The sequence below is a fragment of the Rhea pennata genome, chromosome 2 (genome assembly GCF_028389875.1).
Source record: "Rhea pennata isolate bPtePen1 chromosome 2, bPtePen1.pri, whole genome shotgun sequence".
Taxonomy (NCBI): domain Eukaryota; kingdom Metazoa; phylum Chordata; class Aves; order Rheiformes; family Rheidae; genus Rhea; species Rhea pennata.
The window spans coordinates 141,952,761-142,007,496 of NC_084664.1; the positions used below are offsets into that span (position 1 = coordinate 141,952,761).

Below are 54,736 nucleotides of genomic sequence, written 5' to 3' on the forward strand. Positions count from 1 at the left end.
CTTGCTGAATGCACTATCTTTTTATACTCTCTGTAAATACTGTGAATGAAGGTTACCATAGTTACAGCTCAATTCAGAACTTAGCTTTATTTTATTATAATTCCAGTTTCTTACGCTGATTCCTCTTGCTTTGACACAATGAAATACATATTTCCATCTCTGCATTAACCTTGATATGAAGGGTTATTTTAAAATGCATGAGCAAGTGGGAGAGGAGGGCAATTTTTATTCCTTTCTTTTTCTTCCAAACAGTAAACTATGATACTTCCTGCACTCAGGCTGCATAAATACTGTGTACAACTTCTACTTATTTCTTGAAATTTAGTTTGGCATTTTAGTTAAGCACAAAAATGGATACCATAAAATAAACCAATTATTTCCTTTTATAAAGAATATATACACATCAAATTTGCTTGCAGCACGTGTACTGTGATGGTATATGCTTGACTGAGCACAGTTGCTCCTGGGTCTCTGTGCAGGGATGCTTTACACATGGGTTGAGCCACTTGATGAGTCATATGAGTAAAATGCACAGTGGAAAAGCTCATTTCCTCACTTACTCAGAGGTAAAATATTTTTGGAACCAAGCCTAGCCTGTGTTAGGAATATTAAGGATGTTTCTGTTTTTCTGATAAAGTTCAGTTAAAAAGAGAGAGAGAAATCATTGCTTCAGTTACCATTGAATTCTTTCAAAAAGCCTACAGCAGAGCTTTCCTTTCCAAATCTGTTTGCACAGCTTTGTCTGAAACATGCCTTGAAAAAGTACTGTCAACTTCTAGATCAAATACAGAGGATCACATTTGCTTTTTCATCTTCACTTTATATTTAACAGCCCACAGCAAACTGGTGTTGAACCCTCATCTGAAACAGGGACTGTAGGAAACCTGCAATTTTTCAAGCCTTGATGCTGTAATTAGAACACGAAAAGTCAGGTGACAAAAAAGATTTGAAAGAAATAAATGCATCCTTAGTTAAGCTAAAGCTGTTCAAGTTCTTCAATATAAACCAATATAAAGCAATAAAAATTTTCAATATAAATTGAATATTCTTCAATTAAAACCATATTTTAATTAAAATCTAAGCACTGGAATGAGTGCCCAAATTTTCCTATAACTAAAATCTGATGAGGCTAAGAGTGAAACAATGCTGGAACTAAAGGTCAGCTAATAAGGCAGGGCACATTCTGTGTTCAGATATTTGTGCATGGTGCTGATTGACTCTAATGACATCTGAAATGGAGGGGCTGAGAGCAGAACGTGCTGTATTAAAGCAAACACTGCAAAAGCAGACAATCAAAGAGAAAAAGGACAAAGATTAACCAGTTGTGTATCTCTGAGACCAGTAAACCCACATCCATCAAGGATTCCAAAAATCAAAGCATTTCTCTCTCTACTTCTAAACCATAACTCTCATAACCACTTCTAAACTCCTCTCTCTCTCTCTCTTTCTTTTCTTTCTTTTTTTTTTTTTTTTTTTTTTTTTTGCTAAGAGGAATGTAGGTATTATGAACTAAATAAAAAAATGTGAATGAATGTGTTAGGAGGGAGCTTTTCACTTGCCTTATAGACTTACTGATGAACTGGCCAAGTCCAGGGAGAGAATGGAGATACCAAACCCACTCAGGAGAGACAGGGGGTCCATTTGGTGCAATTGCTTTGTACACTTCCATTGCAATGGCTTAAGTAGAGCTCATAAAGCCAGTCTATAGCTTGTAGCATAGGATTTAGCAATAAGCTAGAAAACAATCCAATCCAGGTCCATTTCTGGTCCATCCTATTCAGGATGGCCACCTGGCTACAGAGGGCACTGGGGTTGTTTGAAGTGTGTATGATCTTGATGGATCCAAATAAAAGGCATCACACTGAACACAGTAATGATTTCTGCCTGTTCCTACTGAAGTCAATATTACAACCTTGTTGGTAGATGCTTCTAATGATCTACAACAACAAGGTCTGACAAGCAAGTAGTAGTAGGAAAAATAGGGTGATATGTCAGTCCCAGATATATTTGACATGAAAAAGCCATCTCATTACTCGTGCTGTAGGCACCAAGCCTCAGCTGTGACAATGGGGAACCTTCTCTTCCCCAAAGTTCCTCATCTTTCCTATGTTCTCGTGCTTGCTGTCCCTCACCTCACTCACCCCTTCCAGTGAGTTACTCCTTTTAATGAGTTATATTCAATGCCTTTGCTCAAACCCTACTCAAGCAATGGGGCATGTGCTCTACTCCCAGCATGGGATCCACCCTCCTTTGCAGCCGCGCTCCTGTGCTCATGCCCGCACCACGTTTGATACTGTGCCAGAGATCTGCAGGAATACGAAGGTTGCTCATATGGATATTAAAGAGAAATTTGAGTCAGTGCTCATGACTAAGCTGGTTCTTGACCACAGGTAATCCCCAAACACTGCCGAAGCAGCTCTTCAAAGGGCGGTTTACATTACATTACCAGGCTCTCACTGTAAGCTTGTAGTAGGAGCTGAACAGGAGGCAAAAGCAGGATATCAGGGATTCAGCTATGCAATTTGAGAAACATATGTGTCTTGTCCCCTTGGGTGCTGGGGTGTGGGTCTGTGAGAGCTAAGAAACCCAATTCTGCAAAATGCCCTTGAATGTCATATTCAGCATGAGCCTTGCAGACCAGACCTTACCAAGCTGCAGGGGCTTGGTGCTGGTAAGCCATCAGGACAGCTTTGCACAGGTAAGGAAATGAGGGCTACAGGGCTGTTACCTTGCACAAAAAGCCCTTGAACTGTGCAGAGTAATATATTTCCTCCCAGGATCTATTTCAAAAGACTCACCTGAGTCTTTTGGGCATCTGATCTTACCTTCAGTGATGGAAGGAAAGGTCTTCCCAGGAAGAGAGACTGCTATAGCCACAGCCAAAGCAGTTCATCTCTTATTCCACTATTTCTGCAGCAATTTCATCAGAGAAATAACATCTGTTATTACAACACCTTGGAAATCACCAGCAAATAGCTGTTATAAATACCAAACACAGGAGAGAGAAGTACCTGGATAAAAGGATGAAATGTGCCCTCAACACAGCGAAGCCAGCACTGCGGGGAATATATTTCCCCATATGAAATCCACAGGAAGAATTACAGATCCTGCAACAAGTGAGAGGAAGGACTGGAGGGTTAAAGCCTCAGAAATTAATCAGCTGCAGGGCAGGTAACAAGGACGCTCACAAGAGGCAGTTTCTCAGTTTCCCCACCTCGGTGGTCTAGGGGAAAGCTCAGTTTGATGTGAATGTGCCACCCATGCAGGATATCAGCTGAAGTGCTGAATCCCAAGCACTCTCTTTCCCAGCAGGGCAAGGACAAGTGGATTTGTACGTCACAGACCACAAAGCAGATATCCAGTTTCAAAACAGTTTGGATATAGATGTAGGCGTGTTTGTGCTCTGAATAGAGAACTTTGGTTTTAGGTTGGTTATTTAGGGTTTGGAGCTCCTGTAAACTTCATTTTTTTTCTGAAAATCCCTTTTGTATTATCTACTCCTGGTTTTATTTTTTTTACCTATTTTCTTACCAGTAGTAACAGCAGTAGCAGCAGTGATGAGAACTTGTCAAACTCTCCAACTCTGGGACATTGTGAAACAGAAGAAAACTTTGATTTCATTTTAGGAATAATATTATAAGCAGGTGCTCAGGCTCCTTGTTCCCCTGGGGGCAAAGAAACCCTGATGTCCTCAGTGTGAGACGATATCCTCAGGCATCCCAGGCCCCGTCCTGTGCTGCCAGGAGCTAAGCCCTGTTCCTGCTATGCATTTCCACAGTTCCCAGCTCTGGAAAATAAAAAGCCCCTGGGCCTGAAATACCAGGAGCCACAGATTTGGGAGTCCTGGCCTCCTCTGCAGCTCAAGAAACTGGCACGGAATGATGCAAGTTTCTGAAAAGGATCTTTTTTTTTTTTTTCCCCCTCAGAAATTCATTAGAAATTGGCGTGTTGGTTCAAAGCTGATTTTGATGAACTGGCATTTTTCTGACGAAAACCTGTCGTTTTGATGGACACAGCTGGTTGTGGGACGGACGCTGCCGCCCGGCAGCGCTGCCGGCAGCCCCATCAGCAGGGCGCGGGAAGCCGGTCCCGCTGCCCTGGCGCGCTGCCCCTTGCTCCCCGGGATGCCAAGGCCCGAGGGGAAACCCTGAAACCAGCCCAGGGGCGGCGGGAGGCCGGGGAGAAGCACGTAGTCGTCCCATGTCACATCCGCCCCGGGCGGCCGTGCAAAGCAGCTGGCCCTCCTCTTTATTACAATATAATAACATAATATAATACAATAACCACTATTAGAAGGGGCTCGTACATCTCCGGAGCAGCACCTAATTTGTTTATTGACAAAAGCACATTTTTCTTTCTCTCAGCTGTAACCAAACCAGATGCTTTGCCTTGTGCATCAGCAGCAAAATTGCCAGCTCAGCACTAATTCCTGGATCGTTTGTGGCTGATGCTCGGCAATGAGGTATGGAGCAGAAAACAGCAAAACAAGTTGTTTATTTACATTTTCATAGAATCATAGAATTTTGCTGGGCTAAGGGTTAGAAAAATATGGTTTTAACCACTGAAGTGACACGTGCATAAAAAGGGAATTTATGTAGATGGAGAAGGGGATGAATAGCCCCAACATACCATTGCATGGAAGTACATTTCTAATAATAATTAATCCAAAATAGCTGCCTGGGGTTTTGGTAATGTGTAAATAGTTTGCTTCAATTCATACCTTTTGAGTAAACCTGCTAAGACTTAGATGACAGCAGTAGGAAGTTGGCAGCACTGGAGCGATTTGTGTGCTCTGCAGCATGGTCCCTTCACCTCCTACTGGGCACGCAGGGGAGGGCAGCGGTGGAGGGAAATTACAGGCATCACTGAAGCACGTAGGAAAGAGAGAGACCCCAGAATGACCCAAGACATGCCAAAGACCCAGCACGGTGCTCGCTGAATCAAATAAACATGAACAAAGTCATGGTAACAAATGAAGTAGAAAATATTTAATGTCACTTACTGGCAGAAAAAACTCAAGAGACGCTTTTTGTTATAACGAGATCTTTTGCAGCTTTTAAAATACTTTTTTCACCTGCTGTTCTCCAGCCACACAGATATAAAGACCTGCGATCCTCGACTTTTGCCTGCCCGTCTGGTAGGGCCGGGGTGCGCGGAAGCGATTTTGAGACGACGAGGTCATACAGCAGGTTGCCAAGTAATTGGGTAAGTCAAAGCGTTTTGACCAACGCTTTCACCTCGAACTCGCCGTGCTGTGGATGCCTCACAGGCGCGACACTTCCAGTCTTCAGCTCAGGTGTTTCTGGAAAACAACTGCCAACTTCCCCCAGACGCGCGTACGCCGCGTACCCAGGCACTGGCACCGCCGTCCCTCGGGTCCCTCCTCTCCCAGGAACAAGCCCAAGGCCTGGTGAGTCGTGAAGGCAGAAGGGTTTCACCGAGGGCCCCCGCTTGCTCTTCCGGTTATGAAAGAAATTTAAAGTCTGTAACGGGTCGCCAGCAAGACAATATTCTTAAGCCAACACCGAGCAAACAAGTTATTTGAAACATTTCTGTTCCAGGCTTGGCCAGGTGACAGCTTTCATTATGCCTCCAAGAACCCAGAGCAAACTCGCATTTTAGTAACTGCTTAGTTAGTCAGGAGCATGCATAACTTCCCCACTCAAAAATTAAACCTAAAAAATAAATATATTGGGAGCAAACCGTGCCAGCGCTGGTGCCAGCAGCAGGAATGGGTCACGGGAGAGGGTTCGGCATGTGCTTAGCAGGTTCTTTGACAAAGGTATCTACAGGCACCGGGGTCACCGACCAGAGCCAACGGGGATTTACGATCCTCGGCGCTTTGCAACACGGGGCAGGGGACAGAGATAGCTGTAGGATTGCACAACTTTGGACAGGGATGTGAGCTTTGGACGTTTTTATGACAGCTCATCACTGTTTTTGGAACTCATAAGCGATTCCTTGGGGCCGTGGGGATAACCGGAGCCTACTGGCTCCAGCTCCGCGCAGCCGGAGCTGCGCCGTGCATTGCGTTCGGCGCTAGTACGTACCCCACGCTCATCCCCGGCAAAGGCGCTGGAGGGCAGGAGCCCTCGGGAACTGCTTGCTCCATACGGCCCATGCAGCAGGAGCGCGGCCAAGAAGGCAGCCGAAAGCGCTCGTGAAGCGGCGCCAACACCCTGCTTTACGCAAGCCCCAGGCGGCTCTTGGCCTGGCTCAGCCCCCGCTGCTGCTCGCCCGCGTTGCTGCGGGCGCCTCTCCGCAGGGCTGCCTCCTTCGCCCGCTCCGCTGCCTGCGGGGGAGCAGGTCCCGCGAGGGCGCCTTACGCAGCAGCCCCTTCCCCAGCCTCTTTCCCTTTCCGCTCCGTTACAGCGCCATGGCGAATGCGGTGCTCCAGGTCGGGGCTCTTGCAGCTGATTCCCAAGGGAATTTGTTACCAAGCACACACACGCTTGGAGCTGGCTTGCCTGTTTAGCAGATTTCCTATTACTCCGTTCCTCATCAGGGAGGCCAATGAAGGGCGTGAAAAGCAGCTAGGATTTTGCACACTTGCATGGATACATGCACAGAATGTGAAAACACCCTTCTCTAATTGTACACCATTGTCTGCAGTACAGCTTTTTAGTTACTGGAGGCATGACAACGGCTGGGGTTTTTAAGCTTCCCAGATTCTCTAACTGCAGCTTTCACCTGCTGCACCAATTTCAAGCTTTTGCAGTCAAAGCAGCTGCAGCTGAACAGAGGCAGAGAGAAAGCGGAAGCTGGATAAAAGCTAAAAGCGTTAGGAAACAAAAGCCATCCCCCAGAGGGTATCAGCTTTTTTCTATTCTCTGGTGAGATACATTTAAATGCATCTGCTTCCTAATTGTATCTTGAAAAATCCCAGCTCTTTAACAGTTCTGATTTCTGAGATGGCAGCATTGCCTATAATGACAAATCTTGGGGAAGCAAAAGGACGCGTTCGGAAGAGCAGAGTGCACCCAGCGCACAGCAAGAGCACGCTGGATCATCTAATTGTTCTCTCAAGCTTGAAATCTGATGGGATGGGCAATGCATATTTTTATTTCTGAGAAACTTGTCATCTAAACATCACTCTGAATTTAGCATATTGTCAGGAAGAAGTCACTGGAGACCAGTGATAGCTCTAAGTTAGCTTCAGGAAATTTTGGTTTCCTCAGAGGCTGGGGGGTCAGGAAGCAAGACTTGCTTGCTGGCAGCACTGGACCCCTGCCCTCCCCGTTACACCAGTGCATCTAACAGGGATGTAGCAGCAGGACACCTGCAGCTGCAAACCAGGAAGCACCACTGTAAGGTGCTGCTGGTCCTGTTGCCAAATCAGACACTCCCAGTCCAGAGGGCTCAGCTCCAGCTTTTCCCCATCAGCATGTTCACAAAAGCTCTGGGGCTAACCACAACTTCTCTGACCTTTGGAAGGATTCAATATGTTGCCTTCCAAACAACATATTGCTAGGGGCTCTGCAATTCCAAAGGCGGGATGCTGCTTTTGAGAATAGCATGCAACATCAACATGAATCAGAAATGACAGATTTAGCTGTGTGTGCAAACCATTCAGACATATTCTTTCATTTTTTTGAGAAATGTACTCATCTCTAGATAGCAAAATTGAGATAGATATTTCCCTGTCCCTGTAAAGGGGGTTTGGGGATGCTGATGGGGAAACCTAGAGCTTCAGCAAGTTCTGCATTGAGCAGGGTTATTGCATAATACAGTTCATTTCTGCAGAGCAATCTCTTTACAAGAGAAAATCCTTTTACTGCATATTATCATCTGATGCAGCTACCACTGACCAGGCAGTAATGTTTTCCAGTGTTTGTAAAAATAACTGCTGCATACCTGGCATGTATTAGCAGCTTGGCTATTTCCAAAGGTCAAGTTCAGACCTTCAGATCCATGACACCAAAGTGTTTAAAATGGGAAATGGAGCCTTTTCCTTTCTAGAAAACAGTAGACTACAGTGTATTTGGCTCAAATTGTGAAACAAGCAGAAACTAATTTTTGACTTTATGCTTTTAAAATTAATGAACACCTGAAAGCTCCCTCTTTCAGCATTACCTCTGTTAGGACCTTGCACTGTAACATAATAAACACCAAGCTTTCAACTAAGATGTTCTGAAGTATAAATATATCAGCAAAACTCATTACCTTGCGAAGATTTTGGGCTGTGCTGCAAGCCCAGATGAACCTGAAAATGAAGAGGTGAGGAGAAGTGGTTGGCGCAGGTGTGGAAGGCAGCCTCGGTGCCGGCTGGGAGCCCGAGTGCCCTGCTCCAGTGCCTGCTGCCATCTGCTGCCCCTCTGCGAGGGGTTTCTGGCTGGGATGCTGTGCTGGAGGCGGCCCTCACTAGTGACCCCAGAGCCAGATAGGACTGCAGGGGCCTTGGGTAGTCTAACCTATGGCATAAAACACGCTATTAGGAATAGAATCGCTGTTTACTTCAGGGTAAATAATAACACAGTGGGGGATGATTACAGTCAATTGATAAAGCAAACCTCAAGATGGGCACAAAGCCACCTGATTTCTTTTTCATTTTTGTCCCACATTTTATTGGTGTATACTGCGTAAACTCTTGCGGAGTCCCTTTGCTGGCTGCTGCGGCGTTGCTGCAGGACAGAGCAACCGCGGGGCGGGTCGGGCTGGGCAGGCGCCAGGGCATCCCAGGTCTCCCCGGTGGTCCATGAGCCTGGCTTTCCAGCACGACATGGACAGGAAGAGTGATTAGGTCAGGCCCTGGGAGATACTGGGCTGCTTGCTATGGACAGGAACCAGCACAATTCTTCTGGCCTCAGGGGTCAGCCAAAGCCAAAAGCAAATATCTCAGTTAAGCATTTGCAGGAAGAACTGGAGACTTATTATTGAAATGACATGAAGGAGATTATCCCTCCTGCCCCGCTGCTATAAACCAAGACGAGAAGGTCACAGTGAACCTGCTATTACAGTGGGTTTTTTTTATTTTTTTTTCCACTTCATTTTTTCCCTTACTACACCAGCTGGCCAGTTTTTCCTTCATGATTTTCTTGATTAACCAGACAAATTCAGCTTCATTCTGTGGCGTTCTGCCAGCCTCATGCACAGAGCTGTAAAACTGAAATTCAGTAGCTGTTAAAATAGTAAGCACTTTTGCAAAAATAAATAGAAAAAGAAGAGAAAGTGTCTACATGTCTGTCTCCTAGTTGTTGCATGCTACATAGGCATAACTGCCTTAGAACTCTGCGACACCTCTCTTTGCATGGATACGTCCTCTGCTTTTGGTAGCGTAAACACAAGATTGTGACAAGATTGTCTAATAGGGTCTCAACTTCCATAGAAATAAAGTTTTCTTAACATTTAAAGGGAAATTCTAAATATGAACTAATGCAATGCTGTCTTTTGTCTGCAGAGCCGCCAGTGTCAGAGCTATTCTGCAGGTGCATACAGGTGAGCTTCAAACATCAGATATTGTCTAACTAACCCAAGTGCTCCCCTACCTATTCTTTGTGGTCAGGTTTATGATATTATTACTGAGAGGGGGGTTAGCAGAGAGAACTGAGGAGGACAACAGGTCTTGAACAGCACCAGTGTGCCGATAAAACTTAGTCCAGCTGGATCAGAGAGTAATACCTCAAGGCTTACTGAAACCCTATTCTCACTTATTCTTACTGATATCCCATCTGAGTACGAGATGGAAGTGGTGTTCTTATGGAGAGCCAAATGCATCTTCTGTGGTGATTTCCTGAGGAGCCTCACTTCAGTTCTGTGATCCACAGCCTGAGCCCTTAAACTGTTCCAGCACGCACCAGAGCGCAGAGCTGCCTGCGGGCTCTTGCCTGCAGACTGGTTGGCACACCAGTCTCCGGGATTATATCCACAGCCATGTCATTGCTATTAAAAGCCGTGACAACATCAACCTTGCCTGAGAGGGATTGTTTTCTGTATCGTTTCCTGAGGAAATGGGGCTTATCTGTCAATTCCCCAAACAAGTTTTTAACTTTGATATTTGATACGAGTGCAAAGGTCTCCAAGCTATGAAGGTCCTAAATAAATATCAGTGGCTGATACAGAAAGAGTCTAAATTATGAATGCCCTTGGTAAGAAAAAGGCAAGCACAGCTCTGTTGCCCTACGTTTCTTTGGCAGCTGGTTGCTGGCCAGCAAATATGTTGGTAGTTCAGGCCAGCCATAACATGTACCATTTTTGGTCTGCTATGGGTGGTGTAAGAGTTGCAAAAGGAAGCTGGGAGTGCTGGGGTGGAGATAATGTTTAGACAACTGAGGGCAAAGCTGGAGGAAGCCAAGCTGCTTAGTTCTAGTACTTGGAACAACAGCTTGTTTTGAGGTGTCTTGGTTTCATTCATTCTTCCATTTAGGCATGTACAGAAATCTAGATTTTATGCTTTTAAACTGATTTCTAATGTTGTATTTGGATTTTCATTATTCATTCCTTAGAACTTGCTGCCACCTTAAAACATAAGGTGCATAATCCATTGCTGCACATCCTGGTAAACTCCCCACACTGGCATTCTGCCCCCAGGCTTCTGGCCAGTCAGACCGCATCCTCCGTGAGCTGCCCCGGGGAAGAGAGACAGTGCGGACGGGCAGCAACTGCCCCGGGCGCAAAGCCGTGCTGCCCAGCTTTGCTTGTCAGGGTCAGGATCTGCATTTCAACTGTGGCTGGTGAGATGAAGTACAGGACTATGGCAAAGAGCAGGTGGAGGTATTGGCTTGAGGAATGACAGTAATAGAGAGGGCAAGAGGTTAGTGTTTTTAAAAGGTGAAGAGGTACAGTAGAAAAGGCCATGATAGCGTGGTCTTGCCGAGAGAAAAGAGATACAGTGGAAAGCATGTGTTGTTGAAGACCAGTTCTAAGTTCTGAGGACAGTTATCAGCACCCAGCTTGCTCATGATTTTCACAGGAGTATAGTGCAATGCTACCCCGTGTAAGTCACCTGTTTCTTACAAACTTTCTTTCAGATTGAAAACAAACAAAACCCTGTGAATTTGGCTGGCGTGGTCACTTTGTTCATGTAAGAGCGATCTGACGAACACCGGTGACTAACCTTGTGCCAGTTTCGCTTCTCACCTCTCACATGATTTACCTCAGAAAAGACAGGGCAGAAGACTGGCCCTCCTTGTTAAAGTGAACACTGTAGTCAAATACAAATTAAGTTCTCACTAGTAAATAAAATTTACGAATTTTATATATATTCTTGAAATTACAGTATTCGGTCATTATGACTTGTTTGCACATGAGTTGTAATTATTTATGGAATTGTCTATTTTGGCATCTAGCCAGTTATGTTCTTAGCAATAAGCTCATTCCAATAGTTGTGGTTATCCAAAATTATATCCCTCTGTCCTCATACAGACTGCAATATCCCTTTCTTAGCTTTTCCTGAAAGAGCTTCTATAGACTGCAGAATCATAGCATGGTAAGGTTGGAAGGGCCCTCTGGAGATCATCTAGTCCAGCCCTCAGCACAGCCCATACGGGGACTGAGCCCGCAACCTTAGCATTAGCAGCGCCACGCTCTAACCAGTTGAGCTAAACCTGCCCCAAACCAAGAGCCTCCTGCTGTACTCCTGAACGTCTCATGTTCACGGAAGGCAAGAAGTGGAAAAAAAACCTCCTTCTCCAATCCTTTAAAATTTCTTTATTGTTCAGAGACACAAATATTAGATATAAAATAGACTCTTCTGAGTTTGAAACGCCTTGTGTTTTATTAAATTTAGAAACCTGAAAACAGGCCACATGAATGACACACTGTAACTGCACATTAATTAGAAAAAGTAAAGCCATTTAGTTTGTATTACAATCACAAGAGCTACTTGTTGAACAAACTGATCAATATGAGAACAAAGTGTAGTCAACCGCTTTCAAGTGTTTGCTAGAAAGCAAGAATGAAGAAACATTTCTGTGGAGTTTCTGACTCCTGTAATTATTTCCTAAACCATGTAGTGTGAACATGTTAGCTACACTAACATTTTAGATAAATGATCTGGAAAAATAAAACATAACAGGAATGTGTGTGCAGTGTGGAGGAAGAGGGGGTCCAAGGAAATGGAACTGTTCTTAGATTAATTAATCTTTTGCCTGTAATAAAATTTGTCTGATGCAAAAGTTCTTTCAAACTGAAAGGCCATTAAAGCTTTCACATGCCCTTCTGGCAGCATATAATTAAAGGCATATCTAAAGCCAACTCAGAGCATGACTTTAACATGGAAAGGTGTATCTGGTTCACAAAAGCACTAGGAATAGCATACAGACTGAGGGCAGGCATGCTGTCGTGTCTCCAACGCTACTGTTAGCAGAAAGGCTAAATTAAAATTGCATCACTGTGTCTATACATTGTACAATTGTATCTTCATTTTGCCTGCAGACACTCCCTGTTTTACCTAGGTCTGACTACTACTGACTACTACTACTATTCTGACTTAAGTCATAAATCAGAACATTCTGGAAGAGGTATGTTGGAAGTGTGGGTCTATTCTCTGAAATAATTTATGACTAGGAAATCATGATAATCAACACAGAAAAAGCTTGTGCCTGTTACTGAGAATGATGGACAGTCATTATTGCCGGAGGGCAATAATATGGAAAGAACTGTACTAGGTTCATTTGTGGTCTACTTGCTCATTTATTACCACAGTAACTTTCTACACCTTTGTAGTCACATCAATCCTCTTGAATAAATATGGTGACATGAAATATTATATTTCCTCTTGTACACCAACACTTTAGAATGATTTGCAAGATCTGGAAAGTTTGCAAAGATATTGGCCAGATAAATATAAGGACATCACACAAGCATAACTTTGCCTTGCAGATGTCCTACTGCAGACACTCAGATGGCTCCTTAGCTTAGTTTAAAATTTGGCATTCAATACATCACTGACAGGCAATATGACAGAACACCTCAAGTAATGAAGTTATACAGTCACAGTACTGAACAGAAATTCAATCTATGGCTGTTTTAGCAGACCCAGAACTTACTGGACAACTTAAGAGTAGGAATACAATAACCTTTGTTATTATATAGTGGACATATTATATGTATAGTGGACGTATACATAGTGAACGTGTTGGAAGTTTTGTATTCACACCTATTTTGAGGAATATGTTGCACCAACAAACTAAGAATTGTGCACAAGAGACAAAAGTAAAGAAAGATATGCACAGACATGCCCATATTAAACTGTGTATTAATAAACGGACATCCTGCTGAAAATCAGCTCTTCAGTTATCTACCTTGTTGTAACCTAACTTGCTGACACAATGCTATTACTTTATAGTAACTATATTGGTCTGGCAAGTTGCATTGCTTTTGCATCTCCAAAAGCAAATATATTAGAGCTACAGCAACTCTGAATACTGACAGTTTAAAATCATGACATGGTATCAACATGGGAACCCCTTCCTCTTTATGAAGCCAAGAGACACCTGAAAAACAATGCCGCTCTAACTCAGATAAGCACATCTGCATTTAAAAGCAGCTAAGTCAAACTAATGGGGCTGAATCACTTCTTTAAGCTCCACTTTGAATAGGGATGCTAGCCTGGACTTAAATTTTTATGGTGTTTTTGCTGGTGAAAGTCCATTGCTGAATCATCCAAAGACAAGTAACAGTTGTAAAAACAGCAAACTGAAAAACACTTATTATTTAAAAAATATTAGTAAGAGGATTTTTCAGAGATACCAATGGGAGGTACACACCTTAATCTAAGATGTTTTGAAAGCCATTTATAATCTCTCTTAACACTTAATAAGTGGCACTTACTTTTATTAAATTGGTTAAATTCCAAACAGATAATGAAGATAAAATTATTATGTTCACTGTGTTAAATCTAAAGATAACAAAGCCAGAAAATTAGTGAGGAGGATATAGGCATAGAAGTATACAGGCACCTGTGAAAACACTCAAAAAAGATGAGAACCATTACTTCTATTTCGCTGTCTGAATCAGCACAGAGGAATTATTCTATTTTCCTAGGCATCTCACATTAGACTACAGAAGATCAGTAACAGACCAAAAATATCCACCATCTTCTCCTCTGCTCTACCAGTACGCTACTCTTCTGTACTACTGTAAAACAACCGTATCTCACACAATTTTTTTCACATACAGTCCACACCCAAGAAAAACAATGAGTTAACTAATGCAAAGGGAAGAGATAAAGGCCGATAATATTACGCTAATAAATAAAAATTTCAAGTTGAAGTTACTGTAAATAAGTGACCTTTAAATGGTCCTCTTGAAATACTTGCTAGTTTAATTCTTAACGAATCTTGTATGACATGAAACTTGAAATACATCTGCTAAACATTACACCTCAAAAAAAAAGGGGGGGGAAATCAGTTATTTTCAGAAATCTTAGGAGATAACAACCTCTCCTGACAACAAAAATATTTGAATTATCACCTCAAGATGAACAGTCCATATCTTAGCAAAAGCCGTTAAATCAATTTTGTTTTATTCTAATTATAACATTAGCTTTACTTCTGACTGCTTACTTTCATGTACTTTTCCTTTCAAAGGCCTACAGCTCAGTGTCCACAAATTTTAAAATGTTTCAAGTTATACAAAAATAAAACTTAGTAATACAAAATATAAAAAGATGACAAATGTCAAAATCATTATGCTATTATTGAACAGTGTACTACAATTAACTTGTAGTTCAGAGATGCTTTGCTCTTGGATACAATTTTCATGATTAACTCCTCAACAAAGTACTTCATGTACTTCATCTTCTTAATCAATTAAATGAGAAATCTTTCATCCACCAAGGTTTTGGATGCCAAATTCTTCTGTCCAACTGTATTACGAATAAACCTAAATATCTAAGAATAGTTCAGAAAAAAGTGTATTAAAGACAGAATGTTTAAAACACCATGTTTCAATATGTAACATAAAAATAATAACTTCACATTATTTCATCGACAAGTTATTTATGATTTAAGTGCTTAACTCTCTTTGATGATTTTAAAATATTTTCTACCATAACTCATGATTAATTTTAACTGATATTTTTGTTTTCTGCTGAAAACTGTTTATACTCGTTATTCATGATACATATGAGAATAAAACTAATCTGTCATAAAGTCTATTTTATATATATACACACACACATAAAAAATTGCTTTATAAGCTCTCAGTACAATCTTCTGTCACAACATACTGCTTATAGAGTTTAAGTATCTAACTAATTATATAAATTTCCATACTAACTCATATTTTAAAAATACAATTTTGTTTTTAAATGGCATATTTACCTCCTGTTGTAAGTATGTGAGAATAGCTGCTAAAACAAAACTTTGGGAAGCCAGATCCACAACAGAGAAAAACAGGATATCAAAAATAAGCAGTGTTGTCTCGTTGCCATAATAGAGGACATCACTGAAAGAGTGTCTCTCGTCTAGAGAAATAATTTTTTGGAAAAGGATTATTTCTGTGAAGTTTGTCAATACATGCTGAGAAAGTTGACAAAGAAAGAAAAGTCTAAACAAGAAAATACCATAAGTCAGTTATGGCATTCTATTTAAGCAAAACCAACACTTTTTCACTCACAAAATGGCTTAATACTGAGAGAATGCACACACAAAAGAAGGCCACACATGCCATACATTTTTAGTCACTTCAGAAATCTGAACCAGTTTGTTTAAAAAAAGGCAGAGACAGGATCAAAGTTCCTTGTTGAATTTCTTAGCAAGTGCTGGCCCCAATTCAACAAACTAATAAAACACATGCTTAAAGTCTTACTTAAGAGGAGTTTCAGCATTTAACATTATCTTTGCTCATTTGGTTAATAATTTCCCCAGAAACAGATCTTTTAAGCTTAAAATACATTTTTTGTAGCCAAACTAGTTTAGACCACTTGTTCCTTTCTTTATCAACAAGCACTGCTCTCAAAAGAGAAAACACTTAAAGTAAGCAACTACAGAAAATACAGATTCTTTTCCTTCTTTCTGCTCTTTCAGAAAAACGTGTCTAATGCAAGTTCTAGTGTCAACAGCGTCTCTTCATTGCAGATTTTATAGGTGTGTTATTAAATCTTGATCCACAGCTAAATTTCCAAGAGGAGTTCAATCTAACTCACAGTCTAAGCCATCAAGGAATATATTTATATTAATGCTGAAGGTTAAGATTTTTGAAGTAATGGCACTCAAAAGAGCAGATCTTTGCTGAACATTGCATAGTTTGGAGATATCACATCACTGTTTCTTATCAGTACTACTCAATATTTAATTTTACCCCAGGTATTGCATACCTGATAACATTTATGGCTGAGTACAACCGATGTTTGGAATAAGGTTTTTGAATGACTGGTACTGCAAGGTGCAGAGTTGCAGACCGAGGTCTCTGAAAGTCCTAGCTATAGTTTTAGTGTAGAAACTGGTTACCTGTCAATATTAATTACTAGAGTTAATGTTTCATAAAGATATAGGTGAAAAGCCCAAGCCTTTGATGAATTATGTGTAGTTCAGACATCTAGACTGATGCTAGTAACAGGCTATGGCCACAGCTTCTATTCAGTTGCAGTACATGTGCTGCATTCCTAACTATATTTATAGCCAGGCATGTGGTTCAAGTTAGGGTTCAGCTTTTGCAGCCTTGGTGTCAGAGAGGTCAAAGGAAGTTCTACACAGCTCAGTGGCCTAAAGTAAGGACTGCTATTATATAAGAACAAAGACATATTTTTAAGAAGTGTACTGGTCACCTGGTAATATCTATGGTTTGAATTATGGCTCTGATATAATTTAGAGTTTCTGAACAGTGAGACTTCAAGAAGTAGAGGGCCTAACCCTGGATGAGGATTGCTGTCATGCAAGTATCAGTCCACCTGTCAGTAATTATGAGTAGATTAAGGTTTTTGAAACCTTGATGTTTCACAGCATCAATTTTCCAGGGATTCAGATTTAGGAACCCAGGTTTAAGATTGATAGATGATGAACAACTGTTATTCTTTTTAAATAAACTATTTTTAACATAGGTAATGGTCACTTGGAAACTTTTATGGCTAGGCTTAGGGTGGCCTTGTGATTCAGGATGATACACTGGAGAAACCAAGTGTTCAATTGCTTCTGCATAGCTCAAGAACCACAATCAGAGCTGGTGTCATCCCTGCTCCTACCCAAATACTCATTTTTGCTGCAGGTATTAGCAATGTTTAAAATGTTTCAAAATGAAATACTCAAGAACTCCAAGTACTTGGACTTTTCCTAATTTGGTGGTCAAGGATGAGTAGCGTATTAACATCAATTATTCCATGAGAACTTCCTCACTGTGATCAGTATCTTCTTCAGAAAAAATCTTTCGTATTTGTACTTTTAGTTCTTTCATAAGAAATTCAGTTCTACGAAAAAACATACTGCTGGATCTTTCAATAGCATTGTGGTCTTTGCATTTACAAAGTGGATAATGGATCTAGACAGCTGGTCAAGAGAGTGCCACATAAACGTGCCCATCTCTAAACAGTATCCTTTCAGTTGCCTGAAGGAAAAAACACTGCAGTAAAGCAAAAGAAATTATAAACAGGATTTCTGTAACCTAGAGATAGTATCAACCTGGAGAACATATATCGAATCTCTTAAATCTCTCTCTGTCAAGCTGCTGTTTAATTACCTCTCATGCTGTAATTCTAGTTTAGATTGTAAATCCTGGGACAGAAATCTATACAGAAACCTACACACTTATAATAGCACAGACACCAAGTCACAGATCCTTTTACCGTTGTAGAAAATACTCTTCTCTATTGGTTCCATGAACTCCATGCCAAGAATTCGTTCAAGCAGCAACTTATCTTTTACAATATAATCCATTTCTTTATGAACCTATATGAAAAGAAAAGACAATACTTCTAATTTTAAGATTTCAAAGGAACCATACTTGTTACAAAAATGGAGTACAGCTCCATCATTTAGACTTGAATGAAAAAAAAAAAAAAAAACACTGCTCTATTCTAAGTGAATAACAAAAAAGGATTTGTTATTACAAGAGCAGGCTGCACTGCTGGACAGTTGTCTTTTTTCTTCCTTGAACAAAACAGTGTTGTAGTTGCATAAAGTCTTTAATAACCTATGCTTAAAGAGAAATTATAGTCTTTCAGAATTACAATTTTTTATCTCTACTTATTGTATTTTCCTTAATATATAAATGTCAATATACATACGTGATCAATAAATGAACCAAGAAATTTGTTCATGGTGTTGTATGCCTTCGTGTTTTGTTCAAAAGTATTTGCAGATGAGTCCAAAAGCCTAGCAGGACCACGTTTCTGAAATGTAATATGACCAGGACTTCAGTGGAAAAATACATACTTTAAATAACATTTACAGAATACAAGTATCTCTCTTACCCTTGTTAGAGTTTCATGAATCCTGTCATACTGCAGTCTCATTTTTCTTGAAATGGAAATCTGAAATGTCTGGACATCTGTGTTTGGTAACAAACCTCTCCGACTACACAGATTCTCCTAGAATTGTAAATTAACATTATTAATATCATTCATATAGAGATTAGAAAAGTCAAAAAATTTTCACCTCTATTTCATGTACATATACTGCTTTGTATCTTTAAATATTTGAATCCACTGCACTCTTATAGCAAAATTTACTTAGGAATGAAACCCTGACCCCTGCTGTCACAAAGTCATAATCCCCTTTTCACTTACGTTTAGGTCATCACATTCTAAAACATCTTTTAACATTCATTCTCAGGCCATCTGTTTTGTATTTATAATTTATTCTGTATTTTTCCTGATTTGTCTTATGCTTTGGATTTCTGACTTTTTCCATGACTTTCTCAAAACTTACTTAATAAATCTCAAAAACTCAATAAAATACAAAACTCAGTATTTCCATAGGAAAAGTATGTTTTTTCCTAAATTAGTTTATAATAAAAAGTTAGGAAAAAATTGTAGGAACATGCAATCAATCCAAACGTATTATTTAAAATATTCCTTTGCAATTCAATGTTTGAGATTCAGTTTTCACATGCTTGTGTTTTTTATGGTCAGATACATTAAATTATTGATATCCTTTATCTAGGATAATTTCGTTTTCACTTGTCCCTAAAAGGATGTAAGCTATCATGACATTTAGTGCAGGCTGCTGCAGTATTACATTAAATGTTATATGTTTACCTAATTTTGCAGTAAATATATAAGGTACAACAAACTAGAAAAATCATTATTCAAATGGCTGTCTTTAAAGCATAGTTATGTCACCAGAAGGGTACATATGGAATAAAAGAAATTATTGGAAAAGTAGATGTTTAGTAAAGATTTTTCTCTTTATGAAAGCCTCCTCATATGTATCTCTTTGAATGTGGCCATGAGCTGAAGAAAGGCTTCAGTATCCAAAAGATCATATATATACAAGAGAAAAAACATATTAGAAAAACAGGAATTTTACACTATGAGATCAGAAGAAGAGATAATGAAGAAGAAGAGAGAAGGAGAACTGATTACAAGAAGAGTTAATAAGTCACTTATTTACAGAGTAATGGCTGGTATTTTTTTAAAAAATGGTAACTCAGGATGCAACACCATGCATAAGCACCGACACATAATGCAAAGTTTTTAATGAATAATTAGAACAGGTGTAGATTTTATTATTTACTTACTGCTTCTCTCTTTAGGTTCATACTCATTTCTTCCATATTGGTATCTGCATGTCCATGCACAGAGCGACCATGGATATAATAACCAAAGCAACTGTGTGACAAGAGAAACACTGAAATCTAAAAGAGGTGGGGAAAGAGAAGAATACTTTACTGAAAGCAGTATCTTTTTATTTTTGAACTTTTGAATCTACAGTGGAGATTACCAAGACCAACTGTACAACATATAGAAAGTAGGCAGGTATCAAAATACATACGACAGAAAAATATTTACCAACTCTTTCATGTATTAGTTAAATCTATGCTTAACTAGAGACACTTGCAAGCTTCAGGGTTTAGTTCATCAACTGCAAGGATCCCTATCACTATTAATTCTGCAGTGTTAGAAAATTAAAACACATTTTAAGCAAAGATACTAGCTTTTATTTGGATTTAAAAGTTACTTCTGTGATACATAATACAAATGCTTGATTTTAGCTGAGCTCTTAGTATATTGTACGTAACAGAATTTCACTCAGTGTGATACAATGCTTCTCTACCATACAATACACAAAATCAACTCTATTACAACCCGTGCACTACGCTGGTTTCAGTCAACAAAACCTAGAAGCTTTATGGAGAAGGAAGAACTAAGGCTGAAAAGACTGAAAAAAAGTAGTTAATACTTATAGTTCTAAAAGTTTGGGCCAAATGAGCTCATTCAATCTGCTCTGACTGCATTCTTTTGTTAACCCAGAACTCCTGTAGCACGAAGCTTCGAGACCCATGTTTAAACTAGAAAAAAGGGAGTAGTTCAGATGTAAGTAAAGGTGCAGGAGAACAGTGTTAACTATCCAGGACGGACAACCACGAAGTTGAGGGATTGAGGGATAACCAGAAATTAGCAGCAGAAACTGAATGTAAATATATTAATTAAAACCGAAACAGTTGTCTCTAGAAAACAAAAGCACTAAAATGTAAATCAGTAGAAAGAACAGCAGCAAATAATTCCATGGCTCATTTCTGTCATAATCTGGTACTTTTTAGTTCTGTATGAGCATATGTAACTAATATGACTTCAAATAACAACCGAAAATCACATGTCTTAAAGGACATACTGATTATCTATGACTCTAGAATCTTTTTCCAATTAAAGTCAAACTGAAATTTTCTGGTATATTGCACCAATAAAATAAGCCAAAAAAATACTGACTTTGGGTATTAGCTAGCAATCGCTGATTAAATTAAACAAATAAATATTATTTTATATTCTTAAAACTATCTTATATATTATCTTATTCAAAATGCCATCACAGAAGTTAGACCAAGAAATACTTACATTGCTCATGCAACACAAATCAATAAATTGTGTTATCTTATCTTCAACAAATCTTTCATAAAACACAGCAAAAAATATAATCTGAAATAAATCAATCACATTTTACTTTATTAGTTCACCAGACTTGACTTTATTTTCTGAATTATAAAGCAGTTAATTTCAAAGTTTAACAGTGACAAATTACAGACTTCAGTAGTGGTCATCTTCACACTGACCCTCAGAAATGGGATTAATATCCTTCTTCAATGAAGTAAAACTCTAGCAATAACCTGTTTTTCATTTTGAACTTGGAGTTGATTCAAAGGTGTTTAAAGGAAAAGAAAGTAGTTGCATAAATTCTTCTTGAGGAGATTTAAGATAGTGACTACAAAGTAAGATCTTTCATAGCTTAGAAGATTCATTTTGAGTTGTAATGTGTCACCACACTAGCTAGAAGTTAGAAACTAGAGGTCTAGAACCAGTAAAGCAGTTAAAAAAACACTTAATGCTATGTTGAGGAGTATGGGTGGCCTAATGATATATTCTGGCTTCAGAGCACCAGCCATACAATGATAATTCAGCATATCATGTGTCAATAACATACCTGTAAAAATGCAATGGCTAGCCAGAGTGCAGCAGACACACCAAATCTCAAAATACGGCTCCAAGGAGCTACGTAACTCTCACTGCTTCTTGTAAGACTCGAAGAAGAATCCATTAAAGCCAGGTTTGAAAATCCCACCACCTGAAGAGATATGAAGTTCAATTTAAAAACATGAGGGCAATGAATAGAATTACTTATGACTCTGTCGTTTCCACTGTAGCAGAAGGTAAAAAAGAAAAATTCAGGAAATATACAGCTGAGAAGGGTAACACGTTTGTTATAATAGAGTCCAATTGTGTGATCCAGTGTTATTATTTAAATCATAATTAAAGAAACATGTATTGTATGTATGGAAGTCAATATAGAAGTCAATTTTGAGCAATACGAGAGTTTTCCCTTGTATTCATCAGGTGAAGGCTAAGTCTGTCTGGTTTCTCATATTCCTGGGGAAACAACATTCCAACAAGACAATGAGGATATGAAGATTATCTGGGGTTTCACATATGTTATTTTGAGCCTACTGCGGTATCTTCCATGAAGTCTTCCACTATCAATAGAAAGAAAGGGACTTTTCCAGATGGAAATTCATGGCAGCAATTACAGAGCAAGATGTGAATCACTCTCTACAGGAGTTTCCCTGTAATAGTAAAAGGAGTCTATGAAGATTAATCTCAGGATTAGTTAGCTTTGGGAATACTTGCTCTGTTTTCTCTCCATGCCTTTCCCCTTTCACAGCACCTAAACTGGTCCCGGCTTGTATTTACCAATAGGAAAAAAATGAAGTAGCTAATGAGCAAAAGTTTCTTACTGCATTTAATTTAATAGAAAAATAATACATTTAAAAATATGTATATTAAAATGAATAGAAGTTTTGAAAAATATAATAAACCTCACATAAAAACTATAAGCTACACACTTCGAGAATACACATCAAAGTAAAAGTACGTACCAAACAGTACAGAATAAATAAACCAAAATATTTTCTAAAAGTGAAAGTACACTTACTCATACCCTTAAGCAATAACTGAAGGCATATTGCCTTATGTTATGACATCCAGAACAGCTAGCAACTTTCATTTCCTGCTTTATAAAAGGTCACTCTAGCAAATTAACAAGAAGGAAGCTCCAGTTCAGATAGATATAAATGCTATAGACTGTGGCAGAAGGGAGCCAGTAGGCAAATAACGAATTGAGTGTGTACACAAATTTATCAGTTTCTTAAGCCACTTAGGGTAACTCATTAGCTTAAGAAAAAAAAAGAAAACAAAACCAACACAGGTGTCCAAAGTAATTAAAGGTTGTTTGTTTTTTAAGTCTTTTCATAATGAAATATTGCAAAGACGTATAAATACACAGATATAAATAAAGTGTACCAAATCAAAACACTAACTTACTCTACAAAGTTATATTTTTTCAAGTGAGCCTGAAGGCCCTCCTATTACCATAAAGACTGGAAGAGTTAAAAAATGACTCTTTAGTTACATTGTGGATGTAAATTATAAAAATTAACAACAATAATAATACCTCCAAAAAAAAAAGAACTGCAAACACTTGAAAAAGGGGATTTATCTTCCTCACTGTCTGAATTTCATTCCATTCATTGGCTATAAAATATGTCCTCCATATGCTCACAGGTGCGGCAGTACTTTTTATAACACCTTCACCTAAAAAGAATAAAAACATTAAAGATCTGAAATTTAATATCTGAGAGTAATACCAGAATTTAATTCAAGCTGTATATACAAACAAGTTTATTTTGAGTTACCTTCAACTGCTTTAAGAACTTTCCCCTTAGGTCTTTCCCAATCAATAAAGAAAATATCTACAGTAAGTTGTGAAACCAATTTATGTAATAATTGCAGAGCCTGAGGGAAAAAAGGAAGTATAACTCAAGTAAGCAATAGTATATAGACAAAGGCAAAGAAAGTCATTGCAAGCACATGTTCTTCATTAAATATAGCAAAAAATCCACTTGACTATATTTGACATTGCAACTTTTTAATTTAATTTTGATATATCTTTTTTAAATTAAAAGATTAGAATAATTCTAAGTCATAATAGAACTCATGAATGACACCATAATCAGTCAGCACTAAGATTATGTCCAGAACTATCAGGAAAATACAGCAAAGTAATCAATTCTAGTAATTTGAGTAAGGATCTTACCATAACAGTTTAATCTGTATTATTAATTCCAAATCAATATACTCCCCAAATTAATGAAATACTTCTATATCCCATGGGGAAAGAATACTGACCTCTAAATTCTACAAATATGTCTGAACATGATTATTTTATTCTGTGTTACCCTTCTTCTTGGTCAGAAACTGTCAGTAACACTTCTTTTCTTGATACAATGTTTGTTATTTTACTTGTGTTTATTTACATTTTTATCCTTAAAAGAATAATTACCTTCTTTAAACATTTGTTTCTTTACCAAAAAAAGTCCATTAAAACTATTTTCAAGGAAAAATTACTTGGTTCTTAGAATTAAAATAATTGTTTACTTCTAAGAACTAATAACATGCACTGTACAAGATGTTTAAAAACAGGTATAATGAAAATGTAAAGAAGCATGTGTAAAATGTCTTGAATTTACCTTTAGACTAAAAGCACATCCTACATACGTGACAAAATCTTCTTCTTGAGATGGAAGTGGCAAAAAGACAGAGACAAACTGCTGAGCCTATAATTGAGAGGCTATACTGAAACAGCATAGATGACATATGTAATAACATATCAAGTGCTTAAGAGTGAACATCTTTTGCAGAAATGATCCATATTTTATGTGTAATTTTTCAAATTTGTAAAATATTTTAACTGACTACTAAGCAGACTGCAAGCACAAGGAAATTTAAGGAAAGGAAAAAGCTGAAAATTCAAACACACAGAACATCATGTATAACTTGCCTCAACAGTCTGACCAGAAAGGCAAAAAAAAAAAAAAAAAAAAAGAAAAAAAAAAAAGAAAGAAAAAAAAGAAATGAATTTTTGTTTTAAAATTTATGCATTATTAATAAGTGTTCATAATAACAAAATCTGAAAAAAGACTTACTTTGAAGAACACAAGCCAATAAATCCCTGTGCCCACCGTGATGATAAAGAAAACATTGGCAAGATCTCCAGCATAAAATAGTAAGAATTTCAAGACTGTCTGTAATTATAAAAGAATATTGTACAAACCTGTAAAACTAGAAACTGTTTAACTAACGTATACAATATATTCACATAAAATGTTATGCAGCTCACACTACAGTAAACTCTATTACTGAAAAGTAGCCCCAACGGAATTTTTCTTGTATGTTCACATATTTATGATATATTTAAAATCTGAAACTCCTACTACCTGGTCTTCGTTCAAAGAAAAATTAATTTGAAAACTAGTAAGACAGCTCAACTGATCACATTTGCTGTTTATAAATAGCTGTATTTGTGCCCTTTTAGCAAAACTATTTCCTAAATGACAACTTCAGAAGCCAAAAAAAAGCAAAAACCTATTTCCTCAAGGGATCCTTACTCCCTAGCTCCATGTAGCTAGATTTAAACAATTATAAATTATTTCGGTTACTGTAAGAAACAAAATAGTTATACCATATGATACCAAAGTTCTCCTTAAAGATAGGAAAACATGTCCTTATTTAGGTCACCAGCTATTTATACCTGCAAGTCAATTACAGGGCTTCCAGTACGTCTCTTCCAGCCTGCAGTCTTGAGAAGGGACCATAAAACTGCGAGTCCACCCAATACACCCAATGTGATCTGAAGAGATTGAAAAAATATATGCAGGTATCTTTAAAGAGACAAAATATAAGCAGATCATAGTATCATCAAATTAAAGGACAATTACTTACATCAGTCTGAATCTGAGCCTCTGACTGATTCATCTCATAGTTGACTGAGAAGGAAACCTGAATATTAAAATATGAAAAGTAAGTATGTATAGAAATTCTGAAAAGCTATAAGGATTATAGTCAGTGGTGTTTTACTACTTTTTAGTTGATGCCAGTCCTCATCTAGGACTACTGTAGAGCTGCAGTGTACATCCTCTTCCAGTTACACATACTGACCTGATGTGCTGCAGCGCCAGACTTGGTGCTGGCATGTGCTCTGCCATGCTTAACACAGGAGATAACTGAAACCTAGACAAGATTTTACCAAGGATAATGCTGGGGATGGACCTCCGCTCTGCCCAAGTTAGGAGCTGCACCTGATTATAATCCTTACAATTGTGCATACTTTGCTTCAAAAAGGCATTTTCAAGTGTTTGATACCTTCCCTTTTAACAGTGTTAAGAGCAACTTCAAGTAAATTTAATTACATTAACATGCAAAATTAAAAAGGGAGCTCCTACATAGCTTAGGCAGCAATTTTTTCCAGCATGAATGAAATAAATGTTGTTAAACTACATTATTCTCTCTAGCTAAAATATCTTTCTAACCTAAAACCTAATTTAACTTTTTCTAAAGGAGTTGTACAAGGACTAGAACTTGGTTTTACAATGTTTTGGCCCAAGTCTTTGTCACTGTAAGGATAAAGTTAATGAAGTATTATAAAGAATAGAACTTGTAACTCAGTTTAAACAAACAAACAAAAAGAATCCCCACGCTAATGCACAGTGTCTTGGTTTCCAGAAACATTTGTTCCTGTCATAGTTAATGCTATCACCTTATTTAGATTTGAGACTAAATATGTTCAATTATCAGAAGTCAAGAGTTTGTAGAATTTGTAATGAAGTGTAATGTCTTTTTGTTTTTAAGAGGGCTTTGCATCAAATTTGTTAAATGCATGCAAGATGCATCCAAAATTGACACCACCTATGTAGATCAGACCTACGTGTAGGGAGGAAATCAAAAAATAGCACAAAGTAGACAAACTGAAAACAGTTGTTCTTGCCATCTCCATTTAACTGGATTATATTATAAAAACAGTCCTGTTTCTGTGATTAAATAAAGGCATAAACAGGGAATAAACAGGGAAGAAATAAACAGGGAAGAAGTGTCTCACTCTAATTTTTCGACCCTTCTTATTCTCAGTCTATTCTTCCCTTTCATGCAGCTAACAGCCAGTGAATAGGAATGCTTCCAGCATCAGAAATGTCTAGCTAGATGTCTCTCAGTATTGGAAGCCTGAACCACTGAAGAAGGTTGATAAGCAAAAAATGTTAATATTAGCAGTCTGTGTGCATTTATTTATAGCATAATGATTATTATATTAAACTTAACATTTTATTTATTTTTTTTTAAGCAGTGTGATCTAATAGGCAACCAAGGCATATGAATTGGCCTCTCAGATATTCCCACCTGGGCTACTGCCCATTATCATGGGCAGAAGTAGAAGGAGGAAGCAATACGTCTTTTGCACCTCTCACAGCAGAATTCTCTGGTTTTAAGACAAGGAAGATTCCCAAGCTGGTCTCTAACCCTTGTGGCTACACATTTTGGATTATTCTACTTTAAAACTTAAGAAATCTACTGCAAATAATGAAGCACAGCAGGCAGAACACTAAAGGATGTTCTAGGTTTATTATCAAAATCTTAACTTAAACCACAACTGACCTGAAATGTCTGTATCATAATCATCTCCTGTTAACGTACAACATTAAGAAAAATATCGCATTTTGTGCTTAAATTGCTGCTGCTTTCAATTCACTGCATAAAGGTTATTTTCTGTGCATACATTTTTTTAATTTGCACTCTGGCATAACTTACCATTATATGTACATTATATATACATTACCATTATATACAACCAACTGTAAAATACTAGGTATTTTAATTTAAGAAGGACTCAAATAAGATAAATAATAAAAACAAACCCAAACTGAACAGCTTTGTTTTAAAAGCTTTAAGTTTTAGTGAAATTTTGCAGCTTCTAAACTGCGTAGAACTAGAAATTGCTTATTTCATTTCACATTCGAAAAACCTCGTTCACTTTACTGGAATTCTGACAGAACTAAAAGCACCATGAACAATTCTGTTCAAACAAAATAGCGCAGAGAACTCACCATCACACTCTGTGTGTCAGGGTTTTGGATAAGTACATCCGTGTAAGCAACAGTAATTAGAGGTGGGTAAATAGTTCCCCTCTGAGTAGGGGATGCCAGACGAATACTGCAGAAATACAGAGTATTATTTTTAACCGAGCAAATGGATGGGCTGCTTGGAAGCACTGATTGAAACTTATACTAATAGAAAAATACTAAACAAACAAAACAACATCATCAATAAAATATGAGTTACAAACACAATGATATGGTAATTCATATTTTAAAAGCGACTAGATTATAAAAGACATATATGCAAATATATTCAAACTGGGGAGAATTGTTAATTTGTAACAAAATATCTTATATCAATCTTTAACAAAAATTCACATTACAATAGTTGCAAATGAAGTTAATTCCAAAGATGACTTTTCTCAAAATTTTACACAATTACTTTTTCTTTATGTAGTTTAAATCTCTAGCATTATTGTTTTTTCAATGGTTCTCCTAGGATACCTGAATGATCCTGATTTTTTGAAATAATATAATATGTAATTTTCAACAAATAGTAGATTAAATGAATCTTAAAGATGATTATCTGTATGGCCCAATAGTCCTTGCTACTCATAACTAATAAATTGCAAAGAAGTGCAGTAAGTACAAGAGAGATCTCAATTTTGTTTAGTCATCTCAGAGAAAGATATTACGTTAAGAAGGAAAAAAAGTTCTTCCAGAACATGTTCCACTTGAGGTAAAGAAGCAGTAATGAACCTAAGAGGTAATCTCACAACTGCAGTTAAATGATTGCAAGTCTATTCTGGATTGTATGACAATATTTATAAGCAACAGCTTGTAGAAATACTCCAAAAGAAAAATATGTTGTATGAAACAACATCTGTACATAGTCAGCAACAGACACATTGGAAAAGAGGAGTTCTGAGGCCTCTAGAACCACCAGCTTCCAAAAGGTGATTGAATGTCTGTTAATTTCTATGCACAGTCTAATCCAACTTGAAAGGGAAGTAATCACAGTATTTTAACCCCTCAAATCAGTATTATGTTCTCTTACTTAATCATCAAAATAACCCACTCTTGCTATTTTTATGTATACAATGGGAAAAGCAGCAAAAAAATGTATTAGAAACACCACAATAATAAAACTTTCCTTTAAGAGGCAATAAAATACAGATTGCACAAGATAGGTTTAATTTTATCTGTCTCACCATATATAGTATGCATTTATTCACCTTAGTGTTATTTTGCTAGCAATTCGAATTATTCTTGGTAGTCTTCCCAAATCGTTCTCTTTTCCACTTAGTGCATCCACCAAAAAAAATCGACGAGTCAAAAGCCAGCTGTTCATATTGCTGCCTTTGAAAAAGCATGAGTAGAGTCACGTAATATTTAAAAAAATGTAATTCAGTAACAAAAGAAAGAAATCTACTAAAAGTGATAAATATGATTGTATTCAAGATGTAAAATGATTTATTTTCAATATAAAAATATATTATGAAGTTAGATAATCTTATATGGGAAAATTATTGGGCCAGTGTATGCAAACAAAGCTTGCACATAATACTATACAATCTTGATCACAAAATATTAAATTCTTAAAAGAGGAAAGTTATGGTGGATATATCCACCACATCTTTAAAAACAAACTCAATGATTGTAATTAATACAAATGCTTTGAAGGCATTTAGATTATTTCACAGAAATGTTTCTATTGCATTCTTACCTTTATTCACAAACATTTCATTATATTGAAGATTCAAGTTTAAAACTGGCACAGCCCAAAGATACTGCTGTCCCTCAGCATCATTATATTCAAGGAATACATCATAAAAGACTGGATTAGCAAAATCCAATAAAATCTTTGAAACTGAAATTTTGCACTAGAGGAAAATAAAATGTTAGAATAAAAAGATCAGTTTAGCCATTTAATTATTCTTAATAAGTTGTAGATTCTTCCCCTATGAAATTACTGTGAAATCTGTCCCATGTACTTTGCAGAAGACAAAGCATTTCAGCTATGTATAAGCAATTAAGAAGTACTCTTGATATTACACAAAGCTCTTGGAAATGACCACAATTGACCAGAATGACTAATGCAGAATTAAAATCTGCTAATATTCTATTTTCAATAGATTAGGAAAACATATCCTAGGAAATGTCACAGACATAAAATTTGAAACAGAATAAACACTAAAGACAAGAAATCAGAAATGAAGGTGGATAGGTTATTTTGTGTATGACTACATGCAGTCCTTAAACTGTCATATAACATTTCAACTGTACTTTCTCTAAAGCCGTGGGAAAAAAAAAGATGTATACAGTCCATGAAAATAATTATATGAAAAATACTCAGTAATACTCAGTCAATATTTACAGGTTTACAGGTTTAAACCCAGCAATAATAACTATTGTTAAATCTTAACAACAGGTTCTACATATCAATATAGTAAACACAAAACTTCGGGGGAAAAAAGGCACAAAAAATATTAACCAATCTAGACTAGTTTAATGATCCAAATAGAAAATAAGTTTCTATATTGTCTGCTGTGCTTAAATACAGATTAAACAATTTTATCACTTACAGTGATAAGTAGTTATAAAGTAAAAAAAATTAAAAAGATATTTGTCAAAATTATTTGGTAAACCTTGTAGTTTACAAGGACTAAAGCTTTGACAGCTACTACACTACAGAACTTTCACATTATCCAAATAGCAGCAAGAATAAATGTATTTTTACACTTCAATGTGGGGAATGGTTTTGAATGTAAACATGCTAATTAATAATATTAATGGGTAAATAAGTTTTAGATATTGTGCACACATAGAGAGTGCACTCTTCATGCACACATACAAGAGTTTTATACAAATAAACTAGCTATTCTCCCCCAAAAGACACTATGATTTCCCTTTTTAACATGTAAGTGTCAAAACTAATGAAGCCTTATTGCAGGCATAGCTGTGTCCATGGCTGACTGACTTTGGCATCTAAATACATACAAGCTCAAGTTTTATCACTGTAGGGACCATTAAAACTGCTCTATCTCCTCTGGCTTTGCTGGTGTTTAATAAGTGCAAACTTCCAATACAACTTTTCCCAGAGTTTCTTCTCCTGAGTCATCTGTTTGATTAAAACTTCTAGGAACTTCATTCTCCTGAAGATGTCAATCTCTTCATTAAATTTGCTGAAGACTGAGGGGGGATCTGATCTGATCTACCTGAAGTGAGGGGGTCAAGGGGACGGGGACAAACTCTTTTCAGTTGTCCCATGTGACAGGACAAGAGGCAATGGGCAGAAATTGAACCACAGGAAGTTCTGCCTGAACATGAGAGAGAATTTCTTCCCTGTGAGATTGACAGAGCACTGGAACAGGTTGCTCAGAGAGGTTGGGGAGTCTTCTCTGGAGATCTTCAAGGCCTGCCTGGATGCAACCCTATCTACCACGCTCTAGGTGACCCTGCTGAGCAGGGAGGTTGGACTAGATGATCTTCAGAGGTCCCTTCCAACCTTACTGATTCTATGATATAAAAGAGTTAATCAGGATGATTGAAAGGCATGGCATGATTGATAGACCTTACATCTTGTTTCTGTATGCAACTTCGCCAAGACAGAGGCAGGAAAATTAGAAATTAAAACATCAAAATTAAGGCATTATGTTCTTCCATTGGTAAGTCAATAGTCTCACTTGTGCAAGTGACAGCTTCATTTTTTGGCAGTCTGATGTAGTAAAAGTTTTGTGGCATCTATTTCAATAGTTAACAAGCACATTTATTTCACTCAAGTATTAAGAAATTAGAATAAAGAATAGCTGCACAAGAAGAAAGTCCATCTTGCAGCTTGAAATTCAATGCCTGAGGTCTTTCAATGAGCACTGAATTACTGATGACATGTAAACTGACTTAATTGGAAATTCATTATAACATTTTCTCTCATACTTACATTTTGTTCATAAGTTGTTCCAAACACATAAGCTGCATTCAGTTTAGTTTGAGTATCAGGACAAAGCTGAACAAGACATATTAATAATTAGGCTAATTCAAAGGTAAAATTTTCTCACAGCATGAAATATTCACAGGTACCCTAGGCAGTTTATGCACTCACAGTTCTAATAAGATGCATTGAATTTTATTCTGTTTTGTTTTTAAGAAGAGATAGATTGATTTTGAAAAGAAAACACAATTACTAAAATAACATTAATATTCTTAAAATGATGTTTTAGCTTAGTTACACTCATGTACTATTTTGCAGTTTTGTCACTGAACTTCTAGAAATTTGGGGATTGGAGCATCCAACCAGGCAAGAATAGCCTTTTTTGGCACTGAATGTTAAATGCACAGTGCTGTGCTGCCCTAAGCTTTACTAGGGCTTCTGTTAAACGCAAGAATCCCATGCAAAGAGAAGTCCACATTCACCTTTTCCCCTTCAAGCTAATATTTGCAGAGTTATCGTAGAAAACAAGATTTTTTTTTCTTTTTCAGTATAATTTTTTTCTGCAAAGAACAGGTCATTTGAACAGAACACATGAAAAAAAGGCCAAATTCTAACTAAATGAGGACTGTACTTAGTGGAGGGATAACCAATTTTCCAAAATGAAAGCACGTCTAAGTTTCTATGAAACACAATCCAATTAGAGTGCAATGGAAATGCCAGGAATTGTTACAATTTTGCACTGATGTTGTACTGTCACATCTTAGTCATGCATAATCTTTTGCATTTAAAAAGGCTACAAATGGTACAGCTATTCCTTTCACATTCATTTCTGATAGCCACTAAAAGCTTTGCATTTGGGAAATTAATGTGTCCAAACAAACCCTTAACATCTCCATCAGAACATCTCATTTTCTATGCATAGTAATAGGCTTAATGACCTGCTCTTTTGACACTAGTTTTCCTTTAAATTTGGGAGGCAGATGCAAGACAGTTCATCCTGAGAGAATACTGAAAGAAATAGCAGTCACTGCCATTTCCTGAAACTTAACTGCTCTTCTGTAGATACACTTGAGTAGTATCCTTGCTCCAAGAAGCAACACAAAGAGCTTAGAAAGGGGATAGACAGTTCCTAATTGTTCTGGGCATTATTCCCATTGCTGACTGCCTAGGGGACTGCTGAGAGTGCCTAGATCACCACTGGATTGCTAAAGAGATTATAGCCTGTGTATTTCACAGCTGCAAGTTTCTGCTGAACTGTTGGGCTAATTACTATTGCACTTCGTACTTGCATCTTCACTGCACTTTTCACACCCTAGACAGCAAACTATTGCTGAAGATGAGTATGTGTGTGCCAACGAAATCAAAGGGTCCACGGATACTGTGAATCTTCTTTCTAGTGCTCCCCCTTTCCATGTCTCACACTAAGTTTTACAACTTTATGCTGTGAACAAGCCAGGCAGATACTGGCTAAAGTGTGTGTTTTATACTTAAAAGCAAAAGAAACAAACAGCAGCAGCAGCAACAAAAAAAATGGTTTGGTACTCAAGTTTTCCTATTTCTCTTGTCAGTAACATAACTACTGATATGCTTGGCATCCCCCTAATGTATGAGGAGTACAAGTAATAGCATCCGATAGATCCATACTTCCAGAATCTTCTGTGGAAGTACATGGACTGAGAGCTAAAGAATACACTTTTCTCATCAACAAGAAGGTGGCTAATAATAAATTATGTACACAAGTAACTAACTGTATGCTGAATGCAAGAAAGAGGTAGTAGCTAAGACAGGTTCTAAATGAACACTGTTGCTTTCCAGAGCTTTCCAATATTCAAAATTTACATTAATAAAAAGAATAAGGGCAATGTTGCTGTGTTTCTACATCTGGTTAAGGGGAGAGATCAACTTGAGCAATAATTAAAGACTATTTTCCCTAATCTAATTCTGTTGTTATATTAAGGTTGAACTGCCACTGTAGTTATTAAACTCCTGGCTTTTCTCTTAACTTGGCTAAAGGCAACCAAAGTATCACAGTATCAACAAAAGGTAGTTAGATATCAAACCTACCTGTAAGACTCCTCCTTCCAAACTCTGCCACTTCAGAAAGTTTCCTGCTGCATCAAATGAGGCTGCAATAAATTGCAGCTTTATATCCTGATGGCAAAAAAATACAAAAAACAAATAAAATTGCCATACCATGGACCCATACATTTTAGGGACCACTGTCTCATAATTTGATGTTTCCCTAGAACTCTTTGATTTTATATGTTATGGTAGTTTACTTTTCTAATATATTTTTCAACTCTTTATACCTTCACTGAAAATTGAAATGAAAATTTTGGGCTGGAGTGATATACTAAATATATCTCTAATACAACTCAACTTGCAGAGGTCTGTAACAAAAACATTAAAGTTGGTATGAATGAAGTATGAACGGAAATACGTGCATGTAAGCACCAGAAGTAACAGAAGGCAAAGGGTTAAACAGCCTGTACTGATAAAGCACACTGTGTCCAGCAATAAAACTGAAGAATGTGCTGTGATAGAACCATGGCACAGACAACTTGTCAGCAAAAGAAGCTGCACCTTGATGCCAAGAGGACTGCAGCAGAGTTACAGCACATCACATATACAATCTTTTTTCCTATTACTTCACCAGGAAAACAGGCAATAGCTACGAAGATGTAGATATTTCAAACAAGGAAAAAAAAATGAGGAGCTGCAGCCTTCCCTATTTATGGAAACTGAAGTAAGCAAGATTCTGGAGCACAAGTCAATGCTTTATCAACTCTTAACTCCTAAAGGGCATAAAAGATCTGCCCAAATAACAGTTCATCACTGCCAATCAAGAAGAACCCCCAGGGACCTAATGATTTAATAACTGGCATCTCTGATTCCCTGCACGACACACAGTTTGATCCTGGCCGCAGCACTTAGGCTTGCACATCCTGGCCTTACAAGTATGTGGCTGTTGAGTCTTAGCAAATGAAATCTGTGAGTCAACGAATGCAAGTCAGTAAAATCACCTGTATTAGAGATTTTGTACATAAATATCGCCTTCTCCTTCCAAAAGGTCTCACACTGGGTTTTGTTACACTATTTTCCTAAAAATTATCTTTAGTGAAGCCATATCTACAATATCTTTTCATATTATTATGTCCCCTTCCTAATCTCTGCTTCCCCGTGTCTGCTACCCAACACCTACCTTATTTGTTCCTTTAAAACTGAAGCTTGTAGGAAAATGTGTTTTCTCGAGCACTTGGGATGCTAATCCAGGCTGATCACCATAATATAGCCATGGCAAATTATGTCTCCTAAAAACAATTACAGTCTGTTTTCTCTAAAGGAATATAATGTTTTATATGTTTTACATTAAAGACATTCAGAATACTAATTTCTATAAGGCATTTTTATTACAAAGTGAGGAAGAGGTAACTTACCAGAAGGATATTGAATGAACAATGCCTAGCCTTGCTGTGTTGGCATAAATATACTGAAACAAACCACAGGCATCAGTACTTGAAGAACTTAGTGAGTTCATATTCATCACACACATATTTCCAAGAGCTTGGCATGCTGTTAGATTGGAGTACAACTGCAGTAAAGAAACACAAAAACACATACCAGTACTTGTATAACCTTCCTTTTGGTGAGGCATTTATAAAATTGATGTTATCTTTAATAAGCCATTTCTAAAATCTTGATTTTCCTTGAAGGTGATTTGTTTTGTTGACACCTAATATCTTCCTCCAGCTATTCAGGCTCTGCATTTTTCTAATCTAGAGATGGCAGTATGAAATCAATACTGTTACAATACATAAGACACACTGACTTTCAGAGTTTATTTTAGTTACAACAGTTAGATGCTACAATATGATAGAAATCTCAAAATCTGTTTTTAAAAAAGTGAAGTAAGAATCAAAATCTTTAAACCTCTCAGGTTGCATGACAAAGATGATTCCATCACAGATCTAAGATTGACAGCGTATTACAGTTGTCTACACAGTAAATATCACCTTTTCAGTACTAGTACACACCCTGTTCTGTTGTTTATAAACTGCTGCATTTATATATCAATGTTAAATTTTGATAGACAGACTACTGCCATGTGACAGGCAGAGGTGATGCCTGGCATCTGTGTGCAGGTGCTTTTTTGTGTCTCAACCCAGTCATTGCACATGCATCCAGATAGCACCTCTGAATTATAGAATCAGTAAGGTTGGAAAGGACCTCTGGAGATCATCTAGTCCAGCCTCCCTGCTCAGCAGGGTCACCTAGAGCGTGGTAGATAGGGTTGCATCCAGGCAGGCCTTGAGTGTCTCCAGAGAAGGAGACTCCACCACCTCTCTGGGCAACCTGTTCCAGGGCTCCGTCACTCTCACAGGGAAGAAATTCTCCCTCACGTTCAGGCGGAACTGCCTGTGGTTCAATTTCTGCCCATTGCCTCTTGTCCTGTCACATGGGACAACTGAAAAGAGTTTGTCCCCGTCCCTTGACCCCCTCCCTTCAGGTACTTATAGACATTGATAAAAGAGTTGAGCAGGCAAGCTAAAGCAGACAGAGGATAAGCTTAGAGAACTGATGAGTATGGTCTTGGTTTGTGGGAATGAGGGAGTAAGTAGGTGAACACATACTGCGTATAAGGTGGTGAGAAAAGATGGGCATGAGACATTAAAGTCCAAACCTGAGGAGAGGAATAATGAATAACAATGAGGATGTACAATAAGAGAGTTGATATCAAGTAGGTAGAGGTACATTCCTCTGCAAATCTGCATGGTCTTGCTGCTGCAGGCACTCTTCCACCCACCGTTACTGCCATCTACAACTGTATGATGTTAAATAACACTTGCATACATGAATCAGAGCAAAGCCAAAAAGGATAGTTCGTTCTACGGTTTTTCTTTTCTATCATGGAACACAATGATTAACTGAAAGCCCTCAAGCCAGCTGTTAATCAATACGATGTGATAAGTAAATTTTCTGACTGATCCCAATACATTCAACAGTTCACCAAAGTACTGACTACTGCAGCATTTTTGTTTGTTTTTTTTAAAAAGCAGGGTCACAGGATTTAAAATTATTCCTTATTAAAACTTCTGATTTAATTCGTTTCTTCTAGTTATACACATGGTCTTCTACAAGACATAACCTTATGTGTCTATTATTGACATAAACCCTCTCCGTTAGCATCCATTCACCTTGTGAAGTTTTCAATTGTAACGACTTGTATTAACACCGACTAGTGCCTACTCTTCTTTCTAAATATTCTGAATATATTCTCTTTGTTATATGCTGTCATCACTTCAAAATAATATTCTTTAAAAATAAGCAAGTTAACTTCCAACGATTAAAGCCCCATGTCTGAAGTATTTTAAGATTTATCACAAGAGTATTGCTCTATATAAAAGACAAACTTCAAACATATTAAAAACTCACCCAACAGGCAGAGGCTGAGGCTTGCAGGTTTTTCAGAAACCATGCTGATATCAGTGTTACACCCTGTAAATAAGGAACTGTTTCACTGTCTTTGTTCAGAACAATTTACGCCATGCGTAATAATCCGAGAAACAGTATGTCAGCCAAATGATGCACTAATTTTTTGTAACAGTTTTTTGTCATGGGAATGTCAATCAAACCAGACCAGGTCAAAACACAACTGTAATGCAATAATTTGCTTTATTTCACTAAATTAGACAAAATACACAGGATCGGAGTGATAAAACTTAAGCTTTGAACATGGATTCTGTGACAAAGGAGTTTACTACACAAGGTAAGTGCTAAAAATTTTAAGGCTAAAGTGCTAACTCTGTAGTAAACTTAAATCATGACCAAGTTTGCCAAATTCATTATTTACAATCTGCTCTTTATAACTACTCATATTCGAACTAAACGTAGCTTTCAAATATACTGCAAACAACTGAAAAGACATTTTTTCAATAAAATATTATTTAAAGATTAAATATTTTCAGAAAGTAAGACAAATATTTGCTTTCAGGACAACTGAAGACTATTTTTTCTTGCTTTCTTTTCAATAGGGTTCTAATTCATTTAACAACAAACTATGTGCAAAATTGCTTTTAGAAATAGACTTTAAAGACGTACTGAAAATAAAAAATGAGAATGCCTCAGAATAAAAAAAAAAATTCAGAATAAACACACTTACTATCTGTCCAAAACGAACAGTTGCAATTCCCTTTGGGGGCAAGTTTTCACTAGCACTGAAACATAATCCCCCAGTCTGAAAAGGTAAAAATAGAAAAAGTAAATTTATACATTTGTCAAGATAAGATTTGTTTTCTGGACATCAATATAAGAAGCCTTCTTGTACTTACTAAAATATTCGGGCTGCTACAGTCACAAGACTTGCTTGCATTGATGAATGTTTTTTCACATCTTACACATCTATAGATCACAAACATGAAGAAAGCATTTAAACTGTAGTTAAATATGAGATTTAGTACTTAGTGAAAACAGATTACCAAATCTGTCTTCCAAACAAGAAAGGCCTGGTAACACAGTGAGAAATTTCCATAGTTAGAATTGAAATGCAAAAAAACAACAGTACCAATTTATTTCCATTGTCAGTCAAGTAGCAAAGAAATAAAAGAGTAAATTATCAAAATAAGATTTTGTTTTTTGTTTATGTTTCCAATTCAAAATCTGCTCATACTCAGACTGAAACAAAGAAATGTGTAGTCATATAAAGACTTAAGTGAACAAAATGATTTTAATATGAGCTTCTAACTCACTGCTTTTAAAACTCTCACTAAGCATTAAAAATGTACACAGTAGATGCAAAAAAAAAATATTCCTATTAGTCAGAAATATTTATATTCTGTCTCACAGATACAGATTGTTCATAAAGAGTATTCCATTTAAATATCAGATCGTGACCATTTCAAATTTATCAAACAGAAGGAACAAGAGTACTCACCTATTTCCTAAGGCATCTGAAGCAGAGAAGGACTGCTCACTTCCATTACACTGTATACATAATGCTTCATTTAGCAAAATGCCATCTATAGTTCTTTCCACTAAGTGGAAAATAAAAGCAACTGTTAAAATTGTATGATGCACAGTGTGTCATGCAGGTTAAAAATAGTGCTAAAAAGAAAGTATCTACATAGATCTCTGAAATAAATGCAAAGATTGTATTTCTAAAAAATTCTAGAGCACAACTTGAAAATAACATCCACTATAAATGCATATGCATATATGTATAAAAGATACATGATGTTTATATTTATGCACGTGCAGTATAGTTTTAATGAAAAAAGCATTATTTCATGTCCAGCATTGCTGTTCCTTCAAGACTTCATTGCAAAGCTAAAACATTCAAAACATTTAACTTACAAATTATTAAAATATTTTAATTTTCATCTGAAATGCTTTGTGAAATTTGTCACAAACTCAAGTTGCAAAACTGCATCTTTCAACAATCGTATCATTTGTCAAGAGATTTCAAGTCTCATTATGAAAAAAGACCTACAAATAACATCAAAGAACTACAGTACTGATGTTCTGCAGGTAGGAAATATGAAATCAGCTTTATTTCAGTATTTTACCATATGATGTGGAATGTATTTTTTAACTCTCATGAAGCTTGGAGGAAAGGGTATGGTATTAACTTTTTAAAAAATTCTAGTAAATTTTAAAATTAGCCACCTGGAATACAGCAGCTCTACAGTACAATCTTTTAAAAATGTAAACAATTGGACAATGCTTTGAAATATTTATTCAGAGAGTTATATGGAGACAGAATGTCTTTTTGATCTTGTGTAACGACTAGCGAAATAATAAGCTCCTGGGTGGCTTTTTACATCCTTGGTAAAAAATATACTTTGCTCTCAGTTCGATACTATGAAAAATAAGCAAAAATACACTTAACACAGACAGTAAATTAATGTTAAAATCAATTGTGTATGTCCACTGAAATGCATTTTCAACTATTAGAGAACCTCAAGAAAGAGTCACAATATATGAAAGCATATTTCAGGGAAGCACAGATACAGGGACATGCCTCAGGAAAGCATGAAATGTACTGATTTTAATCCATGGTAATTTGCTTGCTCAGGTTGTTCTGTTCCACCCACTAATGTATCTGCAATTGCTGTACTGAGAAGTGCTTATTCATTATATGCATCAAAGCATTTTTATGTTTCTTTTTTGTCTATATTGACATTGTTTTTGTCTCATTTTTAACTTCTCCCTCCAACACCAGCCAGCTTAAAGGAAGTGATGTATTGCTATTCATTTTGAATTTTTGCATAATAGTTTTTAATGCAATGAATAGCGATACAGATTATCTGCTGTCTTTGAGAAATGAAGTTTCAGACAAAAAGCAATGTCTCATTTTTAAACTAGAAATGTAAGCATATGTTAAATTTCCGTTGTTGTTTAATAGCAGAACACGTCTTAATAAATCAAATAGCAAAATAAATAGTAATATTTCAGAATTTGCAAATGTTTCTTACCTAATATTTCATTATTGAGGCATTTACATTTTCCTTCTGAAGTTAGACCTTTAGGACAGCTAATACAATTCCACCCATCTTTAGTAACTCCACTCTAAAATAAAGTTTATAATTATGACAGTTTTCTAAAAATCACCAAATACCCGTGAAAAATGACTGATGTAGATGTTATTTACTGGAAAATGTGTGCGTGTGTGTGTATATACATATATATATAAACATCCATAACATTACTGTAGCTTTAAAGCCAAAACAGGCTAAACAATCTGGCAAAACAAATCCCTGTGCAGAGAGAATAAACAGATGTTCTTAAGCTTTTCTGGAGATACTAGCTGGAAGGTAAGAGTTAGTTAAAGGTGCTAGGTTTACAAAAGAAATAGAGGTTCTACATTCAAAAAAAAAAAAAAAAAAACAAACCTCAATAAATGCAACAGCGTGGAAACAGTCATATTTACCTATACCTACATAGAAGTACTGGAAATGGAAGAGTCTTAAGTCAGGCTCCAGCAATTCATATAGTTGCATGAAATCTTGCACATATCCAAAGAGCTCTCATGCACACTTATGTTATCCCATAACCAGCTGGGCTAACATATCAAAACCGAGGAGGGAGATGAAGGAAATTTATCATGCTAAGGTGATATAGATCCTATTCCGCTCTCTATCATCTTTTTATCTTTGCATGAGCTTTGTCCTAGGATCAAAGATGATTGACCGCATTACAGGAAAAAGAAACAGTAAAAAGATCAAAACATGAATGGATATCCCTCAAAGTCTTTCTAAAGTAGCAAGAAGATGATGAAAAGGAGGGGGGAAAAGGCTACCTTACCCAGATAGTCATTAAGCACCTCACTTACCCAACTAAGCTGATCTCTTGAGAGTTTTTCTTATTGGAGAGAAAGAAGTACTCTAGAAGCCTCTTACTTTCAAGAGCTGTTTTTGGTAAAGAAATATTTCTCTATTTACTATAGCAGGAGAAAGCTGTTTGACTCTGGTGCCTGTGGTAAACTGTAAGCTTAAACAAAGTTGAAGCTTATCTTGGGCTTTCTATAAGGAAGTGGTTTCAGGTTAAGGATAATACAACATGAGGCAGAAAGGAAAAGGAGTAAAAGGAAATTACACATTTAAAATACTCCTACTTTGCCTAAAAACAAGGTACCTGCAAAATAATAATCAACAGGTTTAAAGAGTAAAAGGAATACTACACAAAACAAACTCTCAAGGAAACCTGTTTTTCAAATATAATCTTAAATTAATGAAAAATAACTTGCAGTTAGATGGAAATTTCAGTCTTACAAAAAAGCATTATTATGGCAAATTATGAAAAATTCAATACTTACCATGTTTTCTGGGCATTTTTCACAGGTAACAAATGGCCCACCATTATTAGAAACCATCCTGAATCCTGGCTGGCACACACATGAACGACCTGCAAAAAAATAATTCACTTCTAGTCTGTATAAATCTAAGCTGTTTTTTTCCCCAGAACTACTACTTTTCTTGAGATATATATTTAATCTCTTAGCTACATAAATAAAACACCTAAGTGCCATGTGCATGAAAATTACCTTGCTTTTTAAAAACATAGATGTAGAGACTGTAGGAAAAGGTTTTATGAAAATGGTATTAGGTTGACTGATACAGTGGAAGAAAAACTACACAGGGCTTGTGTGTTTGTGTTTGCAGACACTTTTCAGAGCTCAGCAGTGTTTCCTCCAAAAGCCTTTTTCCTCCAACATATTGTGGACCCCTCTCTGCAAGTTTAAATACATTTTATTAGCACTTAGAATAGATTCTGGTTTATGTGTTTATTATTTAAGGCCATAGAAACGCACATACAAGAACACATGTAAAATTTTGTAAAAGGTTTTGTAGTCCTAAAGCACTAGTAGTATGTTCATTTGACAAGTTTTACTGAAACAACATCAGTTAAAATGATCAGTCAAAATGATCAACTATTTAGTGAGCAGGCACCAAATTCCTATTTACCTACAAAAAAAGAAAAAGCTTAATGGGGTTACATCAATACAGATTAGGGCATCGTGATGATCAGGGTGACGATAACTTCATTTTTTTTAGGCATCTCGCCTGAAAGTAGATATACAGTCATGAACTGGCCATTGAGGTTTCCAGTGCATGACCAGAGTGGTGCAATTCAAGTGGAACTGAGAGCGGATACAAACAGCAGACTGAGTAGAAGCTACCTAAACTGCTCCAAGAAGATGCTTCACAGAAGTCTAAATTCTTGAGTTCTCTGTGGAGCTTATATCTCTGATTGAAGCCTGGAGCCGAACACTGATGTTAGAGTAAGATTCAAACCTAAATGACTTACAGATTTAGATACCTACATTATCAGTGGACCTGAAAACTGCTACAATACATTTCTTCTGCAGGTAAACAACAGGGTTACTCTTAAGATACCATGAAGGTGGTAAAACAGGTGACCATCTTTTACCTAAGTCTCATACTGAGAGTATCCCACAGAGTGGAGACAAAGGCAAGGCACAACCCAACCTTCTTGCTGTAGCTTTGCTGTAGGAAGTAGAGCATGCAATAGTCCACCAACCAGAACCTTACCTAAGTGAGCATAGCTACCCAGATGATGCATTTGAGGCACCAGTTTCAAAGAAAGCTGTTGGGTCTTAGTTTGATTTGTTAATGTACAAACACCATTGAATCTACCACTTCTCTAAGGCTGAGCAATCGTAAAAGAAGAATACTATCATACCCTCATGTCTCTTAAAGAAAGCAAACATTGCTTCTGTATTTTTCACTTAGTACGGTCAATATGTGCTGTGTGCTCCAAATTCCCACATGGGACTTGGATTAATTTGTGTATGGCCTGAAGGTCTCAGATATTTAAGATCTCAGACACCTGAGTTTTGACAAGAAGCTTCAAGTTTTGGTAGTGTTCGAGAACAGAAGTTTAGCGACCTAGAGAATTTTACTGATAAAAAAGTGGGTACAAAAACACCTAAGGAAAGAAAGATTAAAGGTCTACGTATACTGTTCTTGCATATACAGCAGAATACAGATATCATATCTGCAGCAGAGGCCCATGTCTTTTAGAGGGTCTGACCGTTTTCACTGCGTTTTCAGATTCGTGCCTGAGAACAACCGTTTTGCAAACCGAAGCAGCCCAGACTGGAGCCAGACGTAGCGCCTCCAGCCGCCAGGGGCTCCCGCAGGGACCGCCGGCCCTGCACGGCTCCCGGGCCCGGGGGACCCCGCGGAGCCGGGCAGCCGCCGCCACCCGCTCCCCCACCCCGGGCGGGTCGCTCACCCCCGGCGCTCGGCCTCTGGTGGGGCCCGCACGGCCCGCAGGCCAGGCGGGAGATGTCGAAGTAACTGGCGTCGCCGCAGCCGCCGGGCCGCCGCAGGGGGAAGGAGAAGCCGCGGCCCGGCGGGAGCCGCGCCGCCAGCGAGAGGAGCAGCGCGGCGGCGCCCCAGCACCGCGCCGTCGCCATGGCTACCCGGCGGCCTGCAGCCGCGCGCTCTCATTGGCCGATCGCCTCTCCTACGGAGCCGCGAAGGGCCCAGCCGAGGAAGCGAAGCGTTCGCGGCAGACCGGGGAGGGCCAGCGGAGAGCGCGGCAGGCAGCGCGGAGTAGCGCAGCGTGGTGTGCATGTGCTGTTTTCCTTTGTAGGAAGTCAGGTAACAGACCGATCGCGCAAAATCGAAAACAGACATAAAGCCAAAGAAGTTACCGCTTTTCTCACCTGTCATCATGCTTTTGTTCACTTTCCCTCAAACATTACCAAAACTCTCCTGGCTACTCACTCGCACGTCTTTGATTTTCATCATTCCTCACTATCACTTTACTGATAACTGCACGACTATTTAAGTCCATATACTAGCGTTGCTTCAAAGCCTATATGCTTATCACACCAAGTACTTCCTTCCTCATGAGATTTGTATTGCTGAATTGACAGGAGGTTTTTAAAGGCTGAGATATCGTGTGATTATGCTTAAACACCTTATGCTTCAGTTCCTGTTCATTCCTCTTCTGAAGATAGCAAACACTTGTCACAGATAATTCTGATCCCTATGTTGTGTGCTTTTTTAAACATCTCCAGTCAGTAAGACAGCAGCTCCTTCTGAACCAAGTACCGAGGCAGTGAAGCTAGCAAGGTGGGGTTAGGATTACTTCCAGAAAAAAACAGCATTTATACCTGCACTAAAAATAATTCTCAAGAATCTCAACTCAAACTTTTTGAGACTTCTGACCACTGCTTCTAAACCCTATCATTTGAAGAGGTATGTCATAGTCATTAATATTGTAATAACCAGCAAGCCTCTTGATACCAAAAGCAGGCAAATCACATCTTCTAGTCAGCCTCATGTCATTTATTTTCTAGCTACTTTCTAAGAATGGAAACACGCTTCTCCAAATGGAAGGACCAATTTTATCAGTTGTTCACAGTGTAACCAAACCATCAGTACTATGTAGTTGTATAATTAGATCAGAGAATGTATATCCAAAAGACTGTGTGTGTGCTTTGGATGTGGCTCTACAGAAGACTTCATCAGAAGCACTTTCTAAAAACTTTATTTCCTATGCTCAAGATATAGTTAATCCCAGAAAAGACCCATAAGGGCTACTGGCATGATTAAGGGATGGTGGATTTACCATAACCAAGTTTGTTTTAGTCTATCAGAATGGACCTGAAAAGCAACATAATTGCTGTCTAGAAATACAAGAGACTGTGTAAAACTCAAGGAAATAGAGGTGAGATAAACAGTAGAAAAAAATACCTAATCATAACGACTAAAGCAGCCTGCCTCTCCCTTTCCACATGGACAGCCTTACCCCTTGCTTTCTCATCTCTCCCTCCGTTTTCTCCCAACATAGACTTGGAGCCAACCCTGAGAAAGATGAGGTTGTAAATTGGTTTAAATTGCCCCCTGAACTTTGGAAACCACCTGTGAGCAGTAGAGGATGCAAAACCCCCTCTCTGGTGCCGGAGGCGCCCGCAGGCGCAGGCCTGGGCCGGCTCCCAATGGCTCCTCAGCCCCGGGACCACTGTCCCTCGCAGGGGCTTCTCCCTCTCCCCTATTCCTGCGCCAGGCAGGCGCCGGGACTGATTGCAGCGGGAGACTGAAGGCCACTGCCAAACAACCGTAATCCTGGCGACCACCGCAGCCGGCGCTGCCCCGCCACCGCGGCGCGGACGACACTGATCTCCCGCCCGCCACCCGCGACGCCGCACCCCAGGCGCGTCCCGCGGCGCATGCGCACTGCCGCAAAACGGCCGCGCACGCTCCGCCCTCAGGACCGCGTAACGCGACACGTTCCTAACACCCGCCAGAGTGCTGCGCATGCGCGCTGGAGCGAGCCGGGCAGGAAACGGCGCATGCGCAGCGAGAAGCGACAGGCGCGTTCCCGGACTCTCCTCCCGGAGGCGGTTCGAGGAGGTGCTGCGTGCTCCGGGCATGCGCACGAGCGCGTGGTGGGGGCGGGGCACAGTGCCATTCCGCGCGGCCAGCAGGGCCCGGAAGGATTCGTGCAAGTTCAGCCGCGAGGTCGAAGGAGAGCGCGGGGTCGCGCAGGCGCAGTCCGGCATCTCGCCCGCTTGCTGGGAGGGGGGAAGGAAGGAGGACGCCATCTTGGTGGTGCAGCGCCGGGAGCTGCGGGGAGCGGGGCTCGTTGCGGAGCCTGTCCCGGCGGCCTGTCCGGTGGGTGGCTGGCGCGATGGGGGGCGCCCGGCTGGCCGGGGCGCTCTGCGGAGCCGAGGACGCGGGGTTCGCGCCGCGATCCGCATGCGTGCGGCCGGTTCTCGCCGGCGGAGCGGCTGCGCGGCGGTTGCCCGCGCTGAGGCCACCTCGTCCCGGCTGGCGGCTTTCGCCCCTCGCTGCCCGGCGCCCCCAACCCCGTCCCGGTGCCGCGGGGAGGCCGGGCTTGTTCTCCGAGCGGGGCTGTGTGCGGCGGCGCCGCCGCTTCGGGCTTCTCTCCCGCTTTCTCCAGGCAGCAGCGCTGAGAAACGGCCCTGTGCCGAAGGCGGCCGTGCAGCGCGCCCGGCTGCAGGGCTCCCTCGCATCTCCGTCAGCGACCTGAAAGCTTTCACTTGCAACAACTTACTTCACTTGCTAAGGCCTGTTTTCGAGAAGACTGGAATAAGGAATTCTCTGACTGACCAATTACTTGTTTACCTGAATATTGCTCAAAAAAAAATAGTTTTATACTTCTGGTATTTCTGTGGGGATTCCTGTTGAATTGCATGCTTCGTGGCATGCAGATCCTTCTCCCCAGTAGTAAAAGTGCTAGTCTATTTTCGTGAAATATTTACAGGGTTGTTTTTGAGTGAGGCAGTATGAAGTTTTAATGGGATTTGGAATGTCCTCTGCTAAGGCTGTAGAAGCATAGGCACAGTACTGCTTTCTGGTTAGCTCAGTTTAAATACAGAATTTTCTGAAGTATTAACGTGCACTCTTCTGTGCTTCTAAATTGTTGACGTGCGGCTGCCATCTATTAGCTAAATACTTGTTCTTTGAAGCCCTTGTTCAGTTGATCTGGTCTTAGTCTTGTTATTTTCATCCTGAAAGTCACACTTTGGTCATTCATTTAAACAGCTGGACAGCTTGTCTATGTTTGCTACCGCTTCTTGATTGCTTAACATACAGCTAGTAAAAGCTTATTGTCTGGACTTGACTTTCTGTTTGTGGACCTCTTAATTATCACGTTGTGATCTGGAATCAGTGTGTCTCGTTTGAGCACTGCAGTTTGTATTTTGTATCCATGGCCATCGTGGAGAACTTGACGTTTACCACCAAAGAAGTACTGAGGATATCTGGTTCTGAATGCTGGCTAAAAGTTGGGATAGGAATGCAGAACTGTGAAGTTCAGAAATGCTACAAATACATACGTCATGAAATAGCAGGCCAGCGGATTTGATTTTTCAAGAAACGAAGGTTCTGAAAGAAAATTCTTCCCATTGAATTCTCTCCTTGCTTGTTGACACTGCTGTCACATCTATTGAGAAGATAGATTATAGAGATATGGAGAGCTGGTGATCTTCATTGCAGTTATCAGACAGATGTTTTCAGTTTGTGTTTACAAACTGCAGATTTAGAAGCAACATAGAATCAGTTAAAGAACTTAGGCTTTGCTCTTGTTTTGTAAACTCAGGAGGAACGATTAGGTACTGTGATCAACAGACAACTGTGCATCAGAAATATTGTTTATTTATTATAACACTTGTTATTGAGCAAGGGTTTTGTCCAGGGGATGTTCTCAGACACTTGTAATCAAGGTTTTGGGCTTTTTGTTTTATTTTTTATTACTTTTTTAAGAGATGTAGCCAGCTGCTATGGAGGCTTGTCTTTATTCTATGAGAGTACTGTGCTATGTATCTTGTGACATTAGATGATAATTAGAAAATTGGGATATGTTCATGTTAGTGAGTCTTGTTCTTATATTTGAAAGACAGTAAACAATTAGGGAAAATAGTGAACTCTACTTTGTAAATTGAAGTGGTCACTGAAGTTTCTTCTTGTTGACTATTTTTGCTCTTTCATGTGATCAGCTATGCTGTATACCCTTAAGTGCAGTGCTGGAATGGTGAGTAGCATACCCTTGTTGTGAAATTTGAAAGCGGGTGGACTTCAGAAGAATGGACATGTACAGTAATCTTGAGATGGACTTGTGCATCTTTCAAGGACTCAAAGAATTGGAGGTTTTCCCCTCACTTTACAATCAGTCTGTTTCATTTCAACAGTTCAGTGTGGCACATCAGCGTGTTTTCACCATTTGCAGAAGTCAACTTAACTTTTGAATTTTCTTTGCTTCTAATATGGAGACACAAAGATGCAATGCATAGCATTTTGCTGTCTTTCCATTGGAACAAGGAAGGAGTTCTTCATGGTGCCTCAAATTGTGGTTTCGTTACAATGCTTGGCTTTAATACTAGCCATTGCTATGGATGAGCTGCAGCAATGTGGCACAGTATGTAAACCAAAGTACGGATATCAGCCATTAATTATGTTTCATTTTCTTTCCACAGTTAAGTTGATTTTACAGAATTTATCAGGTCTTCCAAGCAGAAACAGGTAAGCTGCCAAAAGCTTAACACTTTTCACTGAGTATTGTGAAAAGATCACACACGGCCTTTTCTCACAGACTTGTGGCTGGGAAATAGGAAATACCCTCCTGAGTGCATGTGGCTGCTGCAGTTAATACTCTGACTACATGAAAGAGACAACATTTTTGAACGCTGAGAAAATATACACATTATTGAACAGAACTGATCACTGAGTAGAGCAACTTGACCAAAGCATTAAAGTCATCATTGTTGGTGAATTACTTCATTTTTCAGTGATGTAGTTATTCTTTTTTCTTTCTTATTTTATCGTCTAGTATTTTCTGCATTATGATAGCAAGTCTCTTGACCAAAGTAAGCAGGAATTTTTTTGTTCCTTAGGATTGGGCAGAGATCTCTGGCATACAGTAATTATGCCGTGAAGGTCTTAGGTGTTCCTTATGTATTGTGGATGGTGAGGAGTGACTTAGGTGTGGATTTTGTTGCCCTTAGGATACGGAATATTGATAGATCTGTGCACATGTGCAGGTGGAGTAGCTAATTGTTCTGACTAATCAACTTCCAGTGAATCCTGCTTTAATCTTATTCTTGTGTGAACTTGTGAGTTTTTTGTTTGATGCCTTTTCTCTTGATTGAGACAAGGACATTGATTAAAAAGGCTCTAGCTTAAGTGTTAAGATACTGTAATAGCTGAGTACTAAAGACGTGCTATCATGTGTACCTTTTTGTCTGCAGGTGATTTTTGCTGTGGGTTGAGCTCAGCATGGCTGTAGTCATCCGTTTACAGGGGCTTCCTGTTATTGCGGGTCCTGCAGATATTCGTCGTTTCTTCTTGGGATTGAATATTCCTGATGGAGGTGTGCATATTATTGGAGGAGAAATTGGGGAGGCTTTTATTATATTTGCAACAGATGAAGATGCACGACGTGCGATGAGCTGTTCAGGAGGGTTTATTAAGGACTCGCGCATAGACCTCTTTCTCAGCAGCAAGACAGAAATGCAGAATACCATAGAAATGAGCCGGAAACGATTTGATCGTGGGGGACGAGAAACTATGTCTTTGTCTAGACGAACATGTAGTAATAATTCCGGTTCATCGGGTGTTGGAGACATTTCACATTTAGTTGCAGCTATTACAAAAGGAATGAGTAAATCTAGTTATGGTCCACCAAATCATCCGGAGGCTGGTTTCCATGCTAATGGCACAAGACATGGTGATGCAGGTATACCTAAATCAAGCTATAACCAGTCAAGAAAAGATTCTCATTCATTTAATCCAGATGATCTTTACTTATTTCTACGTGGTATACCTTACTCTGCAACAGAAGATGAAGTACGTGCTTTCCTTTCTGGGTTATGTGTGGATGGAGTGATTCTGATAAAGCATCGCAATGGCTTAAACAATGGTGATTGCTTGGTAAAATTTGCCACACCTGGGGATGCCTTAGAAGGACTTAAACGTCATAGACAGTACATGGGTCAGAGGTTTATAGAAATAAGTCCATCTACAGAGGAACGGTGGATTGAATATGGTGGGAGAGTAGACATGACAAATGAAATGGATCGCTTTTTGTGCAAAGAACATTCTCCAGCAAGAAGTGCAGGCTACATGCATTCAAGGAAGCATTCTCACTCCAGATCACCAAGGAGACAAAGAACACGTTCCCGTTCACCTCCCACCCAGGAATATTACATACACTTAAGAAATTTATCTACTAGTCTTGAGAAGAGAGATTTGAGAGCTTTTTTCTCTGATCTGGATATTTGCAGCAAACAAATAAAGTTCCTAATGGATAAACATCAGAGGAGGACTAGAGATGCTTTTGTGATGTTAAGGAATGAGAGAGATTATCAGGCTGCTTTGGAATATCATAGAAAGGCTCTTCTCAATCGTCCTGTTTACATTTTTCCAATTTCAAGAAGATCAATGTTGAAAATAATTGATTCTTGTGAGAGGAAAAGATCACAGGAAAGAGATCATCCTGGACAAGGAATACAGGAAAAAAGTTATCGGGAAGGTCATTCTGGTCCTAAGATATGTGTTTATGTAAGAAATTTTCCATTTGATGTGACAAAAATTGAAGTGCAAAAGTTCTTTGCAAGATTTGATATTGATGAAGATGATATTTACTTGCTCTATGATGACAAAGGAGTTGGGCTGGGAGAAGCATTAGTGAGGTTCAAGTCTGAAGAACAAGCCATGAAAGCAGAAAACTTAAATCGGCGAAGGTTCTTGGGAACAGAGGTATTATTAAGACTTATATCTGAAGAGCAGATGCAGGAGTTTGGTGTAACTGTTCCATTGTCTGGACCAAGTGAAATGCAAGGTCATTCACTGGCATATGACAGAGGTGAGCTTTCCCGTCCAGTTGGTTCACCATCTGGCCCACCACAGGGACCACCCATGCATTCATTTGGTCCCCCAGGGAATTTTAGGCATCCTTCTGAATTTAGGCACCCCCCTGAGGACTTCATGTGCCCTCCTGAGGATTTTAGAGGTCCTCCACCACTCATGGATTTTGGTGGTGACGGTGAACCTTTTGGCAGAATGGAGTTTGGAAATAGTAAAATGGGAAGTTTTCCTGAAGGAAGATTTATGCCAGATCCAAACTTCAGTGGCGGTTCTGAACGCGTTGTTCCTATTCGATTGAAAAATTTACCATTTAAAGCTACTCCTAATGAGATTCTGGATTTTTTCTATGGCTACAGAGTCATACCAGAGTCGGTTTCTATACAGTATAATGAGCAAGGATTACCTTCTGGTGATGCCATTGTTGCTATGACAAACTATGAGGAAGCTATGGCTGCTATTAATGAACTGAATGATAGGCCAATTGGTCCACGGAAAGTTAAGTTGAGTTTGCTTTAAAGGAGGAAAAATGCTCTAGAATAAAGTATTCTAGATTTGACAGTGTTGACAGTTATTTTCACTTTTTAAATTACTGGACGATGCAGAAGAAACAGTTCCCATCAACGGTTGTAAATAGTCTCTAGTTTAGTTGTTTAGTTCTGGTTGAAATATCTGTACGGTTAAGATATCTGAGAACTGTATTGTGCCTGCTTCTTGTGGCAGAGAAGAGCCCAGAAATTCTGGAGGACACTGAATATCAAGGTATAAAAGCATGGAGTTGCAATGCTTCCTTTTTTATTTTTATTTTTTTCCTTTTTCCCCTCCAGTTTGCTTTAATTCCATGTCCCATGACTTTGCATCAAATAATCAAAAATGTAAGTGCTGAATGACTGACCACACAAACAGTTCAAGTAGAAAAACTTCAGTGCTGCCTGCATTAGTAGACTACACTTTTTATTGAAAATAGCTTAAAAAATAAAATTGACTTAATTTTTTGTGTAAACTGTTCAGTCTTGGTTCAGTTTCATGTGGTTACAGGCATCTCAATGGGGGGGGGTGAAGGGGAAGGTGAAGAGCTTCTTGTTCACATTAGCTGGCTTTGCTGGCTTGCGACTTTTTTAAATAACAATAAAAAAATCCACTAAATGTGTGTCTTTGTTTAAAACTTGCATAATTACTATCTCAGCTACCGTGCTCAGTATATGTCAGTTTTGAGAAGGATGCTGGCTGTTTTCTATGGGAAGAGTGAACTACTAAAACTTGTCAGCATAGCAGTGACTGTTTAGATTGTAGTGACTCCAAATCTGTGTTATCTATTGGTTTGATAGGCTTTCTTGATAGTGTATATTGACATTGAGATTATACAAGGTAGCATTTGGAGTACTAGGGAATTCTATGAAACATTGTAATCCCCCCCTCAAACTAAGCCAGCAAACTTCCAACACATTGATGAAAACTGTAGCGTTAGCCTTTGTTCAGGTGATAACTGAAAAATCATAGATTCATCGAGTAGTTGAGGTTGGAAGAAACCTTTAGAGATCATTTAGCCGAGCCCCCAAGCTCACAGCAGGGCCAACTGTAGAGCAGTTTACTCAACACCTTGTCCATTTGGGTTTCGAGTATCTTCACGGATAGAGACTCTACAACCTTAACTGCAGCAGCTCCATAGCCTGTTCCAGTGACTGATCACCCTCACTGGCAGTCAACCCTTTAATTACTCCCTGTGCATGAAGTCATCAATTACTAGATATTTGCATAAACTCTGCAAACAAAAAAAACCCCACTTTTTGTTTTAAAATTTTTAGAAGACTAGTGTAGCTTTGTTTCTTTTGCATTTTATTTGTCTGTTATAAGCGCTAGGAAAAAGTTTTAAAAGAAAATCTTGTAGAAGACAAGTTTATATATGTAGATTTCTTTGGAGATAAAAACTTAACAGTGGCCAAATTTTCAAAATCTGGATACAGTCGAGGAGGAGTCAGCTTTGGAACCGTACTGTATTCTGAATGTTCCTCCAAAATTAAATAGTTTTTAAAAATTCTGTTGCTTTTTCTTCCCAGTTGCACTAAAGGGTTCAATAAACACAAAGCTAAGAGACTTTACAGGGAAAATGAAGACATCTGTTACCAGGAATCCTCAAAATAAACTTACGTGGCCCAATCATGCAGTTGAAAACTTCAGTGTGGTTCTTCTTTTAAGTAAATATGATCTTTACTATGAATTCTTGCCTCTCTATTATCAGCTGAATGCAGCTCATTTCTCCTCTAGTTAATCAGCTTTTGATGATGAGTTGTTTTTAAAATTCTTTCAGCTAGTATACATTGGAGAATTTTAAACAAAAAATAAATCAGTAAAATTTCAACCTTTTAGAATAGAGTTGCTACACAAAATAAAAATTTTTAATTAAAAGAATTTGGAGGTTGGAGGGATAGGGCAAATTTAGTAGTTTATTTATGGCTTAGGCTTTTTCTAAAACAAAAGCTTACATTTATGTCAGTGACATTATCTGTTCTCCAAGAAGTCTGAGTAACTTCTGATAAGGTACCACTAATTTTTAGGAGTGTCCTCCTCCCCCCCACCCCCCAAACACAGAAGCAGACACAAAGCTCATAGTGGCCAAGGTCGTAACTGTGTAATTTAAAGATTTTGTTTGCTTGCCTAACAGCTAATTTGGCTTTGAAGCCAAACATCAACTTATGACTATTTAAATTAATCTATGAAATGTCAGATTGGCAAGTGAAAAAGATTTTTTTTTTAAGATCCATAAAAACTAAAGCTGTACTTCTTCCAAGTATGCTTAAATGATCTGAAGCAGAGGGGTATTGGGAAAGAACGTCTATACATCAGTCAGTTATCAAGAAGGTTACTGAGACAGTGGATTCTAAACTTGCAGCTATAAAAAAAAATAAATGCAATTTATGCTGTTAAATATGTCTAGCTTAAGTATGCTCAATTTGCATCTGCTTTTGCTACAATTGTCGAAAAGTTCTGATTTGATGGTAGCGACCTTTCTTTTTTTAAAAACTAGTAAGTGATCGTTTATGAAAGCAGCTTAAGGCATTCAGGAGATCCTTGACATCTGCTGATCTGAAGAAGACAAGGTGATCCTACTCCCAAATGGATGGTCCAGCATTTTCAACGTAGCAGCAAAATACACCTATCAAGAACTGATAAAAGCCTGCATCATCTAGACCTGAGCGGTCAGAAATATACATAAGAACTAGTAAGAGTCCTTTAGATCTTGCACTAAGCAATTAAGCCGACAGGAAAAATTTCTGCATAAGTATTTTCAGGCATTATTTAATATCTTCCATTTTCTTAACCCCTTTGATACAGAAGGGTTTTTCTCCTTTTTTTTTTTTTTTTCCTCTTTCCTGTAGCAGTTGTGCAGGGATGACAAAACTTAAGCAATATGTGCTTATTCAATATATAGTGTGAGAAATGTGTAAAGGTATCTTACATGTTCAGGTTTTCTTAGTACATGAGAGAAGAAATTAGTAGAAAATCTCAAGAATATTGATGAAAATTCTAAAAAGTCATTAAAATATTTCAGACCTAAAACTTAAAAATATCTGTTTTAGACTTTTATCTCTCCCCTTATCAAGATTTTAAGTTTTTTTGCATCAAAAAAAAAAAAAAAAAAAGCAGGGAGGGTGTGTGTGTGTGTGTGTGTGTGTGTGTGCGAGCGAGCGAGCCAGCCCGTATTTCTGAATGTTAGACTGGCTGCTGCTTCTTCAAAAAAAAATTACCTCAAAATATTGCTTCAGAGTAAACTGAAGCAATGTTACTGTTGTATAAATTACATGTGAAGAGTTGGTGCTTCAGTGATGTCCAGCTTTTGACCTTGATTTATGGTTAAGTGTAAAGGTGAGTGTGAGAAAGTACTAGGGGGCAGGTAGGTGTGTATAAAATTTTTCTTCCCTATGTTTCAAGAGTAAAATAAGTCTTTGCTTTGAAAACTTACTATATGGTTTTTCTATTTCTTTGATGAGATGACTGAATGTATTTGTCAGAAGGAATTTGAGTAATTCCATAATTACATTCTAAATTCCTCTTCCGTCTTTAAAATGCATTAATCTCCTTTTTGTCAATAGTTTCTAGGTCACTTGTCTGTCCAACATGTAAATTTAAACCATCTTACACAGGATAAAAAAGCAGCCCAACTCTCTTATTTCTCCCTTTCTGTAAGTTCTGTAATTCCCAAAGTGGACTCTCTGTGAAGTAAACAAGGCGAAGGAATTTAAGCTGCTCACTTAAAATTTTCCCTTTCTGTACCCTGGCTACTAATCTTGTAGTGGGATCTAATCTAAATGCTACTTCCTCCTTTACTCAGAACTCCTTTTTGAAAGAATTCAGAAATAATTTCCTATTATATCTGGACTATACTAACTCCTGGTATAGTCAACATACTAACCATCTACTCAGGAGATGGATTACATGACTT

General features: G+C 38.3%; 2 protein-coding genes across 4 annotated transcripts; one reads left to right on the plus strand and one right to left on the minus strand.

Moving 5' to 3' along the window:
• Positions 1–11,687: 11,687 nt before the first annotated feature.
• TMEM67 (transmembrane protein 67) lies at positions 11,688–43,376 on the minus strand. 2 transcript variants are annotated; one of them, XM_062568358.1, is made up of 28 exons: positions 43,193–43,376; positions 41,250–41,338; positions 39,910–40,003; positions 38,370–38,469; positions 37,768–37,837; positions 37,599–37,673; positions 36,872–36,934; positions 34,876–35,030; positions 34,641–34,749; positions 33,503–33,589; positions 31,448–31,513; positions 29,234–29,390; positions 28,743–28,866; positions 27,517–27,622; positions 25,364–25,420; positions 25,173–25,271; positions 24,568–24,666; positions 24,112–24,198; positions 23,278–23,377; positions 23,037–23,176; positions 21,513–21,653; positions 20,930–21,010; positions 19,615–19,731; positions 18,347–18,463; positions 18,161–18,265; positions 17,720–17,822; positions 15,264–15,406; positions 11,688–14,831 (listed from the first exon to the last, which is right to left on the minus strand). In XM_062568358.1, the coding sequence occupies exons 1-28, from the start codon at positions 43,374–43,376 to the stop codon at positions 14,751–14,753; spliced, it is 2,949 nt and encodes a 982-aa protein (XP_062424342.1). In that variant the 3' UTR covers positions 11,688–14,750. The 2 variants fall into 2 exon arrangements, with proteins under 2 accessions (XP_062424342.1, XP_062424343.1); XM_062568359.1 differs by lacking the exon at positions 39,910–40,003 and having other exon boundaries at positions 43,193–43,278.
• A 2,102-nt stretch (positions 43,377–45,478) lies between these two features.
• RBM12B (RNA binding motif protein 12B) lies at positions 45,479–51,298 on the plus strand. Of its 2 annotated transcripts, XM_062570517.1 has the most exons (3): positions 45,479–45,585; positions 47,910–47,955; positions 48,681–51,298. In XM_062570517.1, exon 3 carries the CDS (start codon positions 48,709–48,711, stop codon positions 50,812–50,814), a length of 2,106 nt encoding a protein of 701 aa, XP_062426501.1. In that variant the 5' UTR covers positions 45,479–45,585; positions 47,910–47,955; positions 48,681–48,708; the 3' UTR covers positions 50,815–51,298. The 2 variants fall into 2 exon arrangements, with proteins under 2 accessions (XP_062426501.1, XP_062426502.1); XM_062570518.1 differs by having other exon boundaries at positions 47,910–51,298.
• Positions 51,299–54,736: the final 3,438 nt, after the last annotated feature.

Bases quoted from the DNA above. Each gene is read 5' to 3' on its own strand.
- RBM12B (XM_062570518.1), top strand. From the start codon at position 48,709: ATGGCTGTAGTCATCCGTTTACAGGGGCTTCCTGTTATTGCGGGTCCT.
- TMEM67 (XM_062568358.1), bottom strand. From the start codon at position 43,376: ATGGCGACGGCGCGGTGCTGGGGCGCCGCCGCGCTGCTCCTCTCGCTG. The intron at 41,339-43,192 runs GTGAGCGACCCG...ATTTTTTTGCAG, and splicing joins CCAGAGGCCGAGCGCCGGGG to GTCGTTCATGTGTGTGCCAG. The intron at 14,832-15,263 runs GTAAATATGCCA...AACTATTCTTAG, and splicing joins TCACATACTTACAACAGGAG to ATATTTAGGTTTATTCGTAA.